Source organism: Heteronotia binoei, chromosome 2 (assembly GCF_032191835.1).
Source record: "Heteronotia binoei isolate CCM8104 ecotype False Entrance Well chromosome 2, APGP_CSIRO_Hbin_v1, whole genome shotgun sequence".
NCBI classification, from domain to species: domain Eukaryota; kingdom Metazoa; phylum Chordata; class Lepidosauria; order Squamata; family Gekkonidae; genus Heteronotia; species Heteronotia binoei.
In genome coordinates, this window is record NC_083224.1 from 114,353,038 (window position 1) to 114,425,126 (window position 72,089).

Consider the following 72,089-nt stretch of genomic DNA (forward strand, 5'->3'; position numbering starts at 1 on the left):
GTATTACAAATTATTTTAAGGAAAACTCCCAAGCAGAAATTTCACCTATTATTTTATGGGATGCATTAAAACCAGTCCTCAGAGGTCACCACATTTCACATTCAGCCTACATAAATAAACAAAAAAGAGAATTAAGAGATGAATTAAAAACAGCAATTCTGTTGCTAGAAAAGAAACATAAACAAACTTGCAATAAGTCAGTATATAAGCTTTTAGTGAAAAGAAGACAATTGGAATTATTGGACAATGAAACCATTCGAAAAGTTTTATTAACTCTTAAACAAGAATATTGGCATAACTTGCCAAAACTTCTTAAAATCTGGCAAAAAGAGCAAAACAAGCTCTCTCTAATAGAAATATTTATGCAATAAAAACAAATCTGGTAAACTATTAACTAAATCTGAACATATAGGCCAAATTTTTTATGACTGCTATAAAGAAATATATTCTACATCTAAGCCCTCTCAAATAGAATTAGACAAGTACTTCCAGAGACATTTACCTCTAACTTTAAAGCAAGAACATAAAGACCATTTAGATAAACCATTTACTAAACAAGAACTTTTAGATACAATTAAAACACTTAAGGTTAATAAAGCCCCAGGACCAGATGGGTTCACAACAAGCTTCTATAAACATTTGCATTAAAGTTAATAGACCTTTTACTGAAAATGTGTAATTATATACTAACTGAAGGTACCTTACCACCCTCATGGAAACAAGTAGTAGTAACAGTTATTCCAAAACTTCAGAAAGATGCAACATTGCCATCATTTTATCGGCCAATTTCGTTATTAAATGTTGTTTTTAAAATTTTTACGGCAACATTGGCAAGGTGTCTAAACAAGATCATTCAGAATTATATAACAGCAGATCAAGTAAGATTTATAAAAGAAAGAGATCTTATAGACTAATAAACGTCATAGGATACAACTCAATACGCTTTGCAGAAAAATTATAAGAGGAGGCATACAATATCCATCTTTATTGAACTACTATAAGGCGTCTCAATTAAAATTATAATAATGCTGAGAAAAAACAATATACTGGATTGGGTACACGTATTCTTATCAATCCCTACTCCTTTTCACATTCGTGATGTGATTTGGCAAAAACCTTTAGAAAGACCAGCCAATATTAAACAAGATATATTTCTAAAAACTATTTTTAGAATATGGGACAATATGAGAAATAAATTACTTCCTACGCCTACTAGATTTACTTATTTCTTAGGACAATCCTGGTTTTTACCAGCAAAAGAACAAAGATTTCAAAATTGTCACCAATTAGGAATAGATACTCAGGCAGCCCAATTCAGAGAACGGCTGTCTAGCTGTGCTCGAATGCAGAACTAGCATAGGTGGCCACAGTTGGCTCCCAAAGGGGAAACATTACCCCACGTGAATGTGGAGCGTGAGCCCGACGAGCAATAGAGAACCCGTCACCATGGTGATTCCACCCATGCGCACGCCATTGGCCTGCTGCCGAGGCAGGGGTGGGGGAGGCACAGGCTTGTTGGGGACCACGGAATTGGTCAGCCCACTGCATGTGACCGGGAGAGGGGGTGGAAAGCCCGCACCTGAGAGGCCGTCAATCCCCACACATCCTCCTGCTGTCAGAGACTCTGCCAATGGCAGATAGACGGGCAGAGGCATGTTCAGGCAAACAAGAACCACAAAGTGCAGAAGTTCACTGCTCTAAACAGTGGCTGGAATGTGTGTCTGGGAAATGGCAGACCACCAAGTCCAAAAGACACCCACCACCACCACCACCACCTGGAGCCCCCCCCGGTGTTGCCCTGCTGCCACCCCCTGCTATGTGCAAGGAGCACCTCCCCTGAGGGCTGCAGAACTCAGAGTGCAAGTTGCTGGGCATGCATCCACTTCATCAGCTCCTCCCCTTTGTGCCCTGCGCACAACAGACCTGTGGGGTCGGGTAGGCCATCAGGCCAGGCAGGCTGAGGAGTGGCACCCCTCCTCCCCTGTCCAGCCATGTGGGGGCAGTGTGGCGGCTCATAGCCTGCTCTCCCCCCCAAGACCCAAGTCTGCCCATCCTCCCAGGCATTCCCTCGGAGAGGCCACTGACAAGGTGGGGGGTTGCCCAGGGAATGTGCAGCAGATGCCAACCAGGAGAGACAACAGAGGTTACAGATCAGATTTTATTTTTCCAGAACAGAGTGCAACGGTTTCCCTGGTGCGCGCTGGGCAGTCTCGCTGTGGGCGGGGCTCCATTCAGAGCGGCAGGCAGAAATAGCTGAGGGAGTGGAGGAGGGGTTGAGCGACACATGCGGAAACCTCTGTGTTGGATTCCCACCTGCAAAACAGAGACAGAGATCAAGAGCACCTGCAGGGGCGGCAGCTGGAGAAGCAGGCTGCGTTTCAGCCGGCCGCTCTCTTAAAGGGACAGTCCCTGACCCACCTCCCCGCATTGGGGCAGCTGCCGCACACACACCCCCTTGCCCTGCCAGGGGTTGGGAAAGCGGCAGAGGGCAGACCAAGGGAAGGGAGCAGGCAGCAGCACAGGGTAGTGGGATCAGCAAATGCCCCCTACTGGAGCCCACTGCCGGGTTCAAGTGCCAGAGACAGTCGCACACCGAGTGGTCAAGAGCAAGGGGAGAGGGAGGACAGTGGGGGAGCACAGCGCAGCTTACCTAGCCATGGGTGACAGTCCTCGCATGCAGAGCCTGTGGAGACCTGGAAACAAGACAGTTTGTAATGAGACATGACACAGTTAGCCCCAAGAGAGAGACCTCGCTCTTCCCCTCGCAAGTCAAAGATACTGTCAAAGCAACCGCACAGTGCAAAACCTGTCACCAACGTGCCTGCCTGACCCTCGCTCTAAGTCTGTATGGCAGGGAGCTCACCGGCAGAACTTCCTGCCATGTGAAGCTGTCCCTAACAACTGAGTTGTGTGAGGCCAGAGCAGAAGTATTTCTAGGAGGGGGGGGTTGTGATTGGGTGCTGGGGAGAGGGCTCATCAGCCCGAGGTGCAAGGGGATTGGTGAGGCAATCACACTGCTCCCTAAGTGGTTTGCGAGCTCCTGCAGCAGCGGAGCCAACCTTTGTTTTTGGTTTCAATGAGTGCCTATGGGGCACGTTTCTGTGGCGCAGGTTTGCGCCTGGCGGGGGGGGCGTTTCTGCACCAAAAGGTCTCTGGGACCCAATCAGCAGTGGCTACGCCCCTGGGTCGGCCCCCTCCTGCGCTGACATGCTGCCCTGCACCTCTGCTATGCCCCAAACTCGATGGGGCGGTGCTCTGCCCTCAGCTAACGGCGGTGACACACTGCGGTGGCCGGAGAGTGGCGCACGGCCCATTGCTGCTGGCACGGAGAAGGATACGCCAGAGTATATCTCCCTATCACCGGCGTAGTGGTAAGTCCAGAGCACTTTCAGCCCCCCCTTAGGATTGTGCAGTTAATGATCTATTAAAAATAAGAAATGTTTAGAAAAAAAAGGCACTAGAAATTAAATTGTCAGCACATCTTTCTTGGTTGGACTATTACCAACTCAAAAATTTAACTGAGTCTATTAAATTGACAACAATAAGTTGGCAACCAATGACTCCCTTTGAATAAATATTACAGTCAGCCATGGACAACTCTGAAGGGACACTTTCAAAAATATATCAGTCATCGGAAAATAAAATATTACCATATCAAAATAAATGGGGAAAAATATGCACAATGACTATTCCTCCTGAAACATGGGATCTCATCTGGACTAACTTTGCTTGTACCTCATCAATTCTTGAATTTAGACAACAAACTAAAAATATTATGGTTTTGGTATACTACTCCACAACAACTTTCTCATATAAAGAAGAATTCATCTCCAAAATGCTGGAGCAAATGCGGTGCAATTGGCACATACCTTCACTGCTGAGTGGAATGCGCTACAATAATTTTTTTTGCAGACTAATACTACAAAGAATAAAAAATATTACAGGTTTTATTTTAGACCTTTCACCAGAATCATTATTATTAAATCTAAGACCAAACATTATACCATCTAAAACACAAGAAGCAATCACAATCTTATTGTATGCTGCAAATTCAGTAAAAGCACTCCCCTGGAAATGTGAACAGCAACCAAATTTAAATTTATGACATAAAAAATTGTTGAATCTTTATGTAATGTGTAAAATTACATCAAATATAAGATATATGAAAAACCTTACACAAAATATATCTTTTGAATTAGCATGGTTTCCCATTCTAGAATATTTAATCTCCTTATATTAATAAATTTTGTCTTTATTAAATTTTATCTTGTTATATTTTATTTTAATTTTATTATTTATTTCCTTATTTTGTCTATAAAGAAATATATATTGATAATATTATTATCTGCACCTATTGAAATAGTAGTATTATAAAATTTAATTTAATTATATATGTAGTTTAATATTTTAATAAACTGTTTAAATTAAAAGCAAGCCTCTATCCCTCTCCTTTCCAGAGATACAAAGAAAGGCATATAACTTTGCCACAGAAGTAGCTAGAGACTTTAAAAAGCAAGCAGACTGGGAATTCACAGAATCTGTTACACCAGTTGTTACAACAGTATATTAGTATAATGATATTTCTTTGCCAATTAAAAAAATTGCAAAAACCCTCCTGGCCAGGGATGATGGTGGTGACCACTGCTGCGGAACCCATAAGATTATCAGGCTTGGACTGGCAACCAGTGGGAGAACAGGAGGGGGCATGGGAGCACAATCTGGGGAAAACCCAGAAGTAATGTCACACCCTTCTAGGAATTACTGTAAACTCTGTGGTAAAACCCACTGTGATTCCTAGGGAGGTGTGATGTAACTTCTGTGTTTTGTGAGATGTCACCGATGGCCATATATATATGGCAGGAAAGGCCCACCAGTGGTGGGAGATTTCTCCCAGTGGACACATGGCAACCCTAGGGACCAAGGCAGGGAAACTGCATGTGGAAGCCCCATTGCTGCTGTACTTTTATATTCAGTCACAGTCAGGGCTTTTTTTTGTAGCAGGAATTCCTTTGCATATTATGCCACATACCCCTGATGTAGCCAGTCCTCCTGGAGCTTACAGTAGGCCCTGTACTAAGAGCCCTGTAAGGTCCAGGAGGATTGGCTACATCAGGGGTGTGTGGCCTAATATGCAAAGGAGTTCCTGCTACAAAAAAAGCCCTGGTCACAGTAATAAGAAAACCCATTTTAGTGATTTCCACTTCCACATAGGCCCACTTTAGTGTGGAAGTCATTTTAGCTTGACATACCTTAGGTGCTCAGCATGTCTTAATCTAGGCTCAGGCGGAAGGAAGTGGGTGCCAAGAAAAAACAGCAGTGGGAATCATGGTGCCAGCAGGTGCTACGCTGGGGATCTCTGAGTGGGAGCCACTCGTAGTTGCACAGAGATAGGCATTATGCAGGAAGAAATCACACTAGCAGGGCCTCTGCTTGAAAGGGCATTCATGTGGAGGCCCAAGTTCTTACATTATATGATCTGTATAGTGCAGAAGGAGATGAGACAGACTCCAGGTATTATGTATAAGAAGGGGGTCAGAATTACTCAGCCTTGCGTTTTTCACTTCTGACATTTAGAACTATTTTTAAAGTTCAGAGCATGCCAATATTGACAGTAATGAGGCATTCGTCTATACACATTTAAATTGGGAGAAATACTTTAGCAGTCTCTGGTGATTAACTGTGGAGAATGTTAGTTAATATGATGAGTGAGATGTTACTGTTGGCTTTGAAATTTCCTGGCAGAATCCAGACATTTACAGATATTCAGAGACTTTCTGTAAAGTGTAAATTACAAATGAAGTCTGATCCCTTTATTTTGCAGGCAGATTAATTACTTGGTTAATTACTTGGTATTTGTTAATACAGTCTGTATACTGTGATCAAGGGTAATGTAGCTCTTACAGTGGATTTTAAGAGGGTTGACACACCCACAGTTCTTACAGATGTTCCTTCGAGGGAATAGTCATGTGAGGGTGCGGTCACACGTCACATTAAAAGTGGGTGTGTAGCACTCAAATTTGAACTGCTGAATGTTGATTCGATGCAGGGCCGATCAGACGAGCATCCAAGAATGCGACTCATTCTGTTGTTGAGCGATCAGACATCCAATTCTAACACGCTCTTTTCTTGGCGCATGCGTGATCAGATGGTGATTTCTGGGAGGAGGGGGTTCATTGAACAGGTGCCCAACTGTTTGGAGGTGGGAAATCAAACATTGCTTCAGAGGCGGGGGAGGGGAAGGGGGGAGAGTTTCTGGAATTAACGTTACCGATTCAAACCAGGGAACTGCCAGGAATTACTTTCCTAGAAATTGGCAGTGACAATATCTGGAAATCCTCCACATTAAAAAAAAAGATTTTTTTCCTGTTCTGAATAGTGGAATGTTTCCCCCCGTCCCCTCCGATCCTGTGTTGATTGGAGAAGCAGAAGCGTCACCTCAGATTCCCGGATGATCTGGCAATGTGCACGTCTGCTGGGGCTTTAAAAAAAAAAAGGTGGGAGGGGCAGTAAACATTCCAAGGGGCAGTATCGCACGTAAGCTGACCAAACAGGAGAAAACCGATCTTGTGCCACTTCTTTGAAAAAGGGCCGGACTTTCTGCGCTATCAAATTAATGCGGCATTGATCCGCAGCAAGCCGGGATGACCCTGGATGACGCTCGATTGCCAAATGTGGATGTCTGGAGGAACATATTTAATCCGTCAGCAAGTCAGAGCTGTGTCGCCACTAATGGTACGTCTGACTGCACTCTGAATCTGCTAAATGAGAGTCTTTTGGTTCTCCTTAAAGACTTATTGTGGTGTAAGCTTCCGTAGGCTAGAGCCCACTGCCAACCAGATGTGTTTTCTAGGAGCAGGATTAAAGGGAGAGATGGATCCCTACCCACGCTGGTCCCAGGTCATGGTCTGAAGGCATATGATGGAGTGGCTTTACTGGTCTGGTGAGTGTCTGAATGGGAGACACTTGGAGACAGGTGTCGTTTTGTAGAAAAACAGGTGGGGGAGCTCATCCAGGGATTGTTATGCAGCTGCACCTACTATTCAATGAGCAAGGTGGGAAGGAGGAGGGGGAACCCTCAGAAAGGTTCAGGAGCTGTGCTCCTGTGAGCTTCTACTGAATCTGAGGCCTGCTTGGAGAAACCTAAGTAAGGTAGTCTATCAGAACAGTATATAGCTAGAGGAGAATGGAGAAGGAAAAACCTGACCAGACCAGGGATTATGGACCAATTCCATATTAGCATCCCTGTCAAAGACTAATCACTTAGCCATAAAACATGGGACAGAATGAGCTTTGAAATAGCCCCATGTTTTACTTGAACCAAAGGTTTATTTGGGCTCTGTCAGCACATGTATAGAGTTGGATTTGCTAACTTCAGAGTTAGCCAGCCTGTCTACAACGTCAATAAACCAAATTTTATCACATCTTTTCATTAAACATGGATAAGATCTTACAGGGTTTCTTTCAATGGCAAATAATTCAACATTCCATCTAGCTGGCCTAACTGATAACTTGCTGCATGAACTGTATAGTTTCATTTGACTGGAAGATACCAAATTAATCTTGGATTCTGGGCCTTTATCATGCTGCACCAGATTTTTAATTATACACTGTGGAATAAATGAACACACATTCCTATTCACTGTTAAATATAATAGTCTAACTGAACAAGTTAGCATCTCCCGTCATCCTTTTTTGCTGTAATTTATTAGATTATAAACCTTCAAGCAGGGCCAAGATTCTTTAATTTTGCACAGCACTTGGTTGTAATAAGTGTAACAACAACAACAACAATTCTCAAATGAGAGATAGTAAAGGTTTTCCTCAGTAATGGAACATTTAGAATGTGCAAAGAGCTGCTAAATAATTCAGCTTTTGGAATCCTTTTTTTCTTCCATTTCCCTTTGCCCTCTTATTTCACTTATGATCATATGTATTATTAACGTCTGATTCATATAAAACATTTTTGCATGGTTATCTGCTCATCCATGCAATTACAACAATCAAATTATACTAGAGATCTATGGGTACATTTTGTTCAGCTTCCATTTCAAAATCTAGACGATATTTCTAGCTTCAGTACTCATGGGATTTCTGAAAATCAAAGGTTCCCATCTCATAATTTCACTACAACAATTCCTTCTAGATCTTGTGGAGAGGGAACATGATTGCATCTTCTGTCCTTTCTATGAAATGTGTTAATTGGAAGGTCAGAATACAGTTTATATACATACAAATTTATTTATTCAGGGTATTTTTTTTTAAAAAAAACTTATAGAACTGGATTCAAGGGTCTCAAGAGAACCCAGAAAAAAAAACTGGGAAAAAAAGCAAAAAACCCTAAGTGAAAACTAAAGGCATAAAAATGAATGTCGATAACAGGTGATAAACCAAAGCAATCTGAGGTCAGAACTGACCCCCCCCCCCCAAAAAAAAAACCCTATGCAGAAAAGTCCTTTTTCTGCAATAAAATTTAGAAATAAATCTTCAAAGGAAATATTAGTAATGGGAGTCTGTTGTATATGTGATCTGAAATGTATATAATGTATGGGGTTCTTGCCTGGCTCATTGGAGCCTGTAGGACTGAGCTTGGGGACTCGGGAACAAAGGACAGTAGAATCCGAATCCCTGCTGTCCTGCTCTAATTGTGAGCCCCCTTCTGGTTTGAATAGTCCAATATCATGCTAGCGTGGGCACCTTGTGTGTATATATAGTTGGCCCTGTTGGCCCAGTCTTCAGTCTTAGAACGCAGTTCTATACTATGCTGTGATAATAAAAGAGCTATGATCTCTACCACCTCGCCTCTTTATTGTGTTGAACTCACTATATTATAGTGGTGACAAGGATGGGATCCTGGTGAGCAAGCCCAGCAACCAGCACCGCACCATACATTGTTGCCTCAGCATCCAGCTCCACGCCCCACACTGCCACCGGTGACAATATGGCTGCTACGCCAGGAACGATTGCAGAATTCGATGCCACCAGCCCCGAGCAATGGGAGACATGACTGGAACACCTGGAGTACTACATCAAGTACCACGAGATGGATGGGTCCAAGAAGGCACTGCTGCTCAGCACTTGTGGCATGACTGCCCTCAAGCTGGCGCAGGGTCTTATGGCACCCACCACACTCAAGGCAGCTTCCTTTGAGGACATCATCTCGGCACTCACAACCGATTTTGCACTGCAGCTGACGCTCCAGGCCTGCCGCTTCGACTTCTCCGAGCGCTGCCAGCAGCCTAATGAGCCAGTGGGAGACGATGTCGCTGCCCTGTTCTGCTGCAACTTTCCCCAGCTGGATGAGGCTCTGAGGGACCAGTTTATATTTGGCTTGTGAGACAAGAAGCTTCGGCAGAAGCTACTGGGGAAAGATGACACCGACCTCAAAAAAGTGATCAAGGAGGCAACAGCATACGAGAAACTGCGGAAGGAGCAATTGACAGCCATCACAAATCAAGCTACATCCTCATCATCTGACTCGGGAAGATGACGCTCTCAAGCTCCACCATGCAACCTCAAAGCGCCTGCCACCACGTGCGACCAAGACTGCGCCTGCCCGGGAGTGTGTCAGTTGTGGAGAGCCCCACGAGCACTGCTCCTGCAAATTCAGGGACTCCATCTGCCACCAGTGTGGGAGGATGAGCCATCTGGCATGAGTCTTTTGTTCCAAATTGACTCACCAAACACCAGGGACCACAACTCGGTGCAAAAATGGCCAACGCCACAAGGTTGCCCTCATTGAGGATCTCCACTCCCTCACCGCTCCGTGGGTTTGAGGTGATCGGCAAGCCGGCGCCTTTCAGACAGCAAAGGACATTTTAATAGCTTGCTGGTGCACTTCGACGAGTGGCTGCCCGTTGTTTTGGCCTGTGACACCTCCCCCAATGGCTGCCATTGGGGGACCTGGATCCAGCTCCAGCACACCAGGTACTGCTTCTAGAGTCCCTCCTGGACTGCCCATTGCATACAAAGGACATTGCCCCCTGTTCCACCAGGGACAAGATCCTCTCCCAAGGATCTCAGTTCTCAGGCCTTCTCAGTCATGGCACCAAAATTATGGAATACCCTTTCCCCTCTGTCTTCCTCTATTCTTGTCTTCTACCAGTGGGGGAAGTCTTATCTGTTTCATCTGACATTCCTTTGCTGAGGGTCCTTCCTGTGTATGTGTTTTGTTCTGCCTGCACTAAAGGGCAGAGAATTGATTCAGTAAGAAGAAGGAAATGCTATACATTTAAATGCTTGGAATTATGGGTTTTGTAGTTCTTTAGATGCTGTAGGTCAGCTGGGATAATATAGTTCCCCCTAATTGGATAATTGTGGAAGGTTCAGCCCCCTTTCCGGACCCGGGAAAGTTTATTGTCCCTTTCCTGTCTGTTTTACAATCCTTTGTTAAGCTCTTTGCTCAACACGGTGACCCAAGGGGATGTGTCTGTCTTTTCACCTTGCATCCATAACTTGTAAGAACCATTTCAGCATGCATGTCCCACCAGAAGACAGGGCACAGTGAGTACTCAGTAAATGCTTTGGGATTGCAATAAAGTCTGTAAAAGTTCTACAAGTGTGAGTGCATGAGTTGAACACAAATGGACAAAGGCTGCTAGAAAGCTATCCTAGTGGCTGGGCTCTGGAATAGTCAAAAGACACAGAGCCCTTTGGGAAAAGTTCAATTGTGATGTGAATGTACCTCTTCACATGATGTAAAGACAAGCTTACTCCCTACAATGAACGTTTCTTTGTGCAGAAAAAAAAAGTCAATGGAACTTGCCTTGAAGACATTGAAAGGGAACAAAGGAACTGATTTCCTCCTTCCCTCCACCTCGCCTCCTCTCCCCCCCCCCATCCTTGCTTTGCATGCCTTTCTATGCTGTGCTTCAAAGACACTGAGAGTTCTACAGATGTGCATGTGTTGAGAGAGGGGTAGAGGATTGGTTGCTGCCTAAGAGACGCTGATCTATTAATGTTTGAAGATATATGACTATACGTGTGTTCAGATGTCTTTGGTGTAAGGGAGACAAGCAAGACGCCCTTTTTTCCCCTCTCACCAACTTCCTTAAACAAGCCCCTAGTGGAAAGTGGCTTCGTTGCCATAGCAACTTATTACCCTCCTTTGCAAAACAAAGGATGCAGCTCACTGATCAAAGACCATCCCAATGAGCAGCTGAGTTAGTCTAAGGCAGTAGAACAAAGCGGTAGACAAGTGTACCTTTAAGACCAAACCCAAGAGACGCAAAAAAAAGAGGAAAGTTTGAACCAAGTCAAAAGCTCAACCCCTCGCTTTCCCTTTCGTTTACCTCACTGATGCCTCCACAAGCAAGCCAGCCAACAGTACTCAGCTAGGCTAGACCCTCCAGGGATAAGATGCTGCCTTGTCATAGACAGGACTTTCCAATGCAAGCGTGCAAACGGAAATTGCCCAGCCAGGAGCTTCTCTCTCTTCCTCCATGAAGAATTGCCACCATCTGAATTTAGCTAACAGCTGATGCTTGAAGGCAACAACCAGTGAACCAGTCCCAGGGAGTTCCCAACCCACCAGAATACTGCATTGTTTAGCTAACCTAAAAGCAGCTAGGAGCTTTCAATCAGTGACAAGGGGAAGGCCACCTGCAGTGACCCATAGTGGCAAGGGTGGGAACTGCATCCGCATGCCTGAAAGTTACATACTCAAGCAGCATCTAGTGGAAGAGCGCTAGTACTGCAAGCAGATTTCGCCGCCTGCAGCGACCCCTAGTGGCAAGGGTAGGAACTGCAGCTGCATGCCTGAAAGTTGCATACTCAAGCGCCATCTAGTGGTGAGCGACAGTAGTCCAAACGAATTTCCAAAGTTGAAGCCTGTGATCCAAAATCATGGGGGATGCCAGTGACAGTGCGTTAAGAACATAAGAGAAGCCATGTTGGATCAGGCCAATGGCCCATCCAGTCCAACACTGTGTCATGCAGTGGCAAAAAAAAGGAGGTTCACAAGTGGGGCTAGAAGCCCTTCCACTTTGCCTCCTCCACCCAAGCACCAAGAATACAGAGCATCACTGCCCCAGAGAGTTCCAGCCAAGCTTAGGCACAACTGTCAGTCCCAGTGAAATGGAACAAGTGACATCCAACGACGCATGTGACACAGCCCTACCAAACATCATGGAGGCTGGGCCATTCCACAATATGTCGCTGAGGGGGGTCAAACCGTTGTCTGCAAAGATGCGTGAAAGGGTGATAGCCATGAAAGAGGTTTTCATTAAGAGGTTAAAGAAAGCATGGAAGATGGTCCAAAAGGACATCGATACAGCAGCTAAGACAGCTGATACAGACAGCCTGTGCAAGTTAAGGGCAAGCATTGCAACAAACTACGTAGTATGTAAGGACTACCAGCGCCATATCATTGGCATCCTAGATAAGCTGAACACATCTCAACCCCAGGAAGAAAAACAGCGCTTGCAAGCAGATGATCAGAGAAGGAAAGACGCCTGCAATGCCGCTCAGGAGAGCATAGAGCAGTAAATCCGGGAGAGGGAAACAGAGGAACTCTACCCGGAGGAAAGTGGAGATGAGGCTGAAGATGCCGATGAGCAGGCAATGCCAAACGCCGCACCTGCAGGGCCCAAGATGTCAAGGGCACCATCTGTATCTTCCTCATCTCACCACTCCAAGGTTCCTTCGTTACAGGATCAAGTCCAAAACTTCAAGTGTAGCATTGGAATTGGCTAAAACAAGAGCCAGAGCCTCTGCTGCAGCCAAAGAGGCAGAATTCACCAGGAAGAAGAAACACCTGGAATTGGCCAAGATTCAAGTAGGGGAGAATGTAATGGACAAGGCAGAAAAACTAGCAGCGGAGTTGAAAGCTCTTGAAGAAGAATTGTGAGGTCCAAATCCAAATTCTAACCTGGAAGAGTTAGAGGAGGAGGACCTGACCCAGCGAGTGATAGCCTACGTTGAGCAGCAAGAACCCTCTGTTCATGAGGACAACGAAGCAGTGATCGACCTGCCGTCAGGGACCCTTCAGACATCCAACATCAGTGCTCAAGGGCTCCAGCCCTCACACCTTGCCCAGGTGCACCAACCGACACAAGCAGTTACAGTGCTGATTCACTACACGCCTGCAAGCATGCCGGTGAGTACACCAGCAGTCGCAGTCTCTATGTCGCTCCAGCTATCAGCACCAGCCTTTGGGTCAGCGTATCAACAGGCTCCTGCAGTTACAGTGGCCACACAGCATGTGACTGCAGTTCCTATTCCTACGTCCATGGCAGCTCCAACCTACACGATGGCAAGCCGTGGATTGAGGCCAGCGGCACCCGCCTTCACACCTGCTGCCCCAAAACCAATGTATGTGGCCCATGCGCCAGCAATGGTCCAGGGACAGCCCGTCCTTAGCTACGCATCAGTGCCAACTCAGGAACAGCTCGCTTATAGCTATCCAGTAACGGGTAGGCTACTCTGCTCTTCCTCAAAGAACCTTAGGACCACCTCCACAGTATTACCCCCCTATGGACTATGGATTCAGCATGTGGCCATATCCCAAACAAGACCTCTGCACGTGGGGTAGAGACGTTTTCTGACAAGCAAGAGGACTACAGAGTATGGAAAACGGCCTTTAAGTACTCCATTGGCACACTGAGAGTGCCCCCAGTAGAAGAAGTCTCACTTCTGATAGCATGGTTGGGCCCAAAGTCAAGCATAGAAGCGCACGAACTCCGTAAACCGAAGGTGGGGAACCCAGAGAAGGCTCTCGAGATGATCTGGGAGGCTGGACACCTGCTATGGAGCCCCAACTGAAACAGAGATGTCTCTCAAGCGAAAACTGAAAGAGTTCCCCAACATAACCTTCAGAGAGCTGAACAAGTTGTGGAGCCTGGTAAACCTCCTGACAGAGCTGCAAGCAGCTAAAGAGGAGCAGAATCTGCCGGGACTCATATGCCTTGATCTCTTTGAAATGCAACAAGAGATTAAAGAGAAACTGTCACCTGCACTGCAAGACAAGTGGGGCGAGGCAACCTACGATTACCAGGAAAAGAATGGTACATCGCCTCCATTCTCATACGTTGTAAGTTTCATTAATTGGCTGGCTAGAGCACGCACCAATCCTGAGTCACTTCTACACCAGACACTATATAGTGGATAAAGCCTCACCTACAGTATATCTGGTGGAAATAGTGCAGGGAAATAGCCCAGATACCAGAAGGAAATGGTTCCACTCTTCTCAGTTGAAGATGTGGAAAGGGAAATGAAAGATGAATTTGGTATGGTTGTGTGTGTGTGTGTGTGTGTGTGTATATATATATGTATGAAAGGAAGTATTTAGTATAGTATAGTATAGTATAGTGTGTATATATATATATATATATATATATATATATATATATATATATATATATAATTTAACTTTAGGAATAGAGGTTTGATGGACGAATGAGAAAGATGGCTAATGGAATCGAGTTCAACCACTCCTTGCTCTCTGATGACTCCCTTTTGGCAGACATTGTGGATCTGTGTTCAGTGTATTCTCCTACTTCCCTCCAAGGAGAATCGAGGATCCGGAGGAGTTAGGTCCAGTATATTCTCCTACCTCACCCTCTTCTATAGAAAGAGCTGATCTTGATTTGAGTTCAAGATATTCTCCTACTCATTCTATCCCAGAAGGGGAGGCTCAGGATCATCCAGAGGAACCTCAGGATGGAGAGCGTAATGTGCCTATGGATGGTATGCCTCCTGATTTTGGAGCTTCATCCCAAGCAGCACCCCACAAAGCGGATGACCAAGGGGGTCTAGAAATGTGGGAAGTGAAAGTGCAGAAGGTTCAGAAGGTATACTTGAGGAGATGGGTTCAGGATGGAAGTGGAAAATGGAGGCCTACACCTAAAACTATTATCAGTATGACTAGGACCATCGACAGGAAGTGGCAGAATGAGAAGCCATTCTTCTTGCCAAATGCTTTTGGATATAGCGGATGTCGGATTGGCAGTGATACTTAGGTAAGCTTATGTATAATTAAAGCATCTGTTATGTGGAGATGTACAGATATAGGGATATATCAAATACATGTAAGAATAAACTCATATATGAGTATGCTATGTGTATATGAATGTATATGTATGCACCTGCAATTGTTGCCAAATAGCCTTTTAGAATTTATTTTCAGGAGGAACCCGTGACGTAGTTGAACGTAATACCAGATGAGGGACAATGTGTCTGAAATGTGGATGCTGTATATTTTGTTTTCTTGTGGTGTTTCCCCTGTTTTTCTTCTTTTGGATAATACCTCCACCAGAGATGCAGGAAACAGCTCGAGTGACGAAGTTAGTCTCTCGGTTGATTTGGCTGGCCATACTGGGGTGAATAATGATTTTATTGGATTGCACAAAATCAGATGGTCCCAGATGCCAAGTACACGACAGTGTGTTTGGAACATGGAAAGTATTGGACGGATTGCACCGGAAACACATGTGGGTAATGTAAATTGTGGAACTACACCACATGAACCATGGAAACTGCTGAAGGATAAGGTAAAGGTGACTTTTAATTATCATAGGGGGATTTGCTCCCTTAGAATGAAGCAAGAATCAAGGATATGTTGAGTGTCCATTCCAGTAGGTGAAATGGAATATGACTTTGTGGGGAGTGAAGGTCAGGATCCGATATTAAGGGGGAAAATATTATATGAGGAAATGGCCTGTGGGTGGGAAAACTCGCTAATGGAGTGTGCTCCAGGTGAAATGGATGATGAAGGAATAGGAGTTTTGGATGAACCATTGGAGCAACAGCAGAACTCACCCGATGTGAGCGTTCCCTCACTGGAAGATTCTCTTAGCCCTCAGTTGGAGGAACCCCTGACTTTGCCTGGGGAAGAAGGGGGGGAGTTCCAAGGGTTAGGAGTTGCTTCTGGAGGGGAACACTGGAGAGTTAGGGTGTCTGTAGCTGAACTGCCAAAGGGTTGGTCATGTACATGGGACATGAATATGGTGTGAAAGACCCGAACAGGAGTGAAAGCTGATAGGTTTATTTGCACACAACCTAAACCTCATTTTTCATTGGAGGTGAAGTTTGTCCTCACCTTCAATGAGGTCTGTAAATTGACACTGCAATATAGTGGTGTGGAATGTCACATAGCGATGCCAAAGAGTGAAGTCTCTCATGTTTTCTTGAGTGGGGGAACGGATGGTCCTTACTTAAGAGGGGTATGAATAGGGGAATCATTTTGTGCTTGGGACACAAATTTAATGAGATGTAGTGGAGAAATTCCTGGAGAACATTTCACACAGAGGGGAGCACAGAATGATCAGAATTGGTTCCCCCAGAAAGATGTCCTCCTACTTTGGAAGCAGTGTGTGGGGATAGTTTATTGTCTGAAACTTGTAGAAAGTATCAGATTTCATGGATACCCACCAGACATCGAGCAATATTTACAAGTGAGACAGGGAAACGGTGTCCCTATGAGGGGAATGGATACTCTACCTTAGAGGATTCAGGTCTGTTATTCAGTAGCCTTACTTCTAGGTCATATCATGTGGATGATAGGTATATTTGTATATGGACTGGAGGAAAAGGGTCTTGGAATAGATGCTCTCATACAGATCTTTGCTATGCAAGGATAATACAGGATGGACCAGTAGTGCAACACTGTGTGGGAAAAGAGGTTTTGCGTCCACAATCCGAGGTGTTAATTCCTCAGAAAAGGGTGTCTGGACCTCCCTTTCCTGTCGAAGAGGCAGAGGAGGATTCGTTGGGAAGGTCTTTGCCACCCCCTCCAGGGGATGAGGATCCAGACGCGATAGATCCAGAAGGCCTTGCAGAACCACAGGTTGCTTTGGTGGATGCATCTCCAGGAGTACCCTTGGAGGTTGTCTCAAACTCTAGTTCTGAAATGGAAGAAGGGGAACCCGATGTGAAGAAGGAAGAAGAGGGAAAGTTCCACATGAGGAAGATATGGGATTGTGTGTTTTAGGGGGAAATCAAGCCATGTGTCCATCTAGAATGGCTTGGTGTGATTTAACATATGTATGGTGGGACCCTACAGTAGGGAATGTTACCTGGTAAACAGGGAAAGGTGAACATGACATGGTAGACTGTGGAATGGAAGGGAGTCTTTTGTATGGGCCTCTGGCGATGATACAGGAAGGGGATCGACGTATAGAAATACGAACGGTGACCCCCATGCCAAGATACACTCACAGCGTTTGTATCTGGGATATATTCCCATTATATGATTCCATGCCAGGGGATTGTTCTATCCAGTACCATTATAAAGGGGTTATGGTACGGGAGAGATTTGGAAAATTTCTCATTCTCCAGAATGAAACCAATTGTGTTCTTTTGAAGGTTAACAGTTTTGCTTCTGTGGCTGCAGGTTATATTCCAAATTACACTCTCACAGGATTTAACGGAACTCAAATGGCTGAGGAGTGGTGATCCCAGAACAACACGCTAATAACACCTTCTGGCATGCAATTCATTGTATCAGGGGAATGCCAATTAGAAAAATGGGTGGTAGAGACGGATCAAATTGGAGAGTGGGGACCACCTGAATGGATAGTGCAACTAGATGAAAGTGAATGTGATCTGAAACAACGAGAAAGATAATGGTACGCAAAGGTGTTCTTTTGAAGTTATGTCAGAACAACAGAGCTTGATTGTGTATGCTGGAAGGAGTTGTGTGTGAGTGAGATCACAGTGCCCGCTAATTCATGTGGATGAGTTCAAATTATTCTACTCACCCACGCAAATAAATAGATATTATTGCCAAGTTAAAAAGGTTAGTGGCTGTGATTTTGAATGTCGTGTTCCTCAGTGGACAGTGTAATTGATGAAGCACAAACCACAGCTATTTGATCGTGTGAAACCTGTGACATTGGGAATGGATGTAGATATGTTGAGAAAACTAGTGAGCCACCCAGATTTGCAGAGACAGTTACAGAAAATAAAGGAAACGGGGGAGAGAATAGCTATTAATGTGCAGCATAATAGTCAAAAGATTATACACATTGCAGAAGACATAGAAGTGTTGGGAGGAGAATCATGGTGGTCTTCCTTTTTCTTTCGAAATCTCAGTCCAATGGCAATGGATTTTGTTCATTTAATAACGCATCCTATTACAGTTATTCTTATTATTCAGGCCATTCTTCTTGTATCGACTATCGTGATCATCATCTGGGTTCGTGCGAAAATAAGTCAACTTCAGGAACTCTGAAGGAATTTGGGACTATGTGATTCCAAGTTTCGGAGGATGTGCAGTTATCGATTTTGAAAAAATGCAATAAAGGAAGCTCCCTCCTCATACCTGATGGAAGAAGTTCCGCCAGGTATGAAGGGGGGTGGGGGGAAATCTGTTGGATTTTTGTATATGATGATTGCTGTACATGACTGTCTGTATAAAGTTGAAGGCCCGATGGCCGAATGACCTTTGGTAAATCTGGTACTAATTAGCGGCTAGCCGGACTGTCTTGGAATGCCTATGGTCGTACAAAAATGGCGTGTGGTCATACAAATATGTGGTAAACAGAGTTAATGGGTTCCAAGGCGACATTTCAGAACATTCTCTCAAGAGCATCTTGATCCAGGGCATTTGGAGTTTGGTGAACAACAAACCTATTGACCTCGTTGGAAGGGAGCTTTTGGCAATGCCCTTATATGGAGTATCAATATATTACAATGTGAAGAATTGCCAAAATGGCCTGGGTCTTATAGAATATATGGATGCCTATCTAATCTGTTGGAAGGAGATGAGAGGGGTAGGAAGATGTACAGGGGTTTCTATAATAATCATTCCAATTGTAATGAACTGGAGAAGGAGGGAGTGAGAGAGATTGCCAAAGCCTGTTCAGAAATTCAGGCTAGATACAGAGAAGATATTTTTTATTGAATGGATTTGCTCTATGGTGATATATGTGTATTAAGGTACTGATTAAGAATGGGTGAGATGGGGTTTTCAGGCTTTTATGGGAAGAGTTTGTCCCACGTGGGTTTTTGTTCTTTTGGATTTGGGAACAATACAATTATCCCAAATTATCTCTGGGAACAATACAATTATCCCAAATGGGTCTTACCTTTTGCCCTTGTTAGTTGGCAAAAACAAGGGGTTTTCTTATGTAACGAAGCTTCTGGCTTCTAGTCAAAAGATGACGAGTTTGACTTGTTGGGTTCTGATTGGATGGATCAAGGAGGAGGGGAGGTTTCCTGAATTTTGGTTGGACAGTAAGAGAAAAGGTGGATAGTGGAAAAGGTATAATTGGGCTTACCAAGGGGGGGCATGGTGGATTAGTTAGTTAGCTAGTTAACAGTAAGTTTAGGAGAAGCCTCTTGAGAAGCAAGACCCTTCTACATAGACCTGAAGCTAAAGGAGACGTGAGAATGGGATGCTCTTTGCTATTTCTATAATGGCTTTGCTTTTGCTGAATGTAATAGGCTAAGGGATGTGAATATAGGAAAGATTGTAACTATGTAACTAAGAAGCCATTCAACCATGGGTCATGTAAAACCTCACACCCATGAGTCCATGTCCATGTAATCATGTATTTCTGTCAAAGATGCTGCAGTAACTAAGATTTAAAATAAACTTTCAATATATTTTAGAACCTGAAGTCTGGTGTTTTTCTCCCTGTGTAAGGAAACGACCCCTCTTTCCCCAATATTATAGTCACAAGCATGGTTGCCAGGGCACCTGGAGAAGTGAGCTTGCACCCGGCTGGCCAGAGAGGGCGAGTAAAGCCATCCAGGAACCAAATGGGACTCATGTGTACAAGCAGCATAATTGTGCAGGCATTCTAAACAGGCACAGAGTGCTTGCCAACATGCACGAACGTTTCCCCCGTCACTGAGCGGGCCCGCCATGGTGAGGAAGAAGCTGCACCGCCACGGAGCTGTCCAGGCGACCGGTGTTGAAGCGCTAAGAATGGAAACCACTGTGTTTCGCTAACACCACTTGTAGCCATCTTCCTGCCAGGCTGGACTTCATTCCTTCTTAGTGGGAATCTCAGGTACGCACCCTGAGTCATTCCTAGCCCGCAAGCAACCTATCCATTTTATGAATAGATTAACAGTTCAACTGTTGATCCTAATTGCTCAGCAATATCCTGAACAATAACTCTTGCCCAGGAGATGATGAGAAAAGAGGAAGGATCTCTCCTGTAACGTCCAAGTCTTTTGTATACACCGGGGATACCTAGGTCAATATTTGATTCCCTATTGTCACCTTCCCAGATAATCCCATCTCATCCCAAGCACCCAGCCATTTCCATACTTATACCATCGGAGCCGCCTCAGGCCCTGTCGCAACCTGGAAGTTTCCAGGATGCCCAGGACGAAGGTGAAGTTCATTGGTCAAAGCAAACACCCAATCAGGTGTCACCAAAGACTCACCATTGGTTCAGCCGATGTCCAGCCTTCGTGGCCATCAGCAGAACCTCCCATCTCCCCTCCCAGTCACCTCCCATCCCCTCGGGACTCAGGTGACTCTTTATAACCTGTGGACTAGCTACCCATAGGTGTGCTTCTATTCAGCAACCCATTTCCTGCTGTGTAGATCCATCCCCGATTCCTGATCAGTTTCGGGTCCTCCCCCATTCCCTCACTTGTCGCCATCGGAGTCTTCCTTGGAGTCTGCGAGAGGTAATATCGCCCTGTCTGTCTACCCATATATGTTTCCCTATCGATCTATCTATATTTCCTAGACCTGTGTGAATGTGTGATTGTTTTGTATTTTTATCTTGTGTGAAAGAACTATTATTCCAAATAAATTACAATTGATTTTATTAAATTAGAGTCCATTTTATTGAGCATTTACTATCTGGATGGTTGAGCCTGGTATACATTTGGTAAAAAGATTCCTATTAAGCCGGGTGTCCACCTAACTAATTCCCCAACCTCGTTTTGAGGGCATTTCGGCTTACACCTGAGAGGTGTTCTTCCCAGAGTATCTGAATAAAAATCCCCTTTTGTTATATAGGGTTAGAACTCTGCATACTTTATCTGTTAACAATGTTTTAATGTTTCTGATAGCCACATTGGGAACCTTAAACTGGGTACAAAGGTTGTATAAAAATGTTTTAAATAGGTAAATACAATTAAACCTTAGTAAGCAAGAAGAGGACATGAATGTTTTGAAATTCTCACATTGAACCTTGAAATTCATGGGAGGAGAGGGTAAACTGCAGTATTAATGTTTTGAAATTCTCACATTGAACATTGAAATTCATGGGAGGAGAGGGTAAACTGCAGTATTAATTGGATCAGTTATAATGAACTCTTTTTTCCTTTTCATTACAGCATGAGCCAGGGAATTGGAACTATTTCCTTGTAAAATTTTTTTGATGACATCAAAATGGCTACTGCTTCTTTGCGTCATGGAGTGACCATCACTGGAGCTATCCTGCTAGTGACAGGAACGCTGTGTTTCGCTTGGTGGAGTGATGGTGAAATGGGGGTCACATCAAGCAGTGACCCTAATGTCATCCCTCATGGAGAAGCTGAATCAGTGACAAGTTCTTCCTCTAATGCAGTTCTGAGGTCTATCAGCTTCTTCTGCTGTGGGATTGGTGGGCTCCTTCTCCTCTTTGGTGTCCTCTGGTCAGCAAATGCTGGAATTGTCTCTCGGCGCTACCAGTACCATTTTTCCAGAGACCTTCATTACTTCACCGTTGAACCTCTTGAAAAACAAACTTGCAGGTTAGCAAGATTTTTGCAACAGTACTTGATAGGGATAGGTTAGAGTCATGCATTTAGGTATTTAAGAATATTTGTCAAATGCTATAAAATATTGGTCAAATATTTCAACTGTTAGTTTATTAACAAAGAGAAAAAGAGAGCACTAGCCTTGGAATAGTAACAATAACCCTGCTTTAAATTACTGCTGTCATTCAGTGTGGCTCACAGGGGGAAGGGGTAGACCTTCTAGAGAAAGGTACTTGTCTGTAAGGAAATGTAGATGACAGAATTGGGATTCTGTCAGTCAGGCTCCAACAAAAGACGGAGCCATATTTGTTTGTAGTCAGGACTTTTTTTTGAGCAGGAACACACAGGAATGCAGTTCTGGCTGACTTGGTGTCAAGGGGGGGGGGTGTCTGTCTAATATGCAAATAAGTTCCTGCTAGGCTTTTTCTACAAAAAAGTCCTGTCTATAGCTATTAAGTTTTTTCCTGCCCTTCTTGTAAGGAACTCTGGGCAGCATACATGGTCCTCCCCTCCTTCATGTATCAAGATCTGTCTATCAAGCCATATATCAAGAACTTACTCAGTGACTTGTCGCATCATAAAATCTTTTAACTGCTAGAGTTTGATGCTGGTACTGAAGAATTAGAAACTTTTTCTCTATCTGGGATTGACATCAAAACATGATGAAAGCTCTCAAAAATACGTATCTTGTATAGAGGTGTGCACAAAAAAAGGGGGCTTTTTGAGTTTGGTATAACAAAAAAAAAATGGTATATACCAATATTCCTGAATCACAATATTGGTACTTTGTTGGGATTTGGGAAATAACTGGTATTACTGAATTTATTTGGCTCCATACCTTCTCTTCCTGAGTCACACCACAGCAACCCCCCACCTCACCAACTGAAGGGAACACATTTAAAGAGACTGTGGTTTTACCTGTGGTGCATCGCCCAGAGCCTGGCCTAGGCTGGATTGGGGGAGTTAAATAAATCTAAATAACAACAACATCTGATTTGGCTGAATAAATACCGATAAGGTATTTTGGGGGTGGCATTTATTCAGTTCAGTAAATGCTGAGCGTACACCCCGGTCATGTACTCAGGAATGTGCAATGGTTTGGGGTTTTTTTGTCCTACCAATAGAGTTTTAGTATGCATTGGTATGTGTTATACCTGAACATATGCAAAGATACAACATCACTTTTCATTTGTTCCTTATCCAGAGACAAATATAGTATCTTCTATAACTAGCCCTGTGTCAAGGTGGAATGCAAGGGCCCATCCAAAAAAAAGTTATCTTGAAAAAGAGGAAGTGAGATGATCAAAGGTTATGTGACGATTTTCCCTCTTCACAAGCCATGTTTGCTCAACAAAGAATAATGTGAAAAGTAACAGCAATATATGAATGGTGTCTGTGCAATTCATAATGACCAATGGATATACAGTAACTTTCATGCTGGATACCCAACATTGTTCTAGAACATAAAAATACATATTTTATAGATACACCAAACTGCAATCCAAGTCAGTTGTGGGAACATGTCCTTGGAGCATTTTCACACATGACCCTTAAAACATTTTCGTATATCCTGCCTTTATAGTTCAAATATAACGCACTTGTAATACTAAGCAGAGTTACACTTTTCAAAGACCTTTGAATTCAGCATGCTCAGAAGGGTGTAACTTTGTGTAGCCTTGCACTGTTAAAGCTGCAGTACTGCAGTCCTAAGCTCAGAAGGGTGTAACTTTGTGTAGGCTTGCACTGTTAAAGCTGCAGTACTGCAGTCCTAAGCTCTACTCACGACCTGAGTTTGATCCCAGCGGAAGCTGGATTCAGGTAGCCAGCTCCAGGTTGACTCAGCCTTCCATCCTACCGAGGTTGATAAAATGAGTACCCAGCTTGCTGAGGGAAAAGTGTAGATGACTGGGGAAGGAAATGGCAAACCACCTGGTAGAAAGTCTGCCATGAAAACGTGAAAGCAACATCACCCCAGAGTTGGAAATGACCGGTGCTTGCACAGGGGGCTACCTTTACCTTTTTACATTACATTTAGAAATGGTTGTTTCCTGGTTTCTGCCATTCATATGTGTGCTCGAAGAAACTCCATTTTGAACTTCTGACATGATTATGTGTTTTTCTTCTTTTTTCAAGCATGGGATAATGTCTTCAAAATTCTAATACAGCTAGAGAGTCTTGTTGTGCATATCTTTGTAAAAATTCAAAACTAACCAAATGCCCTTTTAAAAATAATAAAAATAAGAATTGTTTTTTTTGCTCTTTGTTATGTTTCAGCACCTGGGAAGCCAGCGCTATTCCTACCTATGAAGAAGCCTTGAATTGCCAGCCTGCTGAAAATGTACCAAACTACATACAGTCTAACCACATGAAAGAGAACAGGCCACCTTTGTGTCGAGTGGCAGATGAGAATGACCTATGGCGTGGCAGTCGTAGGCGTAGCTCTTCTGATAGTGCTTTGTTCCGGAATGCTCTACCACATCTAGAGGCAGGATCATGGGACGATGCAAGCATTGTCTGTGATACTCCACCACCGAGCTATGAGAGTGTCAGCTCATGTGATGAATGATCTAGAAGGTTTGGTTCATCACTGATTGGGAATGTGTAGATTGCTCTTAAGTGCATTTCACTGCCACCAGTCTTTTTTCCTTAAATGAATTAATTGTGGCAAGTAGGCATGGAAAAATGTGAACTACTGCTTTATCTGTTGTAGGAGTTGCTGCCTAACAATCAGAGATCAATCCCAGCATTGCTTTCTTCAGTGTATGGCTTATGTATCTAAATGCCCTGGAGTTCAAATCCAAAGTGCATAGATAAATAAAATTTCAGCTATGTGGGACTTTTGTTTGTGTTTAAACAATTTATTGGTAACATATGGTTACAAAACTTAACTATTTCTTAATTTTTTTTTACATTGACCCATATGACATTTCCATCCCCCCTCCCTCCAATGTTGACTTCCCCGAGGTTATAAGTTCAAACCAATACTAAAGGCACTTCTAACTGCTCCAAGTTCAATGTATATATTCTTACAACTAAAAAATTGTCCAATGTTTCTTTACTTTCCAAGTTTTCTCCATATATCCTTTAAATTTTCTCCACTCCCTTTTGAATATCTCTAAATCATAGTCTCTTAGTGTTCTGGTTAATTTGTCCATTTCACACCACGATAAAACTTTCATGGTCCATTCCCATTTCTCTGGTATTTTTTCTTGCTTCCAAAGCTGCGCGTATAGAGTCCTGGCAGCTGATAACAGGTACCAAATTAGAGTCCTATCTTCTTTTGGAAATTTTTCTAATTGTAATCCAAGTAAAAACGTCTCTGCAATTTTCTTAAAATCATAGCCCAAAATTTTGGAGATTTCTTGTTGTATCATCTTCCAGAATTCTTTCGCTTTTTCACATGTCCACCACATATGGAAGAAAGAACCTTCATGTTTTTTACATTTCCAACATCTATCCGACATTTTCTTACTTATCTTAGCCAATTTTTTCGGAGTCATATACCACCTATACATCATCTTAAAACAGTTCTCTTTGATACTTTGACAAGTTGATATCTTCATTGAGTTCTTCCAAAGGTGCTCCCAAGCTTCCATTTGTATTTCTCTGTTCACATTGATTGCCCATTTGACCATTTGAGACTTTACTACTTCTTCTTCTGTAGACCATTTCAATAATAACTTATATACTTTTGATATCAATTTTTCATTGTCACCTAGCAGGACCCTTTCCAGTTCTGTTTGTTCTCGTCTAATTCCCTCTGATTTTATATCATTTTCCATCAAACTTTTAATTTGTTGCATTTGAAACCAATCATAATTGTTATTTAACTCTTCTGAGGTTTTTAATTCAATTTTGTCTCCTTGAATCTTAAGCAGTTGATTATATGACATTTCTCTTTTTTCTTCAGATTCAGCTGTTATTTTTATTACTTCTGCTGGCACTATCCATAGCGGTTTTCTCTCGTCGCCGTATTTCTTGTATTTTATCCAAGTACTTAGTAAAGTATTTCTGACATAATGGTGAGAGAAAAAACCGTCCATTTTATTCTTCCCATAGTACATGTACGCGTGCCAGCCGAATCTATTTCCGTGAGCTTCTAACCATAAAGGTTTTTTGTCTAACAGCATTATCCAATCTTTTATCCATGTCAAACAAACTGCATCGTGATACAATCTTAGATGGGGAAGTTGGAAACCTCCTCTCTCTTTGGCATCGGTTAAGATCTTCATCTTTATCCTTGGTTTCTTTCCGGCCCAAATGAAATCAGAAATTTTCCTTTGCCATTTGTTAAATTGTTTTGCATCTTTTACAATTGGGATAGTTTGAAACAAATACATTATCCTTGGCAAAATATTCATTTTGATTGCAGCTATCCTGCCCAGTAAAGACAAGTTGAGCTTATTCCATTTCATCAAATCTTTGTCCATCTTACACCACAGTTTTTCATAATTGTTTTTGAATAAATCAATGTTCTTCATTGTTATCTCTATTCCAAGGTACCTAACTTTGGTTGTGACTTCACAACCCATCACCTTTTGTAGTTCTTTTATTTTATTTGGTCGCATGTTTTTACAGAGGAATTTCGATTTCTCCTTATTTATGTATAATCCTGCTAGTTCTCCGTACTCTTTTATCTTAGCTAACAGCAATGGTGACACTTGAACCGGATTCTCCATTATGAACACTATATCATCTGCAAAAGCTTTGTATTTATAAGAGAATCTTCTGATTTTTAGACCTCCTATTTCTTCATCTTTTTGAATTTGTTGTAACAGAATTTCAAGAGTCATTATAAACAACAATGGTGATAGAGGGCATCCTTGCCTTGTTCCTTTACTCACTTTTAATTCTTTGGTAAGGTCTGCATTTATACACAGTTTTGCATGCTGATCTGTATATATTGCTCTTGTCATTTTTATAAATTGTTCCCCTAAATTAATTTTTTCCATTACCGCAAACATAAAGTCCCAATTTAAGTTGTCAAAGGCTTTCTCTGCGTCAACAAAAAATAAGGCCACTTCTTTTTCTGGGTGCTTCTCATAGTATTCCACGACATTAACAACAGCTCTTACATTGTCCCTTATTTGTCTTTTAGGAAGAAATCCCGCTTGGTCTTTGTTTATAAAGATGATCAAGTATTGTTTCAATCGCTGCTAAAATTCTTGTATAGATCTTATAGTCATTATTCAGCAATGAGATTGGTCTATAATTTTTTACATTTGTGCTATCTTTATCTTCCTTAGGAATCAAAGATATTACAGCTTCCCTCCAGGTCTTTGGGATTTTCCCTTCTTCTCTTATCGTATTTAACAACTTCAACAGTTTGGGTATTAATTCATCCTTAAGAGATTTGTAAAATTTTGATGTAAATCCATCTGGCCCTGGAGCTTTACCCTCTTGCATTGCTTTTATTGCTGCTTCTACTTCAAATTTCTCTATTGGATCATTTAACGTCTTTTTCATATATTCCGTCAAAGGTGCCACCTGAATATTTCGTAGATACTCTTCCACTTTTTCTTTACTTATGTTCACACCCTTGAATAAATTTGCATAGTATTTAAAGAATTCTCTTTTAATTCCTTCTTGATCCACTATTGTTTTCCCATTTGCCATGATTTTATTTATAGTCTTATTTTCTTTCTTTTTTTTTAATTGCCAGGCCAAATATTTACCAGGTTTGTTCGCACTTTCAAACGATTTCTGTTTCAAATTTTTTAAATTCCATTCTAATTCTTTATTCAGCAATAGTTTAACTTGGGATTGTAATATCGTAATTTCTTTTATTAATTTTTTCTTCCCTGGGACTTTTGTTGACAAAGCTATACAAGTCTGCAAGGGGAGAATATTGTAAATTTAAGTAACCAGACTCTGGGGGAAAGGCATGTGGAAAATGGAGAGTTCTAAAATGTTTATAGTTAATAAAATGTTTGTCAATTGAAAATTACACATATTTTATATGCATTGTGATGTATTGGCAAAATTTCTCGAAATTCTAGAAATTGCTGGGTAATGAGATTAAGAACATGAGAAGCCATGTTGGATCAGGCCAAGGACCCATCCAGTCCAACACTCTGTGTCACACAGTGGCCCACACACACACACACACACACACACACACTGTGGCTAATATCCACTGATGGACCTCTGCTCCATATTTTTATCCAATTTCCTCTTGAAGCTGGCTATGCTTGTAGCTGCCACCATCTCCTGTGGCAGTGAATTCCACATGTTAATCACCCTTTGGGTGAAGAAGTACTTCCTTTTATCCATTTTAACCTGACTGCTCAGCAATTTCATTGAATGCCCACGAGTTCTTGTATTGTGAGAAAGGGAGAAAAGTACTTCTCTCTCTGGTTTAAACAATTTTATTAGTAACATATGGCAATATATTAATAATTACTTTTTCTCTATCCCATATATTACTTTCTACCTACCTCTCCCCCCATTACTTGACCCCACCGGTGTACTCTATTCAACCCATCAATATAAAAGGTACCCCTAATTAATAAGAACCCCAATTTATCTTCCTCCTCCCACTTTTAGTTAATCATTATCAAAAATTGTCCAATGTCCCTTTATTTTCCATTCTTTTTCTACGTATCTTCTGAACTTCTTCCACTCCATCTTAAATACTTCTAAATCATAGTCTCTTAAAGTTCTTGTTAACTTGTCTAATTCACTCCATGTCATAACTTTAACAATCCAATCCCATTTCTCTGGTATTTTTTCTTGCTTCCACAACTGTGCATACAATGTCCTAGCAGCTGAGAGCAAGTACCAGATTAAAGTTCTATCTTCTTTTGGAAATTTTTCCATTTGTAATCCCAACAGAAAAGTCTCTGCAACTTTGTTGAATTCATATCCCAAGATCTTAGAGATCTCTTGCTGAATCATCTGCCAAAACATTTTAGTTCTTTCACAAGTCCACCACATATGGTAGAAAGAACCTTCATGTTTTTTACATTTCCCACATCTGTCTGGCATTTTGTTATTCATCTTTGCCAATTTTTTAGGAGTCATATACCATTTATACATCATCTTAAAACAGTATTCTTTAATACTTTGACATGTTGAAAGTTTCAGAGTTCTTCCACAAATATTCCCAAGTTTCCATCTGTATTTCTTTATTTACATTAATTGCCCATTTAATCATTTGAGATTTCACTACTTCATCTTCTGTAGACCATTGTAAAAGTAATTTGTATACTTTTGAAATTAGTTTATCATTGTCTCCAAGCAGAACTTTTTCCATTTCTGTTTGCTCTTTCCTTATTCCTTCAGTTTTAATATCATTCTCCACCAAGCTCTTTATTTGTTGCATTTGAAACCAATCATATTTATTATTCAACTCTTCAGCAGTTTTCAGTTCTATTTTGCCACTTTGTATTTTTAATAATTGACTATATAACAACCACTTTTCTTCACCTATCTCGGCTGTTATTTTTATTATTTCAGCTGGTACTATCCATAACGGTCTTCTCTCATCTCCATACTTCTTATATTTCATCCACATATTTAGCAAATTATTTCTTATATAATGGTGAGAGAAAAAACCGTCCATCTTCTTTTTTCCATAATACAAATACACGTGCCAGCCAAATTTATTTCCATGACCTTCCAGCACTAAGAGCTTTCTGTTTAACAGCGTTATCCATTCTTTTATCCACACCAAACAAACTGCTTCCTGATATAATTTTAAATTCGGTAATTGAAATTCACCTCTCTCTTTTGCATCTGTCAAAATTTTCATTTTGATTCTTGGTTTCTTCCCAGCCCACACAAATTCTGAAAATTTTCTTCTCCATTTATCAAATTGTTTACTATCCTTCACAATAGGAATAGTTTGAAATAAATACATTATTCTTGGTAGAATATTCATTTTAATTGCAGCTATTCTACCCAACAATGACAAATTAAGCTTGTTCCATTTTAGCATGTCTTCATCCATTTTATGCCATAACTTCTCATAATTATTTTTAAACAAATCAATATTCTTCATTGTTATCTCCACTCCCAGATATTTTAGCTTGGAAGTGACTTCACAACCCGTTAGTCTCTGAAGTTCTTGTTGCTTGTTTATTTGCATATTTTTACACAGAATTTTTATTTTTCTCTATTAATACAAAGTCCTGCCAGCTCCCCATATTCTTGTATTTTAGCTAACAGCAAAGGAGTAACTTGTATGGGGTTTTCATTTATAAACATTATATCATCAGCAAAAGCTCTGTATTTGTAAGTAAATCCTTTTATTCTTAATCCTTCTATATCTTTTTCTTCTTGGATCTGAATCAAGAATATTTCAAGAGTCGTTATAAACAACAATGGTGAAAGTGGACAACCTTGTCTGGTACCTTTATTAATCTTCATATCTTCTGTAAGACCTGCATTTATACATAACTTTGCACTTTGTTCAGAATATATTGCTTTTATCATTCTTATAAAGCTTTCTCCCAGCTCCATTTTTTCTATTACTGCAAACATAAAGTCCCAGTTTAAATTGTCAAATGCTTTCTCTGCATCTGCAAAGAATAATGCGACTTCTTTTTCTGGATGTCTTTCATAATATTCTACAATATTTACAACAGTTCTAATATTGTCTCTTATTTGCCTTTTGGGAAAAACCCCCGCTTGATCTTCCTTTATAAAATTTATCAAATACTGTTTAAGCCGTTCTGCCAAGATTCTGGTATATATTTTGTAGTCATTATTTAATAGCGAAATTGGTCTATAATTTTTTACATTTGTGACATCTCTATCTTCCTTAGGTATCAACAAAATAACAGCTTCCTTCCATGTGTTTGGTATTTTCCCTTTTATTCTTATCGTGTTCATCAACTTCTGCAATTTTGGTATTAACTCATCTTTAAAAGTTTTAAAATATATAGCTGTATATCCATCTGGCCCAGGTGCTTTTCCATTTTTCATTGAGTTGATTGCTGCTTCAATTTCTATTTTTTCAGTTGGATCATTCAAAACTTTTCGCATATTTTCAGTTAAGGGCTCTATTTTTATCTTTTGTAGATATTCATCCATTTTCTCTTTCTTTATTTTAACACCTTTAAATAATTTGGCATAATACTTAAAAAATTCTCTTTTTATTGCCTCTTGGGTAACCACTCCTCTTCCATCTAACACAATTTTATTAATAATTTTATTTTCTCTCTTCTTTTTCAGTTGCTAAGACAAATACTTTCCCGGTTTATTTGCTCCCTCAAAGGTTTTCTGCGTCAATCTTTTCAAACTTCATTCCACTTCTTTATTTAACAAATGTCTCATTTGAGTTTGTAATATTGTAATTTCCCTTATAATTTTCTTTTTCCCTGGCCTTTTTCTCAGCTCCCCTTTTTTTTTCTTTATTTCATTTTGAATATCCAACAACTGTTTCTCTTTTACTCTCTTGTCATTATTCAAAGTAATCAACATTCATTACTGCTTTATAAGCATCCCAGATCGTCTGAAAGTCTATATCCTCTTTATCATTCATTTGGAAAAAAGCTTTAGTTTCATTTTCTAGGTATGTCACTGTTTCTTTATTCTGTAGCAAATCTTCATTCAATCTCCATCTTCTCAACTTTTTGGACAATTTTCTAATCCACATTATTGGGTTATGATCAGCCCCAATTTTAGGTAAGATCTCTATTTTCTTTGTTATAAGACCTAAATCTTTAGTTCCCCACAACATGTCAATTCTAGAAAAAGTTTTATGTCTTCCTGAAAAAAAAGTATAGTCCTGAACTTCAGGGTAAAATTTCCTCCATATATCTTCTAGATTTTCTTGTTTAACCAATTCAAAAAAAGACTTTGGCAATTTTCCTTCTTTACTGTTATTTTTTTCCCTCCAGACCTGTCTAATGAGTCCTTAACTGTTCCATTAAAATCTCCCATTATCAAAACTTGGTCATAGGTCAGTTCTTCAAGGTGTTGTATAATGTCTTTTTAAAAAGCATCCTTTGCACCATTAGGCGCATACAGTCCCAATAACAACGTTTTCTTTCCATTTAATATTGTTTCTACTACTACAAATCTCCCATCTTTATCTTTAAACAGTAATTTTGGCTCCAATTCTTGTTTAATATAAAAAATCACTCCCCTTTTCTTCTGTTCAGCCAATGAAAAAAATTCTAGTCCCAATTGTTTATTCCATAAAAATTTATAATCCTTTTGTTTAATATGCACTTTTTGTAAACAAATTATATTACAGTTTTGTTTCTTAATCCAATGAAATGTTGCCCTTCTTTTTTGTGGTGAATTTATTTATTTATTTATTTATTTATTTATTCGGGATTTATATCCCGCCCTTCCCACGAATGGCTCAGGGAGGCTTCCAACAGTTAATCAAACATAAAATTTAAACAATTTCAAGTATAAAACAATTAAATATTTAAACAGTTAAAACCTTAAAAACAGAGTAATTCAGTTTCCTGTAAACAGATGGCTGGCCAGTTACATCAAGTTGTTATCCTAGCTAAATATAGGCTAGGTATAGGCTAGCCGGAAGAGGGTCGTCTTACAGTCCATTTAGTCCATTTACATTCCAAGACAGTAATTTGTAATCCATCATGATGCAAATTCTTTATTTTCTTCATAAAATCTATGCATTTCCTGTGCATTTGTAATTGTGATTCTTTTCCCCTGAAGTTCGAAGCTCAGACCTTAAGGTATTATCCTTCTAAATCTTATTCCATTATCTCTTAATTTTTCTGTCAATTTTTTATATGTTCTTCTATTATTTATCACTTGCCTTGGCAGCTCCTTCATGATTCTTACTCTGCTGCCTCCCACTATCAATGTCTTTTCAAAGTTTTTACTCATGATCCTTCCCACCATTTCCTTTGTCATAAATCTTATAACAACATCTCTTGGTAAGTTATTTTTCTTGGCATAAAGTGAGTTCACTCTATACATATAATCATACATATTTTTAGTCTCTTCAGGATCTTCCTCCAAAAATTCCGGAATTATTTTTATTATATATTCTTTTAGATCACCATCTTCCTTTTCATGTACTCCTCTCAGACGTATCTGAGTCTCTGTCAATTTGCAGTCATGGATTGTCACTTTTTCTTGCATTTTCAACAAGGTAAAATCATATACTTTCATTCTGCCTTCTACCTCCTGCACTTTCTCAGATGTTTCCTCTGTTTCCTTTCTGAGATCTTCCATATATTTTTTAATCTCTTCAATAATTTCTTTTTTTTATTCAGTTATCATTTCTCTCATAACTTTCATCATTCTGGCCTCCGTTGCTTCTAATTGGTCCTGCATTTTTTCTAATGAAGTAGCTCTTGTACGGGGTTACTTGTGTTCTGACATTTAAAAAACAGCAAAAATTTGGACCTCACCAATTTCAAATTCAACTATCAGATTCAAGAGAGTAGGACTTGCCTTTTATAACAAGTCTAATTTCACCATCCTCCAAGCTCCCAAAGTAAAGATATTTATTTTTAAAGTTTTTAAATGTTTCAAAATGGCGGTACTGACTTTTTGCTGCTCCTTACAATTTTTTTCCCTTTTAAAAACTTCTAAAGTCCACACAAATAATATATCCAATAGTACTTATCTTCTTGTCCTCTTCTCAATTAATTCCAACAATTTTTAATGTACCGAACACTTTAAAAACGTTATTTTAATTTTGACCTCCAAGCAATGGCCGCTGCTATTTCTCAATGGTATTATATTTCTAGAGTAGGTTTTCCATCTGCTACTTCCTGCTTTACTTGCCACGAAGTCTCATTCACACTGGTAAGGAGATCTCACGATACTTGACATACTTCCTCTATTGCTTGAATATGCTGCAGGTCTGTGACGATAGTGCTCTTTTTTCAAAACCTCAAGTAGACCAAACAATAAATTCCTTTCCACTTTTTAGCACTGTCCTTTATATTTACAGAGTCCAAATTTCATCTCTTCCTCCCTTCTTCTTCCTTCTAGATTTTCATTTCCCACCTTTTAAATTTACTCCATTAAACTGTAAATAGTCCTGGAGTGAAAGATAGTAATCTGTACCTTCTCTTCCAATTATCCAAGTTCCCACCAGTCTTGTGTAACTGTAGATGTTTAGCAATGTCCAAGAAGGTTAGGATTCTGTCGAGCTTATGTCAAATAAATGACTCTGAAAACTTCTGCAGATGATGAAAATGAAACTCTTCCCGGAGACCCCTCAAAGGATCCCCCCCGGGACTCCCTTTTAGCCAAGGTAAATCTCCTCAAAGTTTCCTGTGCATATCTTGGACTAATCTCTGACTGAGAAAAGTAGGCAGAAGGCATTAATTTGCCTTCCACTACCCCGAACAGAAGTTCCAGCCTGCTCCTTTGATGAGAAGCAGCTCAGCTCGACATTTTCCTCCCCCGGAAGTCAAAAGTACTTCTCTCTCTACCCTCTCCATCCCATGCATAATATTGTAAACCTCTATCATGTCACCCCGCAGTCGACGTTTCTCCAAGCTAAAGAGCCCCAAGCGTTTTAACCTTTCTTCATAGGGAAAGTGTTCCAAACCTTTAATCATTCTAGTTGCCCCTTTCTGCACTTTTTCCAATGCTATAATGTCCTTTTTGCGGTGCAGTGACCAGAATTGTACACAGTATTCCAAATGAGACCGCACCATCGATTTATACAGGGGCATTATGATACTGGCTGATTTGTTTTCAATTTCGTTCCTAATAATTCCCAGCATGGTGTTTCATAGTTATGTCAGGTATAACATTGACCTTGTTTTCAGTCTATTTTCCAATGCAAAGTATATCACTAAGCTGCTAGAGAAATGCGACTGAATCTATAGATTATAATAGCTAATTATATTTTTAATCCACTACTGAAAGTTCAAGTTTTGTGTGAAGCTGGTCTTTTTCTATTTCTCTGAACAGTGCTATTACTCTGAACTGCTTTCCAGGCCCTTTCCCATGCAAGTTCCTCTGGCCTTTGTCCTGAAGTTATTATCCAATAAGGAAGTTCTATATTATCTCCAGCACAAAGTTTCCTCCAGCTAAGAGATGAAATTTGTTAGAACGTTAGGTCAGGGCCATCTGAGTTGTGACCATATAGAATCAGCTGCCTTCTGAGACCGACTGTGTATGCCGTGTGCAGACAATAGAAACACTTTGTTTAAATTCATTTTTAATACATAGCTGATGTGATCAGGGCTGGTGCATGGGAGTTGGCCAGGTAGGTGGCTGCCTATGGCGCCACCTGGTGTACAGTGGCACCATTGGGCACCTTCTCCCCGCTGCTCTCAGCTTCCCAGGTCCCTGGGAAGCCGAGAGTTGTGGGGCAGTACATTGGCGTGTGCTCTCCTCCAAGTCTGCCTCCCCTTGTAAAGGAAGGCAAGTTCAGAGGAGAACATTCCCCGCTCCACCACTCTCAACTTTGAAGCCAAGAGCGATGGAGCAATGCAGCAGTGTGTGTGCATAGCCTGCCGCCCCACCCTGCTCTCAGCTTCCTGGGTCTGCCCAGACCTGGGAAGCCAAGAGCGGGGCAGTGCATTAGCGTGTACTCTCCTCTGAGCCAGCCTTGTCTTGGAAAGGAAGGTGGGCTTGGAGGAGAGCATGTCTTGCCTTGGAAGGGAAGGTGGGCTCGGAGAAGAGCACACCCTGCCCCACTGCTCTTGGCTTTGAAGCTGAGAGCAGTGGGGTGACGCAGCGGTGTGTGTGCTTGGTGGGCTCCAAGGAGCTCACAGGCCACTGCCCTGCCCTGCTTTTGGCTTTCCAGGTCTGCGCAGACCTGGGAAGCCAAGAGTGGGGCAGTGGGTGTCATGCCCTGCCTTCACTTTCCTGGATTTGCCCAGGGCAGGGGCGGGGCCTAGGGCACCAAGAACTCTGGCACCAACCCTGGATGTGATTCTCATTTATTGTCATGAGAACATTATAGGGCAAAATTATTCACAAGCAGGGCTGGCCCTAAGACGCATGGTGCCCAGGCAGTCTTGCTGCCCGCTGCGCCCCTCTGCCCGCACCGTGGCGCCTCCCCTTTCCTCCCAATTTTAATGCCTGGGTGAAGCGCAATTACAACTGATTTACAGATTTTAGAGATCAGCTCCCCTGGAGAAAATAGCTGCTTTGGAGGGTGAACTTCATGGCAACGCACCCTGTGGATGTCCCTCTCCTCCCCAAATTACACCCTACTGAAACTCCACCCCCCCAATCTCCAGATGTTTCCCAACCTGGAGCTGGCAACCCTACTGATAGCCATCCTTTAATTATTGTGTTCTTCAGGTTGGGCTCTGGGCCCCAGACCCTCTTGTGTTTCCTCGATTCAAGTGTGAGACTCCAGTTAGCCCAGGTTCACTGCAGTCAAGTTAGAGGCCATAACCTGGTGAATTTGTGTCTGCCCAGTAACTTGAAGTAGAGGCAGGGCTGGTGCTAAGGGTTCTGCCGCTAGAGGCAGACCCCTGCGCCGCACCCCCCACCCTCCCAGCTTCCTCATTTTTAATTTTTTTGCTCACATGTAGCAAGAAAACGCCCAACCCTACTCCAACTCCCCACACCGTGTGGCACAGGGAGGCAAAGTGGGGCCGGATCTGGCCCTGTTTGCACACCAGGCTCCTTTGGGGAGCGCAGCGTTCAAACTCCCAACCCTGCTCCACCTCCCCGCGCCGTGGGGAGACGAAGCGGGGCTGGATCTGGCCTCGTTTGCATGCCAGCCTCCTCTCGGAGAACCCAGCAAGCCGACCCTGCAAGCCTGACCCTGCTCTACCTCCCCACTGTGCAGGGAGGCGAAGCGGGGCCGGATCTGGCCCTGTTTGCATGCTGGGCTCCTCTCAGGGAACCCGGTGAGCAAATGCCCGACCCTGCTCCACCTCCCCGCGGTGTGGAGAGGTGAAGCAGGGCTGGATTTGGCCTTGTTTGCATGCCGGGATCTGGTCCCGTTTGCACGCCGGGCTCCTCTGGGGAGCCCAGTGTTAAAACGCCCCACTTTGCCTCTCTGTGGTGTGAAGAGGTGAAGCGGGGTCATATCTAGCCCCGTTTGCATGCCAGGCTCCTCTCGGAGAACCTGGTGAGCAAACATCCAACCCTGCTCCGTGGGGTGGTGAAGCGGGGCTGGATTTGGCCCTGTTTGCATGTCGGGCTCCTCTCGGGGAGCCTGGTGTACAAACAATGGACTGCTCTGCCTCCCCGCAGCGCAGGGAAGCCGAGTGGGCCTGCTGGCGTGTGGGGAGGGGTGCTTAGAGGCACCCCATAGGCCAGGCAGTGCCCTAGATAGCTGCCTACATGGCCTACTCCGACATGCCGGCCCTGGTAAGAGTTCCTAAACGTGAGGTCAGTATTACCTAGTGAATCACAATATCTTGCATAGCTTTTGTGGGGAATTGGCAGGAAAGAAGATGAGGGTAGCAAGAACTAAGGGAAGCAGTAATCTTCATATCCAGATGTTGCTAATGAGTTTTTGAGAACAGAAAATACTGAAAGTTAAGAACTTTGGGGAGCTACAGGAAAATTATCTGACTAGGGCTGCCATTTTGTGTTTGCCCCAAAGTGAATTTCTAAGTTATCTGTTGAGCAATCATTAGGAATACTTTATTTTATTAGTCTAGACTTTGTACGGGGGATTTATGATCAGTGGGGATTGCTGTACTGTTTCTGCGTAAAGAACTGGTCGCTCTGAAGTTCTGCTGAGTTGATGCCTTGACATTAGGGCTTTTTTTTGTAGCAGGAACTCCTTTGCATATTAGGCCACACACCCCTGATGTAGCCAGTCCTCCTGGAGCTTACAGTAGGCCCTGTACTAAGAGCCTTGGAAGCTCTTGGAGGATTGGCTACATCAGGGTGGTGTGGCCTAATATGCAAAGGAGTTCCTGCTACAAAAAAAAGCCCTGCTTGACATTAACTGGTTCTGGGAAACCAAATGTTTATATTTAGTTTGCTTAGAATCAGAGATCTGAAAGAAACGTGCAGGCCTTGTATGCAGCTTCTTAAACCAAGGCAGAATCCGATAGACCCCTTGGACATTCTTGACAGGCAGATTGTCCTGTTGCATTTGGATTATAGCATGCTGCAAACAGAAAAGGAGCAAGGTACACCATACATGATGTAATTAGGATTTGGAATTACTAGCTTGGAAAAAATAGTAATGTACAATGCACCCAACTTCTAAGGAAAACATATAATTTCATGCTGTTTGGTATCTCCTTCCCCCCAATTGTATGCCGTGTATTGAATAGTTGCACTTCAATCAGGACAATAATATGTTGCTATTATAAGTAGTTGCCCATATATATTGCAAGAAGGACAGAATTTCCCGGTTCCCACACACAATAGCAGCTGGAGATGGACATCCTGTAAAACTGTCATGTCATATACCATTTCAAAAGCAGTAACACTGTGGGGAAACAAGAGCTTCAATATAAGCAAAATATATAACTGAAAAGCAAGAGACTGTTGTTGGAGAGAGAATTAAGCTAGGTGGTTCTTTTAAAAAAATTCTGCTCAAGTGGTTGTCATGGACTTACACCAGGTCACACCAACCACCAATCTTTTGGATGCTGGATGTTGATGTCTGAGTCAACAGAAGAGAGTGTTCTCCATAGATAAGAACAAAAGCTTGATGTTTTGTGTGTAATGCTGTATAATGCGCACAAAATGTACAGGTGCAAATTAAATAGTTGTTGAAACTACCACAAAGTGTTAGGAATTCCTGTTGCCCAGAAGAGAACTGACGCTGAGTGAAAACCAAGAGTGGGATAAAAATATAGTGGTTAGATACTTACCTTTTGTAAAAACCTAAGCAATAAGTATGAATAACTTATTTTTTCAAGGTTTCTTTTGTTGGTTATTTATGGGGGAGTTAATCATATGTCTATTCTGAGGTAATAAAGTCCTATAGCCGTGACTTTACTGTTTCATTTTTACATGGGAATGTATTTTTCTGATTGAGCACATATGAAAACCTCCAGCTATCATGTACAAGGAAGCCCTTCAGAACAAACATTTTCTTTGACAACATGGTAAATTTGAAGATTTTCACATGGGAACAATTTCATGTAAATGGAGCTCTGTGTATTATTATTGTATATTATTGGAACTGTCTGGGGCAGTGATGCTCTGTATTCTTGGTGCTTGGGTGGGGGGCAAAGTGGAAGGGCTCTAGACCCACTTGTGAACCTTCTGATGGCACTTGGGGGTTTTTTTCTGGCCACTGTGTGACACAGAGTGTTGGACAGGATGGGCCATTGGCCTGATTCAACATAGCTTCTCTTATGTTCTTATGTGTAAAAAGGAGATGGTTAAAGTCACCCAAGATGAGGACTTCAATTTTGGAATGGATAATTTGGCCAAAATCTCGTCTTTAAAACAAATAATTGCTAAGAATAGAGTCTTTCTGAGCATTTGTTATTTCCAGGCCTTGAATTCAGCAGGAGCTCACAGGAGCAAAGTCCTGAACCTTTTTGACGGCCCTCCTTCTCCCCCCACCTACCTTGCCATTGAATAGTAGGTGCAGCTGCATAACAATCCCTGGATTAGGAGAGCGGGCACCTAGCCAGCCCCCAGGAGCTTTGCCATGCCCCCAGCAGCCCTCATTAACCCCTGGAGAAGCCTGCACCACCTTTCCTCCACTTATGTGATTTTGAGCGGCAGGTGGCTTGCTGGCCTTTTGACTGTGGGGGGGGGGGAGGGTGGCCCAGGAAAGCCCCAGGTGAGTGAGGCCTGCTTGGGCTGGCTGGATCTCTAGCCAGCCCAAGCAGGCCTCGCTCACCTGGGGCTCTCCTTCCTTGTGTTGGGTTGCTTTTCGCTGGTGAGGGGGATATGGTGGCATATGCTAATGAGCTCTACCACCTATTTTTCTACAAACAACCCCTGGTTATTCCTCTTCAATTTACTATATCTGTAAATTATGGCACTTTTTTATTTTCCAAATTATTCATAAGCAATGAATACTTGATCCATATCGGATGCTTTTTCTGTTCTGTGTACAGATATCTGTTTCATATTAATCATTAATTTCCTTATTTTATCAAATGTTTCATTACTTTTAATTTGTGCATAAATTGCTGTTTTTTTCTATTTCTCTACACACGTTATTTTTCTACCCAAGCATAGATTCATCAGGTAAATCTGTATCTCTGTTGGAAATAGAATTAACTGTTCACTGTTTTCCAACAGTAGGAGTTCTAGAAATAATTCAGTAGGAGTTCTAGAAATACTGGGGAGGAGAACTCTTAATGACATGACAGTACCATGCATGTGTAGGCTGCATCTTTGCTCACAGTTCATTGTGAACACTGGCTGTAGTCTAGTTGAAGGCTTAGGGAAAATACAACAATAGCCCATTTTGAAGAATTGGTCTGGCCTCTGTTGTGTGATCAGATGGAAAGAAAGGATTGGTGAGGCTGTGGGTTTCTTTCCTGTGAGAGGGTGTGAGAAGAAGACTTGGAATGTAGTTGAAGATAAGCATCACTCCTGAAATTAACCCAGCCTTGTTGATGAGGACATAAAGCTAGTGTGCCTAATGGAATATGGATAGTTAAGAAGGCATTTTATTTGCTTTCTTTGGTGGAACACTATAAACATACCAAGAGAACATGAGATGGAAACATGAAGAGTGTGCTGTGAGAATAAGGCTGCTGCCTTTTTTTCTGATGGTGTTTCTGTATTTCCTAACAAATCACAGAAATTTAATATGTGAAACATTTCATCTTTGATTTTCATGGTGGGAAAATCTTCATAGGTTGAATAGTACTATAAACAGCCATTAAACACACAAATCCTGTCAGGAAAAAAATGGCAAACAGGAACATGAACCAGTGTCTGTGCCAAACCCATAGAGCCGAGGCTGAGCAGATGTGGCAAGTGCACCACAACAGCCATAACTGCCATGCCTGAGCACTGACCAAGGACCACAATCTGGACATGCAGACCCAGACCTGGATAAAAATGTCTCCTGGGCAGCATCAGGCAAGCATAAAACCTGAACCACGATTTAACTGGAAGGCACTTGGTGGACACTACTGTGTAGCTGCAAGAGGGCAATCACGTAAATTTAAAAAAACCTTTGAGTACCACCCCTGATGTCACAAGGGATGTTTCACTCCGATTTAGAAGAGTGGGTTGAAAAAATTGTAGCTGAATAATAAATACACTGGAGGAAAAATAATGGTGCATCTGCTCTGGTAAGACCTCACCTGGAGTATTGTGTTCAGTTTTGGGCACCACATTTTAAGAATATAGACAAGCTGGAACAGGTCCAGAGGAGGGCGACGAAGATGGTGAGGGGTCTGGAGACCAAGTCCTATGAAGAAAGGTTGAAGGAGCTGGGAGTGTTTAGCCTGGAGAAGAGGTAGCTGAGAGGTGATATCACCATCTTCAAGTACTTGAAGGGCTATTACATAGAGGATGGTGTGGAATTGTTTTCTGTGGCCCCAGAAGGTAGGACCAGAACCAATGGGTTGAAATTAAATCAAAAGAGTTTCCAGCTCAACATTAGGAAGAACTTCCTGACAGTTAGAATGATTCCTCAGTGGAACAGACTTCCTCAGGAAGTGGTGGCTCTCCTTCCTTGGCGGTTTTTAAACAGAGGCTAGATGGCCATCTGACAGCAATGAAAATTCTGTGAATTTGGGGTAGGTATTTGTGGGTTTCCTGCATTGTGCAGGGGGTTGGATTAGATGACCCTGGAGATCCCTTCCAACTCTATGATTCTATAAGGCAGGCACAGAATCTGAAGTCAAGATTAAAGGCTCATTGCTCTGAAAATCTGCAGTAAGGTGTGTGCATAAGGGACCTATGTCTTTAAATGCAGAATAACCACTAGAAATAAAGGAGTATCTTGTACCACTGCATAACTATGCTGGGGAAATCATCTGGTGATTTTTTTTCTCCTATATCAGGAGTGACCAGTGGTAGCTCTCCAGATGCTTTTTGCCTACAACTCCCATCAGCCCCAGCCAGCATATCCAATGGCTGGGGCTGATGGGAGTTGTAGGCAAAAAACATCTGGAGAGCTACCGTTGGCCATCCCTGTCCTATATATATGTTAAAGATACAAACCCTCTCTTCATAAAGGTGGTAAATCTATATTGTACAGATCACCATTTTGTATGATTGAGGTACCAATTCACACATTTTACCTACATGGGCAAACACAAGTGTAGCAGTAACAACATGTATATAACACATTTAGGAGGCACATTGGTATTTTAGCCTCGTGCACTCCTCATGTTACAAACCAATAGCCATTAGCTGCTTCCCAACATTTTCATAGAACAAAATGGACAATGTGATTTCTTACGATAGCATGCAATTTATTTCACACCCTTGCACATATTTTAAACTTGCGGAAGGAAAACAGGGTTGGCATCTTGTGAACTGGTTGCTTTAATTGAACTTTTAATATGTGGAGGAGGTTTTAGGTATGAAGTTATTTCTGCTTCCACAAAACATTATGAACCATGGACAACTTAAAATTTGGTGTGCTGTGGAGCCAAAGGACAATGAAACAAAGACTTTGAGTAGACATGCAGATTTTTTTGTAGATGCTCTTTAGAATCCTAACTGCATAAATACCCGATATTAAGGCTGTTACTTTAAAACAACTCCAATCCTGTACATTTAAGAGAAGTTTGCTGTAGAGGCCAAACCAGTTCACACTTTCCCCACTCTATTTATCTCTTGAGTCACCTGCATGATTTCATTGCACAGGGCTCTTGTTAAAGGCACAGGAGCAAGATCAGAAAATAAGGTGGCAAATTTCCTGAGGAAATGGCGTTTTGTAGGGTTGCCAACAAGCCTGGGGAAAAATTGCCCTGTCCTGTGTGGAAATGGGCAGCAGAAGGTTTTTTTAAATGTTAAAGGAGCAGAACATTTTTCTCTAGGTTGGCAACGCTTTCTGTACTAGTACTGAACATCAACATCTGCAATATAAATCTGTGATGAAGATGCTTCCCAACTCATCAGTTATCAGGGAAGAATATTTTAAAACGGCTTTTTTGTAGCTGGAACTCCTTTGCATATTAGGCCACACACCCCTGATGTAGCCAATCGTCTTGGAGCTTACAGAAGGCCCTGTACTAAGAGCCCTGTAAGCTCCAAGACAATTGGCTACATCAGAGGTGTGTGGCCTAATATGCAAAGACGTTCCTGCTACAAAAAAAGCATCTAAAGTGCTAAGTACCTAAAAATGCTAACTAAAGTACAAATATACACATTAAAAATACAAAAATGCCAACAAACAGCAGGGAGCATTAATTAAGGATACTTAATTAAGGATACTTACAGTAAGTCTCTAAAAAGCCTTGAGGATCAAATATACCTAAGTGTTTGGAGATGCTTTCAATAACCTGAAAAAACCTTTTGCAAACTCCTCATCAGAAATGCACAGGCATAGTGAACACAGTGGTATCTTCTGTCACATGTTCGATCAATTCTTCCTTCAAATGAAAGAATAGGTTATGTGGGAGTTAGACAATGGATCTGGCAGCTTCAGGAATGCAATTAAGTCCCTGATATTTTTAGCAGGGTTGCACCCTTTTATTGGTTAAAGGGAAACATTCTGCTTTGAAATTAACCTTCCACAATATTAGATTATCTTCTTAAAACGATTTCTTGTTTGATCTTTCTTCACACTGTTCTTTTGTCTAACCAACAGTGCAATCCTAGGAACCCTTTCCTGGGAGTTAAGCCCCACTGCATAGGCCTGAGCAGGATTCTTAGGTCTGGTAAGGATTGCTCTCCAAATGTCGTCCGGGCCCCCCACCCCTCATGAAAAGTGGGTTGCTGGTCCTGATTTGATGGCTGCCTGACATAGAAATGAAGCAGGAAAAGGCATCACTTCAGCTCATGAAGGGGGCCTTATTTTGGTATGTTCAGAATTACAGAAACAGGTGACTCTACAAGTAAAACCATTTACCATATCAAATTCCACTGAACTGAACTGAAATTACACCAATATCACAGAGACAGGATACAGTCTGTATATAAGACTGATAAGGAGGGTGGGTCAAAGTAATCTTTTCTTAATCCACTCCTTCACAACTCTTGGATGTTTAGTAGTGATTCTTTCAAAGGAAGCAAAATGACTTATAATTTGTAAAATTCCTCACAACGGCTTCCACACAACCCTAGTACAGCTATAGCTGCAGCAACACTTTACTCCTGAGTTATTGCTGTAATTACTGTCAAAACTGTCCTTACACTTCAGATTTGTAATTTCTCAGAGGTACTAGAGTACTACATCTGACACAATTATCCCTGGAAATTCCACAGGTTTTGGGAACTTGTCAGAGGAAACATATGGAAAAGACATAGTGAATAGTTCTTGAGAGGCTATGTAATTACCATTTTCTTCCAGGTCAGAAGTAGCTATCTGGACCATCTTCATCAAAGGCAATAATACCCTCCACACTTCCCTATTGTAAGGGAATATAGTCACCATTCTCAGCACAAACTGTGAGAAGAGGACCCTAGTCCAGATGGGGAACAGTGACAGCATGAGAACTGAAGCAAACTGTTTTCTATATCACTTTTTTTGTGCAAAGAATGTCTGCATGGCCAAGCAAGAAGCAAGACCCTTTATGTGTGTGGGTCATGCATCCGATTTGCAAACAACTCTTCTTGGGTTCATGATTGCTTGCATTTTGTTGGGTTGCTCTAACGTTTTGAAAACAAACAAACATGCAACAACAGGGGATTGGCCTTACAGGAAACAGACAATGACTTTCATGCCTTTACCCTCCAAGTGACTCAGTGACCTTGGGAATAGATTTAAGATGAATTTATGTATTCTTGAAGCTTGCCAAGAGAGCATTCAGGAAAAGCCTACATTTTGTTAAGTCTGTTTCTCCCCTTCTTCCATATACCATTCTAAAGGGATCAGAGGACATGCATAAGACACCATGTCACAAAAAGGCAATCAACAAACACAGAAATGATTTTCAGATGCTTTTTGTATGTACAGTGAAACAACAGAAAGTGAAACAACAGAAAATGAAAATGCAGCTCATGCTAGTATTGATAGTTGCACCCACTTAAACTGGATTCTTCTGTTCAGAATTTTAACATTGTGGTTTATCATCCCGTCCACATTATTTTTTCTTTCTTTCTTTTTTTTCAGGACCCTTTTTTGCAGTATAGGTCTGTTTTTTTTAACATTAGGTGGTGTTGTCCACATAATAATTAGGCCCAGAATGAAATGAAAAAAGCATGCCTATGAGGATCAGCCTTTCTGCTTTGGGGGATGGAGCAGGGGGGTAGTTCCAGGGACATAAGGGGGACAACTTTGTTTCCTGGTCAGTGAAGTTGCACTACAAAAAGAGAAGGTGGTTTATCTGCTGGACCTGAGCTGCATTCTCCTGTAATGGTTCTCTGAGAAACGTTGCAGATATTCAGAAACTGTGAGGTATGAGGAGCAGACTGGCTATTTAAGCTCCTGGTGAGTGACTGACCTTGAGGACTGATGGTGCTGTGTTTGGTGTCGCGGTTAAGTGCATGGACTCTAATCTGGGAGAACCAAGTTTGATTCCCCACTCCTCTGCATACACCTGCTGACCTTAGGTCAGTCACTATTCTTGAAGGAGCTGTTCTCTCAAGAGCAGTTCTTTCAAAGCTCTCTCAGCCCCACCTACTTCATAGGGTGCGTGTTGTGGGGAGAGGAAGGGAAGGAGATTGTAAGCTGCCCTGAGACCCTGAGTGAAGTGTGGGATATAAATCCAACCTCTTCCTCCTCCTCAGAAACAGCCAAACCTCAGCAATTTCACCAGTGCCACAAGACTCACTTGGTTCTGGCTCTATGTGGGAACAGTGATTGATGCCACCAGCTAGTAAGATGAGACAGATAATTGTTGCTCCTGAAGGATCTCAGTTTATTGGTCCCTTCAGTGCTGCTCAGATTGGCTCGTTTCTGGTCCACTTTAACTTCCCAGTTTCCAGGCATTGGAATAGCTGATTCCTCTCTTCCTCAGCTTATCTGGGCTGGCTGTCCCTCAACATGTAAACTTGTTCAATATTCTCACTGGGTAATACGATGGGCTAAAAAAAGAACCTAAAAATATAAACTTTCTGAAGAGGCTGCTGCTGGAGGAGTAATTTAATGGTGTAGGAAGGGTCTAGTTGGGGGTTCTGCACAAAGCATTTTTCTGATGTAGTTGCATGGAAAAACCACTAGATGGCAAACTGCTACCAAGATAGATCCGGGTGGACAACTGTGTTGGGCTGAAGCAAAAGAACAAAGTTGAAGTCTAGTAGCAACTTTGAGACCAACAAAGTTGCATTGAGAATGTAAGCTTTCGTGTGCTAAAAGCACACGACAATAGTATGGTTCAACAGTTCAACACATCATCGACTTACAATCTCTACTGGACAGTGACAGTTCTCTTTCACCAGTACTGGGAGGCAAACCTTTTCTTGCACACAGACAACCCCCCAGTCTCAAACAACAACTCACCCACAATAATGCAACATCTTGTTTGAGCATGGACACTGGTACCAGAGCTTGCAATAAACCCAAATACCAACTTTGCTGCCACATACACCCAGACAACACAATCACTGAGCCAGGGCCAGTGCATCCATTAGGTTTCCGTAGGCAGTCGTCTATGCATGCGGCTCTGGGGAGGCACTGAATTAGGTGCCTCCCTCTTGGGGGTGGGTGGGGGGAATGAGCAAGGGAGGAAGGGAAAGCTGCTCCCCTTTCCGCTCACAAATGAAGATGCCCTCCTGAGTGTTTTAAATTGCATGGGAGGGAGGAGACGGCAGAGGTGGGGGGTGTATCCAGACATGCATGTGTCTGGAGCTCTGGCTGGTAAGGTGGCTGTGGCAAGGCAGGCTGGGTGCCTGGGGTGGAAGATCGGGGGTGTGCTTTGCCCATGGGGGGTGGGGAAACTCTGCCTGGGGTGGCAGGCACAGTGAGGCACCCTAGTACTGGTGCTGCACTGGGCCTAACTGCATTTACGCCATCTCATTCTCTTGTTCATCTTCCAACATTATATATGCCATTAAATGCCAACAATGCCCTTCAGTTCTCTACATAAGACAAACAGGACACACCCTATGCCAAAGGATAAATGTACACCAATCTGATATCAGGAATTACAAAACTGAGAAACCGGGACTGAACAGGGATATTGGTTTCTTATCTCATTACATATGCTGAACTCATTCTCACCAAGTAGAGCTATACATCCACTGTATCCCACTGTATTTCTCTTTTAGAATTGTGTATCAGAATTATGTCTGTGATATTATGCAATGTAACATAATAGAAATCTCTCTGACAGAACTACTCCTAGAAAAGCATGTTGATAGTTTAACCCATACTTGAGAGATATACATCCACTGTATTCTAATGTATTTTTGTATTAGTATTTGAACAGAGCAGACTCCAGTTTCATTCTACAGGAAAATACTATTTTAACTTATACTTTAGAAGGGATTAATGGAACATTACAACAGATTCTAATTTATTATTCTTCACAATTAAGAGACCTAATGACATTGACATAAATCTCCAATTCTGACATTTATTGCCTTTACTATTTTTCTGCCCAGTCAACCCAAACTGATGATTACTGGACCCCAACTTGTCATTCTTTTAATCTGCTAAAAACATTTTCACTATTTTGCATACTAATTCACTGCCCACTCTTGCTATATGTAGGACTGCTAATTCCATCTCATACTATTGTCTGATGAAGTGTGCTTTTTGTATACAAAAGCTTACATCAATAACACTTTATTGGTCTTAAAGGTGCTACTGGACTCCAACTTCGTTACCAAGCTTTTGTTTTTTGCAACTCTGAAATGTTGTGGGGAGGGAATGTTAAGTACTGCTGAGGAGGAGGAGCTAAAAATCCAGGCAATCAAGAAGACGAATGTATCAATCCTTGGGGGAAATGTCCATTTGTATAAGTAAATTTCTGATTGGTCTGCTCAGGGGGCCATCTCATGCTTGCTTACTCGGGACAATTAAATTCCTGTCCAGTGACGCTTCTGACTTCTGAATAAGCATCCATGAGTTTGGACTCTTAAGATATTTCTTAGGGGCTTTGGATGATAGCAGTAACCTAAAGAATCTCTTGTTGAGGGTGAAAGAGGAGAGCACAAAAGTAGGCTTGAAACTCAACATCAAAAAAACTAAGATCATGGCAACCAGCCCCATCACACCTTGGCAAATAGAAAGGGAAGACATGGAAGTAGTGACAGACTTCACATTTCTGGGATCCAAGATCACTGCAGATGGTGACTGTAGGACAGCTATGGCGAACCTGGGCAGTATAATAAAAAGTAGAGACATCACCCTGCCAACAAAAGTCCGTATAGTCAAAGTGATGGTATTCCCAGTAGTAATGTATGGCTGTGAGAGCTTGACCATAAAGAAGGCCAAGCGCAGAAGAAGAATCTTGAGAGTCCCTTGGACTTCAAGAAGATTAAATCAGTCAGTCCTAAGGGAAATCAACCCAGATTGTTCCCTGGAAGGTCAGATGCTGAAGCTGAAGCTCAAATATTTTGCCCACCAAATGAGAAGGGAACACTCCCTGGAGAAGATCCTGATACTGGGAAAGACAGAAGGCAAAAGAAAAAGGGGACGGCAAAAGATGAGATGGCTGGACAGCGTTATTGATTTAACAAATGTGAATTTGAGCAGACTTCAAAGAATGGTGGAAGACAGGAGGGCATGGTGTGACTTTGTCCATGGGGTCGCAAAGAGTCAGACTTGACTGTGTGACTGAACAACAAAAAAGTACATTATCTTAGAGGAGGCAAGAAAAGAATCTGAAGAACTTTTAAAGAATGGAGTGAGGATGAAATTCTCTTGGACTGATTAATCTAGAAGGAAACTAACAAGCATAAAAGATGGAGGGAAACCTCCACTCTATATCCACGCTTTAACAAACCTCCAAAGCTAGCTAAATGATTGGTCCTTATTACTTTAATATGAGTGATATGTGTCTTCATGAGTAGTGATTATAATTTGCTAGTGCACCTCCATAACTCTTATGTTTGTCTATAGAAGTCAAATGGAAATATTTGCTTCTCTGGAAGAAAATAAAGCAGTTGTAGTTTACCTAAAGTAGGGCAGCGCCATACAGCTCAAGGGGCTGGAGGGGGTGGTGCCTCCTTGCATTTTTTACAGGCCCCCTCCCACAGCCTTGGCTTTCCTCCCCCTCCTCTTGCCACTTTCATCCTTTCTGCAGAACGCTGGAGCCTGCCTGGGAAGCAAAGCAAACTCTTTAAATCTCCTCTGGATTGGACTCCGAGTTAGATTGAGAGTGGCTGGTGAGGGAGGGGGGCTTTGTAAGGATTGCAATTTGCTGGGATCTTTGTCTGATTCTGAAAAAGTAACAGCTATTTTGAGACACCTAAAATGCAATTACCTTCTCATCTTGTTGTTGTTTTTTTTGGGGGGGGGAGGGGCGGGCAGACTTGCTGTTGTCTTATTCTTGTTTGATGGTTGTCTTTTCAGTAATTTTCCTTTCGGTGTGTTTTCAATGCAGACTAATGTCAAGCATTTTAACTCAACTCTGGTTTTATTAGCTCTGGCTTGCTTAGTGAAATTTGAGACTTAGAATTCCAGCTTGCTATTCTGTCTCCCTGAAATTAACATTTGCTCACACCTTCAGGGCTATAAAATGACCATTTGCCAGATCAACTGCTTGTTTTGTTTTCAGGCCTCTGCTTGGCCTACCTTCCATCTATTATAAATACTGCCTGGGGACGGGGGAAATGTAAATCTTATCTCTTTTTTTCTTTTTCAAGCCTCCTTGTGTAGGCCACACTGAAAAAGAAAAAAAGTCTTTTTTAAAAGAGAAAACTGTATTAAAAATGAGTTCCCCTTATTGCCTACAGTGCATCTACAATCCCTAAATTCGAGAAGTTCTTCACTATGTGAAATGTCTAATAATAACTTCTTTGAATGGTACGCCAGCTCACTCACACACATGAAAACACATGAAGCTGCCTTATGTGACAACTCTGTCAGCTCCAGCTACCTCACAGGGTGTCTGTTGTGGGGGAGGAAGATAAAGGAGATTGTGACCACTCTGAGATTCATAGGGCGGGATATAAATCCAATATCTTCTACTACTACTGAATCAGACAGGAATTTAACAGCATATACAATGTTGAAGCATATCTTGGTGTGTCCAGTGATTGATTTGTCTTGGTTTTGGGAATCTGAGGTTTTAACTGTCAAAGCCTGTCTGTTCAGACAGAATTTGAATGGAAATTTTTGTTATATCCATACAAAAGCATACAAGGACTATTTAAAATAAATTAAAGATGCAGAGTTGCAGTGTGCTTTCAATGTGCTTGTGAATGAATTCAAATTCAGGAAACTCAGTTTGGTGCAAGGAACTGAAGCATTTCTGAAGACTGTTAATCCTCATTTAGCAATGAAACATAATATGTGAGGAAATCTGTTTCAATGTATAGATTGGGAGGAGGTGGAGGTGGAAAGAAAGCAACTTTAAATGCATTCTCCAAGCTGCCAGCTTTGTTGGCTTGGGGAAGTGTTTTAAAGAGAGAAATGCCTTCTCCAAGTTGGCCAAAGGGGCAGTGTGGGCTTTGAGAGCCACACAATATGTGTGAAAGAGCCACAGTTTGGCCACCCCTGTGATGTATGGTGGTCCAGACCTTACTTTGGAGTTGACTACTGCTGTAATAAATTATAACAAATCTGAAATATTATTGTGCAATAAACCACTTCTATTTGTAACAATAATAATAAAAACCCTGAAACATTTTTAATGCAATAAACCACTTGTATTTATTATTTATTTATTGGTTACTTATAAGAACAAGCATGGTGTGACAGCTCCACACAGTCATATAATAGCGGGTCCCACTTGGGCCCCCTGAGGAAAAAGCTGCTAGCTACTGGGCTGAGTAGGGGCAAAACTTGTATTGAGTGGCTAGAGTAACCCATTTCAAATAAGTGATCTTCTGAGGGTCACACCCTCATCTATCTTTTTGTAGCAACAATTCATTCTCCAAAGCCTGGGGAGACTGCCAACATTGACAATGCAAGGACAAACACAACACTGAAGACCTTCCAGCAAAAGAAACAAGGTTTTACAACCAAAAAGCCCCATTAAACTTTGTGAAAAGCACTGAAATGTGGAGCTGCCAGTACTCATTTGTTTTGCAGCAGCATCTTTATCTCACACACACCATTCAGGCACTGAAACCTGGGCATGGTCTAAGACTAGAAGGGTACTAAAACCTCCCTCCCTTATCCACACCCCCTTCCCAATGTATTCGCAGCCTTTGCACTGCCTATGCCCAGGGGGAAGGTTATAGTCAAGCATATTGGGGCAATGTTACTCAAGTGTGAATTTAAGAATCTTGTTTGCATTCATTACAAACCCATTAAAAACTGGCTGGCTCAGACTTGCACAGGAATAGTCTGAAGGTACAACAGACTCTCATCTCTTTGCTGCCTCTGGAACAGAGAAGCTGACTGGGGATTGGTGCCTGGGTCTGGGACAGGTGAAGGATTCCCTGTATTTATATATTTATTAATTTTTTTAAAAAAACTTCTCTCAGCCCAACCTCTTTCCATGAACTAAATTACCCACGTATTGGCTTGGATTTTGATTTCCCTTTCTGAGGTGTGTGGATTTAAATGGCTGAAGATAAAACCTTTCGCTATGGGCTCATCGTCCTGGGCTTCTTTCTGGTGATGATTGGCATGTTCATCATGAGTGTGGACAAGCCCCAGATCTACATCACCTTCTGTACTCTGGGGGTCTTGGTCATAGCAGCAGGGATTTCTTGGAGCATGTGCCAGTGCTACCCAAAGGTAGGGGCCAGTCTTACTACTTTTGGTATAGCTGTGCTTTACTTGTCTGCATCTCTTAAGCTTCTTCTCTGAGCCCGTGGCAATTGCTGCAGGCACGTAATGTTTTCTTTTCTGTACAGAGACTGCTTGCCTGTTGAGCAGTACCTAAGAGCAATTATTGACAAAGCAGGAAATATGGGTACCAATATCTGCATGTCAGATTAATTACTTAATATGTCAGTTTCCATACAGTTTCCACAAGGTTAATGATACTTTCAAGGATTTAAGATCCCAGGGTAGAAATTAGTAGTAGCAAATAATTCAGTGGGAATTCTGGAAAGATCCATTTTCCAAAGAGAGATGTAGAATTGTTTTGATTTGTTCATGGTAGCTATAGACTGAATTCTCTTTTGGAAAGTTTACTGTTTGAACAAACAACCCCAAACACAAGATTTTCTTCAGGGAATCCGAAGCATGTTTGATGCTCACAGATTTTTGAGGGGAATTAGATTGAAGAGGGTCTCTTCACCCAACCCCACCTAAGGGGCTGAGTGCAAAACTATACCTTATATGGGAAATCCATGATAGGATTTCCCAACGTTTTCTTTTTCAATTAAATACAGCTGCTGATAGCTGGGGGATGGGGGAGAAGGAGGTGTTAAATTATTTTCCCTCGTGTTTCTTTACAAATCACAGTGAGCCCTAATCTCTTCTTAGCTTGTCAAGCAAAAATACAGTTATGTCATGAAGAGGCAAATTTGATCAGGGAAACATGTGGGGGCTCAGGGTTTTCAGGGGGCTTTTAATTGATTTTATCTTTTAGTAAAGAGAGCCAGTTTGGTGTAGTGGTTAAGTGTGGGACTCTTTTCTGAGAGAACTGGGTTTGATTTCCACTCCTCCACTTGCAGCTGCTGGAATGGCCTTGGGTCAGCCATAGCTCTAGCAGGAGTTGTCCTTGAAAGGGCAGCTTCTGGGAGAGCTCTCTCAGCCCCACCTACCTCACAGGGTGTCTATTGTGGGGGAAGAAGATAAAGGAGATTGTAAGCCGCTCTGAGACTCTGATTCAGAGAGAAGGGTGGGGTATCAATCTATGGTCTTTTTTCTTCTAAATTGTCTGATGGTGTTTTAGGAATTTGCTTTCAATATTGAGTGATTTTATGGCATATTGTATTGAATCATTGTTGGAGGTCTATTTCCGCTGTAAAGCAAAAACAGGATACAAATACTTTTAATAAGTAAACAGAATGGGGAAAGTTTCAGTGTTCCTTTGCCTTTGCTACTACTCTGACTCAAATGGAACATTCTTTCCATGTTTGCATTTCATTAAAAACACACAGAGAATCAGGCATGGATCTGCCATGTAATATGTATTTTAGTCTTAGCAGGGTTCTGATTTTGGGTTTCCTCAATGTTCCAGGTCCATCATTCAATATACCAGTATAGTGTCTCCCAAGGCAAATTATATGTGTTGAAAGCAGCTATATGTGTTAGCGCCAGAACTCTACCAAACTCCTATGAAGTGAGAAAGGGAGATTTCATGAGGGGTGGTGGTGGTGATACTAAAACCACCTACCCTATCAATAGTTTCTTTCAATATGGCTTATATCTACTCATTTTTTTCTTGGTAGGGTTTCAAGTTCTACTATGAGAAAAACCACTGGGGAGAGGCAGTTGTGGGGACAAGTACAGGCTTGAGATGGTTATCACATCCTTCTCCCATTCTGTGCTTTCATTTGTCCCCAAGTACTTTCAAGGAAGTTGGCATGACTCACACAGAGGCTGTGATGTTTGGCCCTCACTGATTTATTTAGTGGAGGATATAAGTTTCAAAGAAGGGGAAATCCAAAGTGTTTACCAAACTGTGGTTCATTCTTGCAAAGTGTTCTGATCTTAAAACTTGAACAGCCTTGAATAAGTTTGCTTGGGGGAAACATACTAGAGTGTTATTCCAACATCTATAAAAGGAGAACATTTTTTTTTAAAAAATTTGAAGCATAATTTCAGTGATCTCCTGAAAGTTCCAGGTATTACAGGCTAGTTGTAAAAGTTCACTCAAATCCATGCACCTTGCTGGAAGTTCACATTTTCTGCCAGTATCCTCCTATATTCACATTTTTAGGCACCACTTTGAAGAGAACCTTCTTCTGATAAGCATACTTAGCCCTACCACGTTCTCTTTAAAGTGGGCAAATAAGCTGAGCGATTCATTAATTTATTGTATCATATTTATATCCCGCCCTCCCCTAATGGGTTCAGGGCAGCTAAAAACAGTTAAAAACAACATAAAAGTTAAAAGACAAAATATACAATAAAATCATATAATACAATTTATGATCCCTAAAAACCAAGATGGACATCAATATTACTAATTATTGTTTAACACTACATTTGTTGATGTTACTGGATGTTATTTGGTGCTCTACCCTTATATTGGCGTCGGTTAAAATTGTTGAAGCTGTGGTATGGTGGTTGCCTCTCCTTAGATGTTGAAAACCAGTTTAAACAGTCTTGCAGGCCCTGTGGAACTGTGGCAGATCCTGCAGGGTCCTGATGTTTTTGGGGAGGTCTTTCCACAAGGCGGAGACTGCTACCAAAAAGGCTCTAGCTCTGGTGGTAGATAGCCAAGCTTCTTTTGACCCGGGGATCATGAGGAGATTTTAAGAGCTTGAATGTAGTGCTCTCTGCGGCTCATATGGAGAAAGGTGGTCTCAAAGGTAGACAGGTCCCAGGCCATATAGGGCTTTAAAGGTCATGACCAGCACCTTGAAGTGAATCTGGAACGCCATAGGCAACCAGTGCAACATTTCCAGTGCAGGTTGAATGTGCTCCCGTAAAGATAGCTCCAGTAGCAACCTGGCTGCTGTGTTTTGCACCAGTTGCAGACTCCAAATTTGAGTCAAGGGCAGCCCCATGTAGAGGGCATTACAGTAATCTATTTTCGAAGTGACCTTCGCATGGATCACTGTTGCCAAGTTGCTGCACTTCAGGTATGGAACCAGCTGCCTTATCCACCTAAGATGATAAAATGCAGATTTGGCAGTGGCTGCTACCTGGGCCTCCATTGTCAATGAAGGCTCCAGGAGTACCCCTAAGCTCTTAACCCTAGAATCTGGTGCCAAAGGCACCCCATCAAAGGCCAGCAGAGGGATCTCTCTTTCCAGATCACCATGGCTTAGGCACAGGACCTCTATCTTCGCTGGATTCAATTTCAGTTGACTCTGCTTGAGCTATTTCACTAAGGCTTGCAATGCCAGTTCCAAATCTTCCGGGGTGCAGCTGAACCGGCCTCCCATCAATAGATAGAGCTGGGTGTCATCCTCATACTGATGACATCCCAGCCCATGTCTCCTGACAATCTGGGCAAGGGGGGTTGTTGAACAACATCGGGGAAAAGACCACCCCCTGGGGCATATACAAATGGGTGCCTCTGGGATGTTTGCTCCCCTATAGCCACCCTTTTCCCCCAGCCTCGGAGAAAAGAGGTAAGCCATTGAAGGGCAGATCCCTGAATCCTCACATTGGCAAGGTGGTGAGACAGTACCTGGTGGTTGACTGTGTCAAATGCAGCCGACAGATCTAATAACACCAGCACTACTGAGCCATCCCGATCGAGATGTCTCAAGAGATCATCCATGAGGGCAACCAGTACCATCTCCGTCCCATGACCTGGGTGGAAGCCAGACTGAAATGGGTCTAACACAGAAGCATCATCCAAAAACCCCTGTAACTGTGCTGCCACTGACCTCTCAATAACTTTACCCAAGAAGGGCAAGTTCAACACTGGCAGGTGATAAAAAGTTTTAAAAGTTCCATCTGTAAACATTCCCTTGGACACAAACAAATGCAAACAGATATAAGCTTATTTTTACCAACTCCACAGCATATGTCTAGGGTGGCACATTTTTAGGATGCCTCAGGTTTTCTAAGGGCCATTATATGTAGAGTCTTTGTGTTCCACTTCAGACTACAAGAAGATGAAGACTGCACTCTGGGATTCCTCAAATTCTCAATATGCAGAAAATGAGGACAGCAGAATGAGAATTAGGCTGCAACATTTCTCCCTAGTAGACTTCTTTTCTATATATGTGCAGTTGAGTGTGCATGAGAAAATCAGGGTTGCCAAGTCCAATTCAAGAAATATCTGGGGACTTTGGGGGTGGAGCCAGGAGTCTTTGGGGGTGGAGCCAGGAGACTTTGGGGGTGGAGCCATAAGCAAAGTTGTGACAAGCACAATTGAACTCCAAAGGAAGTTATGGCCATCACATTTAAGGGGACTACATACCTTTTTAATGCCTTCCCTACATTAGGATAGGGGCACCTTCTTTTGGGGCTCATAAAATTGGACCCCCTGGTCCAATCTTTTTGAAAATTGGAGAGCATTTTGAGGAGAATCATCAGATGCTACGCAGAAAATTTGGTACTTCTACCTCATAAAACCGCCCCTCCAGAGCCCCAGATACCCAGGGATTAATTTTCCATTATACCCTATGGCCAGCAGACATTTTGCTCCCTCCCCCCCACCCTGTTTCTGATGACCCTGAAGCTCCGAAGGGCCTCCAAACTGAGGCTTCCTTGCCCCCACCAGGAGATTGGCACCTCTACTCACGAGTTGCTGAACTTTCAAGTTTTTCACAGTAACACGGGGCAACCAAAGGTTCAAGTTTACCTTCACCCCTGCTGGGATCTGGGGATTGGCAAGCCTAGACAAAATGGCTGTGTTTCTGTTTGGGCCCTACCCTGTATGTTATCAATACTATATTCTTTCTAGTTTCATTAAATAAAACCAGACCTTGGAACAAACAAACAAACAAACATAAAGGCTTATATTGACTGACTTTCTAATATTTGGTCTTCTTTAGCCTGAACATCTATATTTTCTAAGACCAAATTTCCTCCCCAATAATAAAAAACCCTTAAAGTATTTGGCTGTTGCTAAGCGTTTAGGCCTAATTTCCTTGCATGTTTCAATGTGTCACAGCCAGCAAAAGGGCTTTTATACTTTCCTCATGTATGTCACATCTAGTGCAGGCTGAAGGCTTTCTAGACCAGGAAAATAAACTTCTGCATTTATATTCTTGCCTTGGAGTTCAGTATAGCACAGTGATTACACCAGTATTACTTGGTTGCCTTGCAGTAGTCACATCTGATCAGTGAAACTGGTAAAATTATTGTATCTAAGATGCCAAGTACAAATCACAAGTTTTGGATCATGCTACTAATACCTGCCTGCTGAGAAGATTCCCTTTGAGGAGCACTTCATGTATGCACCAAATACATGTTAAAGTGAATGTTTGTGGAAAAATATAGTTAAAAGGCATATTTGTGTATCATCTCACATCTGAGGAGAAAAAACACGTACAAATTTTCCCCTTGTTCAGTGAAGCCATTTCCCTTAACTTCCCCACTTTCTCCCTAGATCAGAGTTGTTTCTGTTGACACAGAGTCTGAGACGTTCCTTGCAAAGAATCCTGCTGCTTCATCTGTTGGAAATGAGATTCCAGAAAAAAACAGGTATGTCTGAGGAACTGAGCCTATATTTCAACTCAACATCTTGTAATCTCATGTTTAATTAGAACCCTAACTGGTACACAGTGTAATCTGTGTGCCTCAGGGGACAAGGTCAATGTCTGGAAATACTGGCACAGACAGCAAAATGGAAAATGCAAAAACATTTCAAACAAAATAATCAGAAGAAAAAGAGCATCTTCAGAAAAACACAGGGCATGTCAAAAATCTTTGTTCCTTTAAAAAAGTGAAAGAGAACTAAAGACCAATGTACAAGACAGTAGTGAAAGGCTGATGGTGTTGGAGCATCTGGTCTCCTTTTAGTGCTGTTTTGATGGGTACAACTCAGCCAGAAAATGAATGTGAACACATAGCTCACTCTACACAGGTTAAAGCAACAGTTGCTCCTTCTCCCTCAGACTGTCTGCAGCATGCAAAAGTCACAGTCATTGATCACAGTCACAGACATTGATCATAAAGCATCTTCTCTGTCACTCAGTTGCCTAACCACAACCACAGCTCCCTTTTCCTCCAGACAAGACCAGCTGCCATAAAGGCACATTTTAATGAATGTGGCTAAGCAACTATTATTTCTAACATTAAGATATGGACAGGGAAACTGTGAATTAGCCTTATTCTCTGTTAATTGCTCCTTCTCAATAGTGCAATAGTTGGGCTCCTTTGACAACTCTCACAGCTTAATCCTATGCCTGTTTAGTCTGCATTGTCCCACTGTGTTTAATGGGGTTTACTCCCAGGCAAGCATCCAGTAGGGAGTCACATATTACCTTGTCTGCCCTGCAAATTCAGAGGACTGTTGTCTAGCCATGTATCAGCATTGGTCCTAGAGTCCCATTGCACTTTAAAATGGTTCCCCTTTATGATTCTCCTATTCAACAAATAAACTATTTCTTATATTTAAAATAATGCAGCTCCTTAACTGAAAGTATTGATGCTCTCTCTCCCTCTCTCTCTCGGCTTGGCTTCGCGAACGAAGATTTAAGAAGGGTGCAATAGTCCACGTTTGCTGCAGGCTCGCTGGTGGCTGACGAGACCAATGTGGGACAGGCAGGTCCGGCCACAGCGGCTGCAGGGAAAAGTCTGATTTAGGGTTGGTCCTGTAGCAGTGCGATTCTTCCTCAATCTCCTTTTGTCCTCAAGACCAGCTATGCGTGCGTTCTCAAAGGAAGAGACAGCCTGGTGGATGGTGTGCCTCCATGCTTTGCGATCTGAGGCTAGGTCAGACCACTGGTGATGGTTGATGTGACAGGTGCTAAGGGATTTCTTCAAGGAGTCCTTGTACCTCTTCTTTGGTGCCCCTCTATTTCGATGGCCGGTGGAGAGTTCGCCATACAGGGCAATCTTGGGAAGGCGGTGGTTTTCCATCCTAGAAATATGCCCTGCCCAGCGCAGCTGCGTCTTCAACAGCAGTGCCTCGATGCTGGTAACCTCTGCCCGCTTGAGGACTTCAGTGTTGGTCACAAAGTCACTCCAGTGGATGTTGAGGATGGTGCGAAGGCAGCGCTGATGAAAGCGCTCAAGGAGTCGCAGGTGATGACGGTATAAAACCCACGATTCGGAGCCATAGATGAGGGTTGTCATCACAACCGCTTTGTAAACATTGATCTTTGTGCCTTTTTTCAGATGCTTGTTGCTCCACACTCTTTTGTGCAGTCGGCCAAATGCACGGTTTGCCTTTGCCAGTCTGTTGTCAATCTCCTTGTCGATCTTGGCATCTGAGGAGATGATGCACCCCAGGTAGCTGAACTGCTGGACTGTCTTCAGAACTGATTCACCCACAGTGATGCAGGGAGGGTGATAATCTTCCTGGGGTGCAGGCTGGTGGAGAACTTCTGTCTTCTTCAGACTAACTTCTAGGCCGAATAGCTTGGCAGCCTCTGCAAAGCAGGACGTCATATGATGCAGAGCTGATACCGAGTGGGAGACGAGTGCAGCATCATCAGCAAACAGTAGCTCTCGGATGAGTTTTTCCATTGTCTTGGAGTGTGCCTTTAGTCGCCTCAGGTTGAACAGGCTGCCATCGGTGCGATAGCGGATGTAGACACCATCGTCCTCATCTAGATCTACTGCGGCTCTTTGAAGCATCATGCTAAAGAAGATCGTAAAGAGAGTTGGTGCGAGAACGCAGCCTTGCTTTACACCTGTGCCTATTGGGAAGGGCTCTGAGAGGTCGTTGCAGTGTCTGACTTGGCCTCGCTGGTCTTCGTGTAGCTGGATGATCATGCTGAGGAACCTTGGGGGACATCCTAAACGTTCCAAGATTTGCCACAGGCCTTTCCTGCTAACGATATCGAAAGCTTTGGTAAGGTCGACAAAAGTCACATACAGAGCCTTGTTCTGTTCCCTGCATTTCTCTTGGAGCTGCCTGAGAACAAATACCATGTCGGTGGTGCTCCTGTTAGCTGGCTCTCTGGGAGGAGTTCTTCTGCAATGGTGGGCACCAGTCTGTTCAGGAGTATTCTGGCAAGGATTTTGCCTGCGATGGAGAGCAGGGTTATCCCCCGGTAGTTGGAGCAGTCTGACTTTTCCCCTTTGTTCTTGTATAGGGTGATGATGATTGCATCGCGAAAGTCCTGTGGTAATTTGCCTTGTTCCCAGCAGGTGACAAGTACTTTGTGAAGTGAGCTATGTAGTACTGTGCCCCCATGCTTCCAGATCTCTGGTGGAATTCCATCAACTCCTGCTGCCTTGCCACTTTTCAGTTGCTTGATGGCTTTAACAGTCTCTTCTAGGGTGGGGATCTCATCCAACTCTGTTTTCACCGGTTGAAGTGGGGTGAGGTGGATTGCTGAATCTTGAACTACGCGGTTGGCACTGAAGAGAACCTGAAAATACTCCGACCACCGGTTCAATATGGATGCCTTGTCTGTGAGGAGCACTTGGCCGTCTGCACTATGCAAGGGACTCTGAGCCTGATATGATGGACCATATACTGCCTTCAGGGCTTCGTAGAACCCTCTTAAATCACCAGTGTCTGCACACAGCTGGGTTCTCTGTGCAAGCTTGGTCCACCACTCGTTCTGAATGTCTCGAAGCTTGCGCTGGAGGTTGCTACATGCAGCGCGAAAGGTTGCTTTTTTCCCAGGACAGGAGGGCTGAGCAAGATGTGCTTGGTAGGCAGATCTCTTTTTTGCCAGTAATTCTTGGATCTCTTGATTATTCTCATCAAACCAGTCCTTGTTCTTCCTTGTGGAGAACCCGAGGACTTCTTCAGAGATCTGCAGGACGGTAGTTTTTAGGTGTTCCCAGAGTGCTTCTGGAGAAGGGTCTGTGGGGCAACTGAGGTCCTCAATTCTTGACTGGAGTTTTGCCTGGAAGGCAGCTTTAACTTCGGCTGACTGGAGGCTGCCAACCTGAAACTTCCTCCGAGGGATACCTCCTCTCCTGGGTGTGGGTTTAAAGTGAAGACGGAGATTGCAGCGTACAAGACGATGATCCGTATGACATTCTGCGCTGGGCATTACTCGGGTGTGTAAGACATCTCGAAGGTCTCTCTGGCGCACCAGAATGTAGTCGATAAGGTGCCAATGCTTGGACCGTGGGTGCATCCAGGTTGTCTTCAGACTGTTCTTCTGCTGGAAGATAGTGTTGGTGATGGTGAGCTGGTGCTCCATGCAGAATTCTAGCAGGAGGCGCCCGTTGTCATTGCAGTTGCCAATGCCGTGTTTGCCAAGTACTCCTTTCCAGGCTTCCGAGTCTTTACCTACTCTGGCATTGAAGTCGCCAAGGATGATCACCTTGTCCTCTGTAGGGGTCTTCCGTACGAGGTTGCGTAGATCAGCATAGAACTTGTTCTTTTCTGCAGGATCTGCTTGAAGGGTTGGGGCATACACACTGAAGAGTGTTGCATGCTGCTTGTTTTGAAGTGGGAGGCGCATGGACATGATGCGATCTGAGTGACCTGTTGGAAGGTTTTCGAGTTTGGAGGCAATGGAGTTCCTGACCATGAGGCCAACGCCAGAAAGGCGGCTCTCAGCCTTTGACTTACCCGACCAGTAGAGGGTATAGCCAGCACCGTGTTCTTGAAGACTACCTTCCTCAGGGAAACGGACCTCACTGAGAGCTGCTATGTCGATATTCAACCTGAGAAGTTCGTGGGCAACTAGAGCAGAGCGTCGTTCAGGGCGACCACTGCCTACTGTGTCAAGCATGGTTCTGATGTTCCAACACGCAAGCTTTAGTCTTTGCACACTTTGTGAGGCAGGTGCATGCCTTTTCTTTGTTGTTATTTTTCGACCGCAAGTAAGGATGCCCGTTGACCGCGGCTAGCCAACTGGGGTGGGGGAGACGAGCTTTGTTTAGGCCACCTTTTCTAGGCCCCTCTCCATGTGGAGCAAGCAGTGCTGTCCCTAGATAAGGCTGCTTGGTCGTTCAGGGTGCTGCCGAAAGATGCTTTCGTCTCCGGGTTAGCATCAGGCGACCAATATCCTGAACCGCCTACATGCAGGATCGGGACTGCGGCTTCCAGTGGCACCTTCCACCTGCCGTTTCGCCCCTTGCCTATCGCTGCAGGACTTGATGCGTTGTGGGTTGTGTGTGTGGATATGCCCTTCAGGCCTGCGCAGAGGAATTTTTTAGGTGAAGCGCAGTGTGCGCGGTACTGGCTCCACCCTTTCACCTGGGGGTCATCTGCCATGGCCCAGTAAGCCGGGACGCCGGCAGTGAGTCCTCCAGGTGGTAGGTGTTACATTAACGAGCTCTATCTGCCCGGGTTTGATGTTAGAGTTTTCCTTCTCTTAGGCTGACGAGGTTGGTGGGCCCAGCCTGCCCATCCGGTTATACCGCCGGACACTTCGGTTGCACCATGACGTAGCAAACTCTGTGAAAACGGGGGGGGGGGGGGGGGAACAGCGAGAAGGTGTTGCTACGGATGCAGTAATGCAGGAGAGGCCATTGCAGTGACCATCTGCCAGGCATAGCCAGACAGTGACCACGCGGCGTTCACTACACCGGGAGAGGAGAGGCTATGTATTGCGCATGCACTTTCCCTGGGGGGGGGTAGGATTCCCAGAGGGAGCCCCCCCCCTTTGATGCTAAGGTATGTTTAAATAATTCAGTTTGGATTCTTTCTTAAAAGACATCTAACAAGAAACACTGGTGCAATTATGCTCCATCATGTAAAAATCTAGTGATCCTCCATGGGACTGTGTTCCAGACAGAGATTATGCTGATTATAAATAACAGAAGTTACAGCTCGAGAGCTTCTTTAACTCCAAATCCACCAAAGCTGCATCAATTAAAATCATCCATTATAAGACAGGGCATTGTTTATAGCTCTTGGAATAATACCAACATAAGTGTTTATCCCATAGAAACCAATAAGAACCAATAAATTTCAAACACCTACTTGAGTTAGAGTCGATGGTTATATTGTCCCTGTGCAAGCCACTTGTTACATAGGGCTTTTCTAATAAAGTGGAAGAAATTCTAGTCTTCTTATCAGCCCTGATATAATTGGATAACAATTCAATGTGTTACAAGAAAAATAGGCACAGGAATATTTTCAAATAGAAAAAAGAAAGATATTTATTTAAATTATTGAAATTCTGTGTGATTTTGAACTATGACTGGAGAGAAAAGGAGTCACTAGCCATTTCACCTTGTTATTTCTTTAAAATGTCAGGGGGAAATACATGTGACAGATTATCATTTTTACTTTGAATGTTGTCTTTTTCAGCCCTGAAGTTTCTGGTGTACATATTCTGAAGTTGGAATACGTATGCGTGGCCCCTTTCAGACAAAATAGCGATTGTGCATATAGAGAGGATCATGCATAGTGTGTTCTCTCCATATCCACAGCCAGACATAATGCCTGAAAAGGCTAAAATCTACAATTAATTATGAATTAGGGACTTTGTAGAGAGAGCTATACAATAAAACTTGGAAAGAAATTCAGAATAGAAGCAGCAGTGCTCACAGCCACCTAAATCACATATGAAATCTATTGCACATGGTTCAGAATCTCAGTTGTTCCTGCCTGGTGAGACACTGGAGGAATGATTCCTGTTCTAAGACCTATGAAAATTCCTCCATTCTTCTATAAGGTTATAGTCAGCTGTGGTGCATTAAGAACTCTCACAAAGGACACTAGATAGCATCACTTTCCTCCAGAACAACACTTAATCTTGCTGTCCCAGCTCTTCTTATCATGATCTGGTGATGCTTCTGAAACACTTGGAGTGCAGTGTTAGCTACACTCTGGGACTAGTGTTTTTCTCAGTCCCAGCATTGTTTGTGGCTTCAGAAGATTTATTTTTTTTTTGCCCTAGCTGGGAAAGGAGAAGAAACTAGGTGTTGAGCTTCAAAGTGGTTCTATGGTCAATCTGCTTGTCATCTCCCTCCATTCAAAGGCCTCACTCAGTGAAGCAATTTCCATTAAATGATGGATCCTAGCACAGTGGTGAAGCAAACACTTTACATCCACAAGGCGATTCTCTCCCTAGCATCTAGTTTGGCGTAGTGGTCTGCAGACTAATCTGGGAGAACTGAGTTTGACTCCCCACTTCTGCACATGCACTCGTTGAGTGGTGAGTCACAGTTCAGTCACAGTTCTTGAAAGCCACAGTTCTTGAAAGAGCTGCTCTTGCAAGAGCAAATCTCAAAAGAGCTCTCTCAGCCCCACCTACCTCACAGAGTGTCTCACAGGAAGGGAAAGGAGATTGTAAACTGCTCTGAGATTCCTTCAGGTAGTGAAGGGCAGGATATAAATCCAATCTCTTCCTCCTCCTCCTCTGTACTGGGATTGATGGATCAGTGTCTGATTTGCAATAATAAGGCAGATGTACATGTTCAATCAAGAACTTTCTTCCACATTCAACAAGGAGGGAATGAAAGGCAGATAAGGAACCTTGACAGCTCCGCATTCATATGAACATATGAACCTGCCTTATTCTGAATCAGACCGCCAGTCTGTCAGGATCAGTATTGTGTACTGAAACTGGCAATGGCTCTCAAGGGTCTGGTTGAGTTCTTTCATATGCACCTACTGTCTAGGGATGCCAGCCTCCAAGTGTGACCTGGGGATCCACTGGAATTACAGCTCATCTCCTGACTACAGAGATCAGTTTCCCTAGAGAAAATGGATGCTTTGGAGGGTGGACTCTATGCAGTTAGGTCTCTGTTCTCTCCAGGCTCAATTTCCAAATTTCCAGGATTTTTCCAACCAGGATCTAGCAAGCTTACCCCCCGCACCCCCCCACACACACCTCTTGCTGAGGACCAGGCAGGACCTGGGAAACCTACTACTGTCTGATCCTTGTAATTGGAGATGCCAGGGATTGAATCTGGGATCTTCTGCATGCCAAGAGATCCTCTGCCATTGAGCCATGGCCCCTCCCCTAAACTCCTGCAACAGACCATGCAAGCTAATTAAAGTGTCTAACTGCAGAAGCCAAATTGACCAGAGAAGTGGCAAGGTGCTCTAAAAATGCCTGGAGTTCCTATTGCAATCAGAACACTCTTGTTCTTTGTTAATACAAAAAGATAACAAACTTGGCAAAACAGCATCCCACTATCTTCTGTCTTGGCAGTTTCCAAACTTCGTACACCATTCAGAAAGAAGCTGAAGTCTATGAAAAAAGCCTGCCATCCTATGAGGAGGTCCAAATGAAAGTGGCAGGTGCTGCAGAATGTTTGGGAGTTCAGACTGCTTCAAACCTACCAGCCATGCCAGGAGGAAGTACCCAGATTGTTGTACAGGCCAAAGCAGAAGTCCACAGGGATTCAGACAGCAATGGAGATATTCACAGGGACTCAGAATCCCAGAAGAATCCCACAAGGTTGTATCAGTGAGTCAATTTTATGATTTACTTAGGGGCACACTACCTAACACCTTATGGTCACTAGTCTACTCTCTGTTTTTAAAATGTGTGCCTTTAAGACTGAGCAGGAAGCAGGAAACAGGAAGGGCTTCATGGGAAAGGATCAGTAACAGTTTCCTCAGAGAACGGCCCCTCCCCTTCTTTTGCTTTCGTTTTCAGAGCAAGTAAAGTTCTGCAGGAACAAGACCCAGTAAGTATTTGTGTGTATGAGAGAGGGAGGGGCAGGGGATTCCCTGGTTTGGAGGCCCTCCCTCCCGGCTTTAGAAAGTGTGTGTGGGGGGGAAATGTCTACTGGACATTCCCTATGGAGAACGATTCCCATAGGGAATAATGGGGAATTGATCTGTGGGTATTGGGGGCTCTGGGGGGGCTATTTTTTGAGGTAGAGGCACCAAATTTTTAGTATAGCATCTAGTGTCTCTCCTCAAAATACCCCCCAAGTTTCAAAATGATTGGACCAGGGGGTCCAATTCTATGAGCCCCAAAAGATGGTGCCCCTATCCTTCATTATTTCCTATGGAAGAAAGGCATTTGAAAAGGTGTGCTGTCCCTTTAAATGTGATAGGCAGAACTCCCTTGGAGTTCAATTATGCTTGTCACACCCTTGTTCCTGGCTCTGCCCCCAATGTCTCCTGGCTCCACCCCCAAAGTCCCCAGATATTTCTTGAATTGGACTTGGCAACCCTACCACCAGGCATACTGTTGAGGCAGCAGTAACCTTTTAGTCTGGCTTCCCCCTGTGTTCTCTCTCCCTAGCCCACTTGTTTTGTTTTTATAGTATCTTAACATCCACTGTTGCACCTGATACAAGACCCTCTTGGGCTGTCTTGCTGTTTCGGCTGCCATGCGGTATTGTTGATATCAAATCACCATCTGCTATTGAGAGCCAGTTCAGTGCAGTGGTTATGTGCACGGACTCTTATCTGGGTTTGATTTCCCAGCACCTCCACATGCATCTGCTGATGTGACTGTGGGTCAGCCACAAGTTCTGTCAGAGCTGTTCTGCTCAAGAGCAGTTCTGGGAGAGCTCTCTCAGCCCCACCTACCTCACGGGTGTTTGTTGTGGGGAGGAGAAGGGGAAAAGAGATTGTGTAAGCTGCTCTCGGACTCCTTTAGGTAGTGAAGGGTGGGTTATAAATCCAATCTCCTCCTCCTCCTCTTCTAATTGTTAATCCATTGCTGTGTAGCATGAGATCTGTCTAAAAGCTTTCCCACTGATAGACTTGCCAATGCCCATGTCCCAGCGGGGGTTCTTCCGCTTTCCCAGACTCCTTCCCGCCCCCAGTCAGCTGGCCAGCAGGGGGAAGCCCCGCCCCCAGAGGACCATGTGCTTTTGGAGGCTTCAGTCTCCGATTGAAAGGCTTCCTCTTGGGATAGTGTGTCTGTGTTACTTTGAAGAAGTCGGCAGCAACTCATGAGTAGAGACACCAATCCGTCGCTTTAGAGTCGTCAGAAACGGGGGTGGGGGGGAGGGGAAACGTCTGCTGAGCACTTCATTATTCCCTATGTGGAGATCGATTCTCATAGGGTATAATGGGGAATTGATCTGGAGGTTTCGAGGGCTCTGGGAGAGCTGTTTTTGAGATAAAGGCACCAAATTTTCAGTATAGTATCTAGTGCCTCTCCCCAAAATATCCCCCAAGTTTCAAAATGATTGGACCAGGGGGTCCAATTCTATAAGCCCCAAAAGAAGGTGCCCCTATCCTTCATTATTTCCTATGGAAGGAAGACATTTAAAAAGGTGTGTTGTTCCTTTAAATGTGATGGCCAGAACTCCCTTGGAGTTCAATTATGCTTGTCACACCCTTGTTTCTGGCTCCGCCCCCAAAGTCTCCTGGCTCCACCCCCAAAGTCCCCAGATATTTCTTGAATTGGACTTGGCAACCTTACCCACTGACAAGGGAGTCTGGTAGGGGAGCTTGTTAGCACCATACTTATTTAATTTATACTTAAATGATTTATCCAGCTCCCTTGACAAATACCGTCACCTGACCTGTCTAGTTGGCCTAGGGATTCCACTCTTATTATTTGCTGATGATGCAGTTCTGCTATCCCACTCTCGCATTGGACTCCAGAGACTATTGAACAAATTTGCCATTTACTGTCACTCTGAAGATCTAAAAATTAATTATGGTAAATGCAAGGTACTCTTTCAGAAGAAAAGGAACCCTTTCTTATACCAATAGTCCATTGATAATATTGAAATCCAACAAATGAAGAACTTTATGTATCTGGGAATAGGTTTTACATATAATTTGAATTGGCCCTCTCATAAAAAAATCAACAACAACAACAACAACATAAATGGGGAGAGAAAAAAATGTATAACATTTAATATAAAATTACATAATGCTATCCAGACACTTTTAAATATAATATTTAGTAACCACACCACACATCATATAAGGTAACAACCATTAATAGAAATTTTTAAGTTAAAAAATAACACAGAAATTAAAAATTAAAATAATAAATAAAAATAAAAATCAATGCATATAATATTTTGTTTTTTGTTTTTTTCTTATTTGCTAACTCTAGAAGCAATACCTTCCCCCTTTCTTTGTTCCCTCTCATCAAAAAGCCATGCTTGTATTGAGGGCATCCTAAACTTTTTTTTTTTAAGAAGAGCCCTGTGGCACAGAGTGGTGAAGCTGCAGTACTGCAGTCCAAGCTTCTGCTCATGACCTGAGTTCGATCCCGGTGGAAGCTGGGTTCGGGTAGCCAGCTGAAGGTTGACTCAGCCTTCCATCCTTTCGAGGTTGGTAAAATGAGTACCCAGCTTGCTGGGGGTAAAATGTAGATGGCTGGGAAAGGCAATGGTAAACCACCCTGTAAAAGTCTGCCAAAAAAATTTCCAGATGTGATGATACCCCATGGATCAGTAATGACCCAGTGCTTGCACAGGGGACTACCTTTACCTTTTAAAACTTTTTAAGGTACTGCAGAGGACAATATATATCTGGGACAATTCAAGTTTTCAATGTGAAAATTGTTCCTATTCTTCTTTTCTGGGCAGCCATCTGGATTCCAATCAGTCAAAGAGTCCTTAAACCTTCCCCTACTTCACTTCCTTTGTAAGTTGACCAAAACACCAAAATGTGTAGCTTAGAGTGTCACTATGAACAGAATTGGGTCAATCTTCTTTGGAGGCTAAAGCTGGGCAAATGGCCTTCCATTTGTACCTTAAAGTGTTCTATAGTAATTCTGGATACCTATCTTTATTAAAAGTAAATTCCCATAAATCCTTTTGGTCCAAGATTGTTGACAGAAAGCTATATCTTATTAGACTAAACCCTGACATCATTCAGGGCCTACAACCTGCAGCTATTAAGTCCTATATCAAGAAGAATATTCCTGTACTAGGTCCCACAGGGAGCAGATGTCTCCAGTCAGAGAGCTGGACAGGCCCTGGCTCTGGTTGAGGACATTTTTTAGGTCAGGGATCACCAGCTAATTCTGATCTTGTGAGCCAAGGCACATATCAGAAGAGACAGTCCTCCAGCTACATTGGCCCCAGACTGTATAGGGCCTTAAATGTTAAAACCAAAACCTTGAAGTGAATCCAGTGTTCAGCTGGAGCTGGTGCAGCCAGTGGAGCACCAGTTGGATATGTGCTGACATAGGGGTGCCTGTCAGCACCCATACCACTGCACTCTGGACCAGCTTAAGTTTCCAAATCAACTTCAAGGGTAGCCCTACATAGAGTGAGTTACAATAATCTAGTCTCAAGGTGACTGTTGCATGGATCACTGTAGCTAGGTCAGAGCACAAGAGGTAAGAGGCCAGTTGCCTGACTTGACGCAGTTGGAAAAATGCCAGTCTGACAACATTTGCAATCTGGGCCTCCATAGACAAGATGCAGCCAGAAAGACATCCTTGCTTTTGACAGCTGGTGTCATTGCCAGTGGCATTCCAACAAGAGCTGGGCGTTGCAATACCAACCTTGGGTTGCCCCCCTCCCAGCCAAAGGACCACTGTCTTTGATGGATTCAGTTTTGCTGGCTGTATTGAAGCAATCCAACCACAGTCTTCAATTCCTTGGCCAGATTTGATGGGATGGTGCCAGGATGGCCATCCATCAACTCTGCACTAGCTGGACGAGAGGGCACATATAGACATTATACAACATGGGGAGAGGATAGCCCCTTGAGGACCCCCCCCCCCCAGAGGGTGATGAGGTGGAACTAGGGTGGCCAGACCGTCCCGGTCTCCCGGGACATTCCCGGATCTGGCCACCCAATCCCGGATCCCGGGCTCCCTATACCGGGACCATTAAAGGTCCCGGTTTAGGCAGCCCAGGAGCCGGTGGGCCGCGGGTGCGGGCGGGGAAGGCGGGGAGTGAGGGAGGGAGCGTCCCTGCGCACGCGCAGGGACGCTCCCTCCCTCACTCCCCGCCTTCCCCGCCCGCGCGCGGGGCCGGCAGCGGTGGGGGAGGCCTCTCCGCGGCCTCCGCTGGTCGCTGGGGGCCTTCCAGAGTGTCTGGAAGGCCCCCAGCGACCAGCGGAGGCCGCGGGGAGGCCGCGGAGCACCCGGCGCTGGTCCGGGAAGGCCTTCCAGAGCCTCTGGAAGGCCTTCCCGGGCCAGCGCCGGCCAGCGAAGGCCTCCCCGCGGCCTCCGCTGGTCGCTGGGGGCCTTCCAGAGTGTCTGGAAGGCCCCCAGCGACCAGCGGAGGCCGCGGGGAGGCCGCGGAGCACCCGGCGCTGGTCCGGGAAGGCCTTCCAGAGCCTCTGGAAGGCCTTCCCGGGCCAGCGCCGGCCAGCGAAGGCCTCCCCGCGGCCTCCGCTGGTCGCTGGGGGCCTTCCAGAGTGTCTGGAAGGCCCCCAGCGACCAGCGGAGGCCGCGGGGAGGCCGCGGAGCACCCGGCGCTGGTCCGGGAAGGCCTTCCAGAGCCTCTGGAAGGCCTTCCCGGGCCAGCGCCGGCCAGCGAAGGCCTCCCCGCGGCCTCCGCTGGTCGCTGGGGGCCTTCCAGAGTGTCTGGAAGGCCCCCAGCGACCAGCGGAGGCCGCGGGGAGGCCGCGGAGCACCCGGCGCTGGTCCGGGAAGGCCTTCCAGAGCCTCTGGAAGGCCTTCCCGGACCAGCGCCGGCCAGCGAAGGCCTCCCCGCGGCCTCCGCTGGTCGCTGGGGGCCTTCCAGAGTGTCTGGAAGGCCCCCAGCGACCAGCGGAGGCCGCGGGGAGGCCGCGGAGCACCCGGCGCTGGTCCGGGAAGGCCTTCCAGAGCCTCTGGAAGGCCTTCCCGGGCCAGCGCCGGCCAGCGAAGGCCTCCCCGCGGCCTCCGCTGGTCGCTGGGGGCCTTCCAGAGTGTCTGGAAGGCCCCCAGCGACCAGCGGAGGCCGCGGGGAGGCCGCGGAGCACCCGGCGCTGGTCCGGGAAGGCCTTCCAGAGCCTCTGGAAGGCCTTCCCGGGCCAGCGCCGGCCAGCGAAGGCCTCCCCGCGGCCTCCGCTGGTCGCTGGGGGCCTTCCAGAGTGTCTGGAAGGCCCCCAGCGACCAGCGGAGGCCGCGGGGAGGCCGCGGAGCACCCGGCGCTGGTCCGGGAAGGCCTTCCAGAGCCTCTGGAAGGCCTTCCCGGACCAGCGCCGGCCAGCGAAGGCCTCCCCGCGGCCTCCGCTGGTCGCTGGGGGCCTTCCAGAGTGTCTGGAAGGCCCCCAGCGACCAGCGGAGGCCGCGGGGAGGCCGCGGAGCACCCGGCGCTGGTCCGGGAAGGCCTTCCAGAGCCTCTGGAAGGCCTTCCCGGGCCAGCGCCGGCCAAGGAAGGCCTCTCCGACGCCTCCCTGGCCTCGCCGCCGCCCCCGCCGCTGGACTCGCCGCCGCCGCTGGACTCGCCGCCGCCGCCCGACCCGCCGCCGCCGCCCGACTCGCCGCCGACCGCCACCGCAGGTAAGGGGGCCGAAAGCGGGGGGGGGGCGGCCTTCCTTTCTTCCCTCCCTCTTCCCTTCTTTCCTTTCTTCCTCCCTTCCTTCCCTCCCTCCCTTCCCTTCCTTCCTTCCTTCCCTCCCTCCCTCCTCCCTTCCTTTCTTTCTTTCTTCCTTCCCTCCCTTCCTTCCTTTCTTCCTTCCTTCCTTCCTTCCTTCCTTCCTTCCTTCCTTCCTTCCTTCCTTCCTTCCTCCCTTCCCTTCCCTTCCCTCCTCCCTTCCCTTCCCTTCCCTCCTCCCTTCCCTCCTCCCTTCCTTCCCTCCCTCCTCCCCTCCCTCCTCCCTCCCTTCCTTTCTTTCTTTCTTCCTTCCCTCCCTTCCCTTCCTTCCTTCCTTCCTTCCTTCCTTCCTTCCTTCCTTCCTTCCTTCCTTCCTTCCTTCCTTCCTTCCTTCCTTCCTTCCTTCCTTCCTTCCTTCCTTCCTTCCTTCCCTTCCCTTCCCTTCCCTTCCCTTCCCTTCCCTTCCCTTCCCTTCCCTTCCCTTCCCTTCCCTTCCCTTCCCTCCTCCCTTCCCTCCTCCCTTCCTTCCCTCCTTATGTTCTTATGTGGCGCAGAGTGTTGGACTGGAGGGGCCACTGGCCTGATGCAACAGGGCTTCTCTTATGTGACACAGAGTGTTGGACTGGATGGGCCACTGGCCTGATCCAACAGGGCTTCTGTTATGTTCTTATGTGACGCAGAGTGTTGGACTGGATGGGCCACTGGCCTGATCCAACAGGGCTTCTGTTATGTTCTTATGTGACGCAGAGTGTTGGACTGGATGGGCCACTGGCCTGATCCAACAGGGCTTCTGTTATGTTCTTATGTGACGCAGAGTGTTGGACTGGATGGGCCACTGGCCTGATCCAACAGGGCTTCTCTTATGTTCTTATGTGACGCAGAGTGTTGGACTGGATGGGCCACTGGCCTGATCCAACAGGGCTTCTGTTATGTTCTTATGTGACAATACTGACTTTGGTGGACCCAAGCACTGATTCAGTGTAAGGGAGCTTTGTGTTTGTGACTGGAGTGGACAATACTGACTTTGGTGGACCCAAGCACTGATTCAGTGTAAGGGAGCTTTGTGTTTGTGTCTTCTGGTGCAATTTTGTTCTCAGATCCTGTATTTACTTCATCAGTATATGGGATAAGGCACTTTCTCAACTGTGCTGCATAATGCAGCCTATTTATTTTGTCCTGTTGGCTCTGTTGGCTCTATCTGCGCCACCTTCATCACTTTCGGGGTGTGGATCCCCCAGTGGGGTGGGCTCCCGACTCCCTCTGCCGGCTGTTTCTGATAGCCCTGCGCCCCCTCTTTCATTTGATATGTGTCCCGTGCGGGTGCCACCCTCCTGCCGGGAGATGCCGCAAAATGAGCCCCCTTGAGGCTTATGGCGGCAGGGCTCGGGGGAAGCAAGCTAGACTGCTGTTCTTTTGAGGGGTTATAGAGTGTTTCGAGCCCCTCCCTGTGGCATCGGTCCCATCGTTGTGGGACCCAGGGGGC

The 72,089-nt window shown here is 43.8% G+C and overlaps 2 protein-coding genes across 2 annotated transcripts in view; both read left to right on the forward strand.

The window, feature by feature from the left end:
* The first annotated feature begins 21,291 nt into the window (after positions 1–21,291).
* Positions 21,292–24,321, forward strand: TMEM61 (transmembrane protein 61). The gene is made up of 2 exons (XM_060233326.1): positions 21,292–21,639; positions 23,920–24,321. The coding sequence occupies exons 1-2, from the start codon at positions 21,296–21,298 to the stop codon at positions 24,209–24,211; spliced, it is 636 nt and encodes a 211-aa protein (XP_060089309.1). The 5' UTR covers positions 21,292–21,295; the 3' UTR covers positions 24,212–24,321.
* Positions 24,322–50,759: 26,438 nt separating this feature from the next.
* Positions 50,760–72,089, forward strand: part of BSND (barttin CLCNK type accessory subunit beta) — a 25,571-nt gene continuing 4,241 nt past the window's right edge. Inside the window, exons 1-3 of the mRNA XM_060233328.1 lie at positions 50,760–51,370; positions 56,766–56,860; positions 64,405–64,662. Coding sequence (XP_060089311.1) covers positions 51,194–51,370; positions 56,766–56,860; positions 64,405–64,662 — 530 coding nt within the window. The 5' untranslated portion in view covers positions 50,760–51,193. The remainder of the gene's footprint in view (positions 51,371–56,765; positions 56,861–64,404; positions 64,663–72,089) is intronic.

Excerpts from the sequence above, each read along its gene's own strand:
- TMEM61 (XM_060233326.1), top strand. The coding sequence starts at position 21,296 with ATGGCTACTGCTTCTTTGCGTCATGGAGTGACCATCACTGGAGCTATC. Across the intron at positions 21,640-23,919 it reads CTTGAAAAACAAACTTGCAG|CACCTGGGAAGCCAGCGCTA; the intron begins GTTAGCAAGATT and ends GTTATGTTTCAG.